The 70,589-nt window shown below is 47.2% G+C and overlaps 2 protein-coding genes across 5 annotated transcripts; one reads left to right on the top strand and one right to left on the bottom strand.

Moving 5' to 3' along the window:
* The first annotated feature begins 25,316 nt into the window (after positions 1-25,316).
* Positions 25,317-44,457, top strand: SKIC8 (SKI8 subunit of superkiller complex). 2 transcript variants are annotated; one of them, XM_019983510.2, is made up of 11 exons: positions 25,317-25,407; positions 28,390-28,440; positions 29,137-29,164; positions 30,978-31,083; positions 31,450-31,622; positions 38,146-38,294; positions 38,511-38,604; positions 39,714-39,807; positions 41,590-41,682; positions 42,422-42,500; positions 44,254-44,457. In XM_019983510.2, the coding sequence occupies exons 2-11, from the start codon at positions 28,429-28,431 to the stop codon at positions 44,341-44,343; spliced, it is 918 nt and encodes a 305-aa protein (XP_019839069.1). In that variant the 5' UTR covers positions 25,317-25,407; positions 28,390-28,428; the 3' UTR covers positions 44,344-44,457. The 2 variants fall into 2 exon arrangements, with proteins under 2 accessions (XP_019839069.1, XP_019839070.1); XM_019983511.2 differs by having other exon boundaries at positions 25,344-25,477.
* Positions 44,458-46,142: 1,685 nt separating this feature from the next.
* Positions 46,143-62,852, bottom strand: DNAJA4 (DnaJ heat shock protein family (Hsp40) member A4). Of its 3 annotated transcripts, none has more exons than XM_070775318.1 (8): positions 62,621-62,852; positions 62,111-62,249; positions 56,087-56,267; positions 54,035-54,139; positions 52,900-53,127; positions 51,737-51,967; positions 48,314-48,414; positions 46,143-48,119 (listed from the first exon to the last, which is right to left on the bottom strand). In XM_070775318.1, exons 1-8 carry the CDS (start codon positions 62,698-62,700, stop codon positions 47,904-47,906), a joined length of 1,281 nt encoding a protein of 426 aa, XP_070631419.1. In that variant the 5' UTR covers positions 62,701-62,852; the 3' UTR covers positions 46,143-47,903. The 3 variants fall into 3 exon arrangements, with proteins under 3 accessions (XP_070631419.1, XP_070631420.1, XP_070631421.1); XM_070775319.1 differs by lacking the exon at positions 62,621-62,852 and adding an exon at positions 62,401-62,533; XM_070775320.1 differs by lacking the exons at positions 62,111-62,249; positions 62,621-62,852 and adding an exon at positions 61,225-61,352.
* Positions 62,853-70,589: the final 7,737 nt, after the last annotated feature.

Genomic DNA, 70,589 nt, shown 5'->3' with positions numbered 1-70,589 from the left:
TGTTCTCGGGAGTAGACATCGTGTCCCTGCTGTGGACTTGTTGCCAAGCTAGCCCCTCCTGTGGCTCAGTCGCCCTTTTTTCTCATCCCCACTCCCCAATGAAGCTCTTTCTCAGTCACCTTCTCTCCATCCTCAGGCCTGGGCCCAGCCCAGAACCATCTCAACAGACAATTCACTGTCCCAATCCATCCTTCGAGGTTCAAGGCGTAAACGTTGAACTTGAACATTTACCAGTTCAGTGCAACCTCGGAGGCTCCTCTCTGACACTGCTGTGCTCTCAGGCACCCCTCAGTCTCCTGCCTACGTCCCACCTCCCACTTCTCAGCACCCTCCATCCTGCATTAGCTATTTCCTCATATCTCTGTCTCTCCCCCATATTCCATGCCCCTAAACCCCCAATTTCCCCCAACCCCTCTTCTAGAAGTCTTACCTCGAGGTCCCCTGCTCTGTGACTCCTTCCCTGTCTAACCCCAGGCAGAGTTGAGCATTTCTTCCTCTGCCCTCCCACAGCCCCGGGGAGGGGAGGTTTCCTACAGGTGGAGGGAGTCAAGGAGAAAGGGAAGGAATTCACCCTTTACTGAGACCACCCCCAGGGGCCAGGCGCCAGGCTAGGCCGGTGCTGTATTGTCATTTTATTCATTTCATTCTTATGACCATCCTGTGAGGTAGGCGTTATCACAGCTGCTTTGCAGGTGAAGCCACCAAAGCTCAGAGAGGCTGAAGCACTGGCCCAAGGCCACACAGCTAGGAAAAGCTGTTCCAAAGTACAGACTCCTCCCACCAGGCCCCCTTTTTGCTGCCTTTGGTAATCTGCCTGCCCCACTGGCCCATGGGCCTTTTGTAGGCTGAGACTAAGTCCAGTATGTCTCCATGGCCCCAGGGCTCAGCACAGGCGCGGGCACCCAGCGGGCATGCCATAAGGTTTACGGAGTGAATGCCTGCTCTTGAAGATGACAACCTCGGCTTTCATTAGTCTGATTTATACAAGTGCTGGGATCTTCAGGACTGCAAGCCTGGGGAACGGTTGGCTATAATTTATCAGAAAACATGGCAACTGTTCCAGCTTCCCTTTCAGTGCAAAGAGAAGGTAAATTGATGGCCCACAGCCCTGCACTGGGAAGGGCCCCCGGCCCAGCCAACAGTGCACAGCACGTGATACAGAGCTGGCCCCCGATTGTCCCCCACTTGGGCCTGTCCACCTGCTGCCTGGAGGTGGCCACAGGGGGGTCAGCTGCCTCTCATCGATCGCCCTGCTCGGGATACCAAATGGTGCCTTTGAAAGTTCACAAAGGAAGAGACACCCGTTCATCCCTGATCAATTACCTCTTGCCGCCCCTTGCCCGGCACGTGCGGGCGCAGCACAAAGCCTGCTCGTCACGGGTGCTCGATCACTGTAGCAGGATTAATCGTTCTTCAGATGAGAGAAACGCCTGCCTCCTTCTCCCTCATCCCCAGACCAGGCGTCTCCAGGACAATGCTGCAATGGCCCCAGCAGCCCCCAGCTCCCTGCTGCCCTCCTTGATCGAGGTTGACGGATGTGGGGCGAGTGGGTCTATAGAAGCCCCCAGGCTCCTTCTGCGGGGCTGATGGGCAGGACAGCTGCCTCAGCTTTCCCAGATGTCCGGGAGAATCCATTCTCTCCTCCCCATCAACAAGGCAGCTGGGCCAGCCCTGGGAGCATCAAAAGGCAGCTGGGCGAGCCCTGGGAGCCCCACCTGAGGGGCCTCGGGCCTCGGGCCTTGGGGTCAGACCACATGGCCCTGCACAGGCAGGCCTTTGATCCTGAGAGCTGGGGGGCTGGTTTGCTTCTCTCTCGTCACCCCAGTGACAAGCTCAGTGCCCCCCTCTGCCTCCTGAGGCTGCCCCAGCCTGGACTTTGAGTGATGAAGAGGGTTTTCCTGGCCTAGGAGGATGATTGCGTTACTGCTGATAACTTGAAAATTAATCATCATAATAAGACCTGCCGGCTGCTGAAGGAGACGGATGGCTGCCTGCATTCCGGCAGCACGGCGCTTCCCGCTGGGCTGCAATCATGTCCTCATCCTCACGGCTCCCCGAGGCCCTGCAGGATGTGAATATTTAATTAATGTCCTTCTCCTGCTCACTGGAGTGTTTGTAAATATGATTCATGGCCGCATTGTTACCTCAGCAGAGCTCTGCTCTGCCTGCAGCATCTCTCGGGCAGAGTCAGCCACCTGGCAGCTTAACACCCCCGTCCTCGTGGGTCCGTCCACACCCTGTGCCCCTGCAGGATTTGGGAGCAGTAGGGGCTCCAGGCCTGGACACAGCCCGCCTTCCCTTCCATGGAACCAAGGCTGGAGATCGGAGGCCACGCTTCAGGTTGGGTTTGGACCACAGTTCATTAACGGGTCTTTGAGGAGGCCCACCCCCCGCCCCGGGAGCAGAGGCCTGACTCAGGCTAGTTATTCTAGGGAGCAGGGGACGACCCCATGGGAAGGCCTGTCTCCTCCCTAGCCCCACTCAGAAACAAACACATAGGAGAATAGTGGACCATAATTACCAAACATCTTCCCACCAGCGTGAGCAAGGCAGATGGCATTGCTCTGAGGGAAGGGCGTCAGATGGAGGAGCAGGAGCCCGGGGTTCTTTTGTGGGCTCTGCTGCCATGTGCTTCCTGACTTTGGGTAGGTCATCGGGCCTCAATTTTAGCATCTACATCGTGCACACATTAATACCTATTCCATCAGTTTCATGGGATGCTGCAAGTGCTGGGGAAGCCGTAAAAAATTCTGTGCATTTTGAGGAATATAACACACAGTCAAGGCTGGAAGGGCTAACTCTCTCACCATACAGATGAGGAAATTGAGGCTCTGAGAGGAAAAGGGGCATGCCTAGAACACAGTCAAAACTGGGACTGACTGTGAATCGGCTTACTCTCAGCTAGAGGTTTTTTCTGGAACAGAGTTTGGAAATGGACCATTTCATTCTTTCAGCTCAGTTCCCAGATTGGCTCAGAGGTTCTCACCCCGGGGGACCAATGGTGGGCACTTCTCCCCGAGACACAGTGCAGGCCGGGAATGTCCATGTGTTCGCCCAGGGTGGGGTGGGGTGCTGCAGCCTGGGGGCTGGTGGTCACATGCAGGGGACCAAAGGCAGCTGGCTGTCTGGGCAGACCCTCAGTCTTGGGGTCTGGCGTGGAGGACTATCTCAAGCTGCCCCTGCGGCTCTCTTAGAGTCCAGGCAGGGCTGACCTTGTGGGGTACCCACCCAGCAGATGAGGACAGGCCCTGGCGACACTACCATGGATGGCCATCTCTGTCCTCACACCTCCCTGTGTGCCCTCAGCCACTGCCCAGGCCAGGCCTTGTCCTGATTCTTAGGGGCAGCCTCCATGGGTCTCCCAGTTCTCAAATCAATCTTTACTCAGCAGCTCACAGATTTGACTGTGACCTCCACTGCCTGAAACCCTTCTAATGTGGCCCCCAGCTTCAGAATCGAGTCCTCGCCCCAGCTTCAAGCACCTTTGTGATCTGGGTCCCTCCACCCCACCTCCCCTCATTTCCCTGTATCTGTCCCACTTTTCATTTCTGTTTTACACTGCTCCCCCTTCTATCTGCTTGACAAGACTCCTTTGTTACAATCCAAAACCCAGCTCACCTGTCCCCAGTTCTGAAATCTTCCCAGACCCTTGCCTCTGGCACCCAGCAGCCCCCATCATACCACTCTCAGAGCATCACCATCCTGTATATTTATACCTCTGTGTTCTGCCTAGTCTAAGAGCAGCTCTGGTTGAGTGTCCAGCCCAGGGCACAGTACAGAGCAGACTTTGGTGATGTCCAATGAGTAGATAGGTCGGTGATTGAATAAGAGGACTTCTATAGGTGGGTTCTTGGCTGATTCCACAAGTATGCATGTCCATAGAGCAGCTGTTCTGGGGGCTGCACACGTCCCTGCCTTCCCAGGCCTTTGTCTGCTGTGCTCCTCAGGGCCGACACCCTGGAGATGGGGGTGGACAGGACAGAGGAGGAAAAGGCAGAGGGGGAGGCTGGAGCCCCTTGCATCTGGGGCCCGGTTCCAATCAATGCTGCTTCTCTGGAGTCCAGTGGGAGGCCCCAGGATCTGATGAGCTTATCAGGCTCCTAATCTGTTCCCCTCCCCTGGGGGTGGGGCAGGTGGTAATGGTGGTTAGGGGCTTTGTCCGAGGCCTTTCATCATTCTCTGTGTCCTATTTTCCCCACGGTAGAGAGAAGCAAAAATATGATCCAAGAAGTGGGGCAACACCTGTTTCACGAGGCGAGTGAGACCCTTGGGATGGAGTTCCTGCCTTCACCTGAGTTGGAGGCTCTTCTGGGCCCAGGTGACCTCACACTTTGGCTGGAAAGGCCTTTACCCACCTCCTGCCCTTTCCCTCTCCTTGAAATGCGGCCATTATTGATGCCGCCTTTGGCTTGTCCCTAACAAAGCTCAGATGCCTCTCTTCCTATTTGGCATGGGTGCTTCAGAGGTGGGGAGAGTGGATCTTACAAGGGGAGGTGGGGGTTCCCTGAAAAGTCATTTCGGCGGGGCGGGGCATAAATGAAGAATAGTAGAGACTGGGCTGCTGGCCTTCAGGGAGGCTAGGCCCCGCAGTCATTAGAGCCATCCGCCCAGCCCACAAAGGGGGTATCAGACTCACTAACTCATTAATCACGGCCCATCCATCTTCTTTCTCTGCCTTGACACATCCATCGCCCCTGACAGCTGACATGACTGTCCTGGAGGCATCACCCTCAGTGTGGGGATGGGGAGTGGGATTGTTGGGTGGGAGAATAAAATGTCTGCTTGGAAATTTGTTTTAACTGCTAGAAAACCACAGAATGCTGTGGGGTCACCAAGAAGCCTGTTGGTGCACTTGTGCGGCAGACCCAGGTTTGATGTGGGCTGTATCGCTCTCTTGCCATGGGGCTAGGGCCAAGTCAGTTCCCTTCTCAAGGAACTTCAGCATCCTCCTCTATAAACTATGGAGTCCAACCCCTCCTTGGATGGGGTGTGTGTAAAGTTAAAGTAAGACAATGGATGGGGATACTGGTGCTGCCCACTTTTTAGATGCCAGGATTGCTAACCTGGAAATGACAACCCTGTTTTGCTGTTCATATGCGCACTTTGAAAACCCTGACCTGACAGCTTCACATCCTGGGCATCAAGCCCGTATGCATAACTTATGAAGAGCCTTAGGAAATCTCATCTAGGCATTGCCAACTTTCTGGAGGACGATGGAAGAGATCAGTAAATGATGGGCTGTTTCACGTTGCCCAGCTGTCTGTGGTTCAGTCACCAAGATGGGGCTCTGTTGACCCTTGTGTAGATGTGGCTTTCGGCTGTCGAGCTGTTCTGAGTTGACTTGTGCTGGGCCTCTTCTCCCCAACCCACACCAGCCCTTAGCACTGCTCACCAGAGACCCTCCAAGAGGCAAGTCCACCGCCAGGCATCAAGTGGTGTGGGTGGGTGCAGAAGGGCTCCTCAGCCCATGTGTGGAGACGTCCAGATTCCCAGGCTGTACACCAGACCCTCTCCACCGTTTGTGCATTCTGCCTGCAATTCCTAGGCGTGCCCCCTCCCAGAAAGCCCAAGCTACTGAGCATCAGCGGCACAGCCTGTGAGATGCCCTGGCTCATCCACCTTTCCTCGCTCAGCTGGTTCTGCCTTTGTGGGCTCTGGCCTCAGCCACAGTAGCAATGCAGACGTTTCAGCCAGAAGGTGTGACCGAACTGTGCCATCTCCTCCCCAAGATTCCTGTCCCCAGCACCCTCCCTAGTCTTTTCTGATGAAACACATTTGAGTTTCTTCCTTACCCTGGGCTTCATTTTGGAGATATGTTCTCCTTTGTCAATGTCCTTCTTTTTAAAAATATGTGCACATATTTTAAAGATTAAATTATTTTACAGAAAAATTATAAAATCGAAAAAAATAATCCCTGTTTGTATTTTTACATTTCCTTCCAATTTTCCCCTCAAATAGGAACTATATATATTTTCTTACTTTTATAGCATAAGCAGTTTCCATGTTGCAGTATGGTGTTCACTTTACTTTTTTTAAATTTTCAAAAATAATGCAATGGGATGACTCAATATCATATAGTTTTCTACCCTAAGATACTCTATAAATTCAAATCTAATCAAAATAGTAATAGGATTTTTTTATATTTGGAAGGCTGTCTCTAAAATTTATGTGGAAGAATAAATATACAAAGATCACCAAAACAATTTTAAAAAGAAAAAGCAAAGAGGAGGAACTCATCTCACCAGACATAAAATACTTTGGAAATCTTTAGTATTTTAAAATCTTGGGCATTGGCATAGGCATAAACAGATCAGTAGGACAAAATTGAGAATCCAGAAAATTATCATCAATGTGTAGGTAGAAAAGCAGTAGATCAAAAAGTGACACTTCAAGGACTCGTCTGGCAGTTCAGTAGTTAAGAATCCACCTTGCAATGCAGAGGATGTGGGTTCGATCCCTGGTCAGGGAACTAGGATCCCAGATGCCATGTGCTGCATCTACTGAGTTGGCGCACCACAAGGAAAGATCCCACATGATGCATCAAAGACCCTGTGAGCCACCACAAAGACCTGAGGCAGCCAAATAAAATTTTTTTAAAAGGTGGCACTTCAGACGTAATGCACTCACATAATATTCAAATGTTCCAGAATTAAATACCCTCCTCCTCTTCCTTTTTCCTCCCAATGTCAGAATATCCAGCGTGGAGAATTCCATCATGTGGATGTACACTACTTTACTTAACAAGCAGTCCCCTTCTATTAGACATTTAGAAAAATGTCTTTAACACCATGAAGAGCATTGCAATGAGCATCTGTGTCTCTGTAGGTTTTTCCCCTTCTGTTTTCGGATTACTTCCTTAGAAACTGTTCCAGGAGTGGGATTGCTGAGACAGAGGGTAGGGCCATTCCAGGGCTCTTGGCACATATGCCCGAAACACTTTCCTGAAGGGTTGGGCCTTTAGTCATGTTCTTCCTTCCTTCATTCATTGAGCTCCTCTGCTGGTGTTGGGACTGGGGAACCAGGTCAGGCACTGAGTGTATGTAATTCAGTCAAAGGAGAGGCATGGAAATGATGATCTTTACTGACATACTGCTTAAAACCAGGCAGTATGTCAGCCCTTGGAACAGTGCACTTTGAGAGTCTAGAGGAAGATTCCCCAGGGCCAGTGGCACTGAGACCAGCTGCCTTCCTGAGATGGGCACATGAAGGGGGCAGAAGGCCTCGGGCACCAGGTCAAGGAGCTAGGACTGTGCCCCAGCTCCATGGGAGGTAGGTGAGCTATAACAAGCTGACGGAGGCAGGCTGGAAGCAGCTGTCTTGGCTTCAGGTCCTCTGTTCCCATCTCTGCTGGGCTGCTGGCCCTGCCTCAACCTCTGAAACGAGGCAGCCTCCCACATCTAGAGGCCACCCCAGCCTCAGGCTCAACTCTTAAAGGCCCAGAAATGAGCAAAAGCCACATTCTGCCCTCTGCAGCCCTTGGGAACCTGAACTTCAGGGTCATTGGGGGTGTGTTGAGCTGGCTCTGCACCAAATGAAGCGGGGGTATCTATGGAAGTTCATCACAATAGTTCATGTCCTGGTTCTGCTGCTGATTCCTGAAGCCCCCTTGGGCAAGCCCCTGGCTTTCTCAGGCCTCAGTTTCCCCACCATATACTGAAGACTGTGAATCAGCTGGTCTGAGGATTTCGTCAGCCTGGACTTAACCCAATGCAAATGGAACCCAGTTCTATCAAGCGTCAGCTGTAATGGGAGAAGCACTGGCACAGGCCCAGCGGAAATGCCTCCAGTCAGCTTGTGTGGCTTTTCTGGTGTGCCTCGTCACTACTGCCTCCTCCCAGCTATCTCTGTTCAAGCCTCTTTCATCTGGTTCTGTCTGCAGAGGTGAGTGCAGGCCACTTCCCTCAGTATCCAGCCCAGGGTCTGTCTCAGACCCCTGATTTCCCCCAGGCAGCAGAAGCCTAGCGACAGGCCTCATTCATCTTCGCCACCACCTCCAAGACAAAGGCCTAATGTGTGTGCAGATGGGCCTGCCCTCCATCATCCCTTACAACCAATGGCCGATAATGGGCCTCCAATGAGTCCCCTGTGGCCACCAGCTGACCAAGGGGTGGCCGGGCAATGGCGCATGCAAATACAGGGACCAGATGACAAAGCAAGCCTCTTGGGGGAGGGCATAGAGCTGGAGGCATGATTGTGGCCCCATGGCGAATCACATAACTCATTTCTGACACAGATACGTTATGCCTCTCAAAGACCACTTGCCCCTGGACACTGAGCTGCCAAATTAAGTGACAGGGGGTCTGCTGAGGCAGCCACTACAGAGCAGGAACCCCCACCCCCAGAGGCCTGGCCCCAGGAACCATCACTTTCTGTGAGGACAGAACCATCCCCTGCCAGGCCACTGGGCTATTGAAGATCTTGGCCACCACCGAGTGCCTGTATTTGTGTGATTAAGAAAATGGGGTCTCAGGAAGAGCCACGATGTGCTCCAAGCACATGGCTAGTTGGGGGCAGAGCTGAGGCTAGAGCCCAGGTCTCCTAACTGCCCTCCCAAACCCATCAGAAGGGCTCTGATGCACAGTGGGGCCTCCCGTCCTCTGAAGGGCAAGGCCAGTGACTCCAGCCCATCCTCCCATAGAGCCAGCACAGAGCCTAGGCCTTCCCTGGAGCCCAGGGCCTGGTCCCCCACCTTGGCAAAACCCCTGAAGGCCAGGCCCTTCTTAAAAGCAGATACAGAGCAGATGTGGAGGGTGGGAGATGGGATGGAGGAGGCGCCAGCAGTCCTGAAGTCATAGCTGGCCCCTCACTGAAGCCAAAAAGGGCTTTGGGTGGAGTAGGCTCCAAGAGCTCAGCTGCGCTGCTGGCCCGTCTCAGAGTCTCTGTCAGACTTGCCCTCTCTTTAGACCTCAGTTTGCCTTTCAGCAAAATGAAAGATGACGCAAAAACTAGTGACTCAACTCCTAACGGCTCCTATGTATGGAGCGCTTGCTGGGAGCCAAGGCCTGTGCCAAGTGTGGCGTAGTCATCGCATCAGCTGAATCTTCATAATCACCCCAAGAAGCTCTCGTCTCTTACAGATGAGAAAACTGAGACATAAATAGCTGAAGGCACTTCTAACAGTAGTGGCCAAATCCAGGTTAGAACCCAGCCTGACAACGAAGTCGGTTTCAGGACATCAGGCTGCCTGTGGCACTCCTCTGGCTTGGGGACAAAGAGAGAGGAGGGCCAGGAAACAGGGAGGGACAGACTTCCAGAGGCCCAGCTCCCGCCAGGAGGGCAAGAAGCATGGTTCTAGAGTGGCGAGGCCCTGGGCGCCTGGGGAGAGGCGCAGGGTAGAGAGGACAGTGTGGCCTCTCCATTCTGAACTGCCCAGCCCACATCGCAGCAGGACTTGCTGAAAGCCCTCCATTCTCCTCATGAACCTCTGCCTCAGCCCCCTTCCCACAACAGGGAAACCTAGACAGTATATTGCAAAACAGAGACATCACTTTGCCAACAAAGGTCCATATAGTCAAAGCTATGGTTTTTCTAGTAGTCATGTATAGATGTGAGAGTTGCACCATAAAGAAAGCTCAGCACCAAAGAACTGATACTTTCAAATTGTGCTGGAGAAGGCTCTTGAGAGTCCCTTGAACTACAAGGAGATCAAAGAAGTCACTTCTAAAGGAAATCAACCCTGAATATTCATTCATTGGAAGGACTGATGCTGAAGCTGGAGCTCCAATACTTGGGCCACCTGATGTGAAAAGTCGACTGTTGGGAAAGACCCTGGTGCTGGGAAAGATTGAAGACGGGAGGAAAAAGGATGACGGGGATGAGACGGTTGGATGGCATCACCGATTCAATGGACGTGAGTTTGAGCAGACTCCAGGAGATGGTGAAGGACAGGGAGGCCTGGCGTGCTGCGATCCATAGAGTCGGAGAGTCAGATGTGACTGAGCAACTGAACTACAACAGGGTTAGCCACATCCTGGTAGCCTCAGCCTGGTTGTCATGGAGATTTCAACAGCCCCCAACCCTTAGCCTTGCTTCCCCCACTCTATCTTTCTGGTTCCATGTCCTGAGGCTACGTCACGGAGTGAGGTCACCTTGTGGGGCACAGCCTCCAGCACCCAGACACCCCACTGGTCCGTCACCTGAGCACATCTAATCCTATCACTGCCCTCCCTCCACCTTCCCGTCACAGTGGCTTTGTCTCCACTCCTGGACCTGAACAAAAAGAGCCCCTGAAGGGGCCTCAGAGAAGGATTCCTGCATGGCTTGAACAGGGCATTGATGACCAGCTGGACTTGGAGACTGTGAGAGGAGAAGCCACAGTGAGGGGAGAGGAGTCTGCATGTAGGAAAAGCAACCACTGAGGCCAAAGAGGCAGGGCCACACCCCAGACTGAGGGTCCCACACTCAATAGGCGAGGACTTTAAGTGGACCCTACAGCTCTGCATAGCAGAAGTCCCCAAGGTCTGGGGGCTGTGAGTACAGGGTTGCCCAGGGGGAGATCCTGGTGTGGATTCAGTGGATTTGGGGGGATGGAGCAGCGCTGGGCTGAGAGTTTGTCCTGAGTCTAAGCTCCCTTCAGCCTTTTGCAGCCCTGCCGTCAGCAGCTCAGTAACAGGAGCAAATCCAAAGTGACTACAGAGGAGGAGACAGTACCTACAGGGCAGGGAGAGCCCCGAGGCTACACTGTGGTGGTCCTGGGCTCTGCTCTGCCAGTCCCACATCAGGCTGTTAGACTACACCTTGTACATCTTCCCCAGAACAAGAGGCTCACCCCTAGGAGGCAGTCCCTGCCCTGTGGACTGGTTGTGCTTGTGACAAAGAACCTTCTGGCTGGGAGTTCAGACACCCCTCTGTGGCCCCACCTTGAGGTCAGAGCCTGCATTCACTCCTCTGACCAGCACTGCCTGGCAGAAGTCTGTGGAGGAGGCTTAGGCACCACCACTCCCACTCCAAACCCCCACGTCTCTGCAGGTCAAAGATGCTATTATCTTGTTTTTGTTTTTCAATTTTTACAGTGTTGTGTGGGTTTCTGCCATACAACAATGTGAATCAGCTACCACCAGACATATATCCTGTCCCTCCCTAGCCTCCCCCTCCCCCTCCCCCATCCCAGCCCTCCAGGCCATCGCAGAGCGCCAGACTGGGCTCCCTGGGCTACACAGCTACTTCTCCCCAGCCAGCCACCTTACACCTGACAGTGCAGATAAAATGAGGTCTCTTTCTCCACTTGTCCCACTCTCTCTCCCCCGACCAGGGCCACAGGTCCATTCTCCACATCTGCGTCTCCATTCCTTCCTCGAAACACTATTGTCTTACGGCTAGCTGTTCCACGGAGTATAACCTCCTCCCCGCACCTGAATACTGCCTCTCCTCCAGGAAACCTTGGCAGGGCAGAATCTTCCGTCTCATGACTGAGTGCCCACAGCTGGTATCTACTGCCTGGCACCCCCTACCCCAGCCTCATTCTCCCCGGTTCTGGAATTGAGGTCTACGGAGGACCTGGTCAGTTCCTCTTCATCAAGGCTTTTGTTCAGAGAAGAACTCAGCTCTGCATGCACAGGACACCTCAGTAGCAACGACCCACCCCTCTCCCCACCAATGTGATGAGGTTTCATCGTTTCATCAACACTCCTACCCACCCAGCACAGGCTCCTCATTGATCTCCCCTGGCTCCAGACCTTCCTCTTATACCCCCTTCCCCAGGGCTGAGCAAGGCTCCTCAGAGATTCCCTGGTTCCATGGGCCTTCTTACTCCTCCAAAAGTCATCTGAATGCAGGGGAATGAGAACTTCACTAGGACACGGAGTCACCCCCACTTTGTCAAATGGTGGATTATCCTCAGCCATGGGTCCTTGGAAACTCAGCCTGGATTCCCCCTCAGAGCAGAGCCTGAGGCCAAGACTGCCAAACTGGGAGCTTATTAGAAAAGCGATCCCAAGAGCAGGATGGAGAGAGAGGGGTGAAACAGGGGAGAAGGGAAGGCCAAACCAAGGATGCATTACTGGGCTGGCCCCCAGAGCCGGTGGCTGGCGTTTGACCCCGTGGGGCCTTTGAAGGGTCATGCAACAGGTGACTCAGAACTGGGGGAACACTTATGCAGTGGCTTCCCCTCACATTGGTTAGGGCCACCCCACCAGCCGTGATTCCCCCACCCTTCCTGGCGAATGTGGAGCAGCTCCCCAGGCAGGAAGGTGGAGAGTCGCGGAGAGGGGAGATGCCATCGGCTTCCACTTGGGCTGAGCTGACAGAAACCTGTGCTGAGCAGGGCGTGGGGGTGTGGCTGGACTGAGAGGTGAGGCTGAGGGATACTCAGAGCTGTGCAGAAAGTACCCCTCATGTGCAACACAGGGAGCTCACAGCCGACATGGCCAACCAGCCGGCAGGGCACCTCGGTCCAGAACAGCCAAGGTGGATCTGAAGGTCAAGACTGGAAGGTGCCTCAGAGCCGATGGGCTCCCTGGACAGACAGATGAGGAAATTAAGGCCCAGAGAGGGCTCTGGCAGAGGCCAGCCAGAGACCTTCCCTTCTAGATCCTCTAGTGGCTAAAGGAGACAATTTGGGTGAAGTGCCAGCTTCATGCGTGGCATACAATAAGTGCTAGGAAATGGGAATTTTATCAATAACAAGGGCAAGAATGATAACAGTTCCCAGTGTGAAGTTCCCTGTCCTGGCTGCCACACCACACAGCTTCCTGGGGCATCTTTGATATAACTGCCCAGCAGGTTCTCTACGTGCTTTCTTTCTTCTGCTCTTAACTCTGGTGCAGTGGCAGACAAGGAAAATGTTGATACTTTCAGCTGAACGGAGCATCCCAGGAATGCACTTGAAATTCCTGTCTGGTGTGCGGCTTGGACCTCAGCTCCCTCCCTGAGTCAGGGCTGTGGGAGGTGGGGAGCTTTGTGGCAAGGCTGTTTTAAAGCTCCTTTTGTTTTTTTGTTTTGTTTTGTTTTATTCCCTTTGTCCTTCAGAAGTGCATTCAATACAGAATACCTGGTGCTTTCCCAAGCTTTCCAGCTTGGTGCTGGCACCTGTTTGTCCTGGCAAGAGATTCTGGGCTTAAGCTGTTGGGGGGAAGAGATCCCCAAGTTCCCCTGGCAGTGAGTTCTCTTCCCAGGGCTTGGTGTGCCCCTTTGCCTCCCAAGTCCAGACCCCTCTGCTCAGCATTTCCTTCCAATCCTGCCTTCCACACTCTGCTATCAATCCTTACTGCCCCTAACTTTGCAAGTAAACATTCCTGAATTTCACAGTCCCTTACTCGGATGCTGCTTTTCCCAGAGCAGCCTCTGGAGTGGACACCATGGGATATGGACATCCCGGGCATACCCTGGGTCAAAAATCACCAGTGGTGTGCTGAAACCTCACATATCAGCTTACCAGAGCAGATGCTGTGCACTGATCAGTGACATCATGTCAGTAACTTGAAATCACCCACGGGAGCTATATTTACACCACAGTAATTGGCCTATGTTATGAACCAGGTTTTGATGCTTTCTCTGAAGAGCCTGTTGTTAAACATTCACCAGCGTATGGATGGAACCCCTGCTCCTCCTCCTCCTGCTCCTCTGAGACTCTCATCATCCAGGTAGACCCCCCCGCCCTCTACCTTCCTCATCACCCTCACCTACCAACCTGTCCTGTCTCATTCTCTGCAGACTGTGGGACTGGCTTACAGCTTCCCACCCGATTCCCACCACATTATTGGACGCAGAGCCTCCTCTTAACAGCCCACCATCCTAGCTTCCCTGGCTCATCCTCTGACACTCTCCGTTTCTTCAGCAGCCTGTTTCTGCAGCCTGACTTTGCTGCTTCCTGTGTCATTCGGTAAGTGCCCAGCTACAGCAGAATTCTAGATCCTACTGGGCTTGCCCAGCCCCTGTCTCTCCCTCAGCACAGCTGCACTCCCCAAGGAGTGTGACCCAGCCCCCTAGTCTACAGCGAGTTCGCCCCTGGCTCCTGCCCCTTCTTGAGTGGTGTGGGCACTGCAGGTAGTTGGAAGAGGTGGGACTCTGGCCCTCAGGGTCAGAGATACCACCTGCCCGGGGCCTCAGGGAGACTGGGTTCCCATTCCCATTTTTCCGTGGCTTTTCTAGGTGTTCTGTATTAACCTTGTTCACTGTGCCAACTTTTCTATAAAATTGTGTGCTGTGTGCTCAGTCATGTCCGACTCTTGGTGACCCCACAAACTGTAGCCCACTAGGCTCCTCTTTCCATGGGATTTTCCAGGCAAGCATACTGGAGTGGGTTTCCATTTCCTTCTCCAGGAAATCTTCCCAACCCAGGGATCAAACCTGTGTCTCTTGTATCTCCTGCATTGCCAGGCAGATTCTTCACCACTAGAGCCAGTTGGGAAGCCCTCTTCTATAAAATGGGGACTTGTCATTCCTAGACTTCTAAGGTAGGGAAAAGCAGACAGGCTATGGCTTTTCTGATTCAAAGGCTGATTCCTTTGAGGATGGTCTAGAAGCCTGATGAGAATCACTGGGAGCAGCAGCATTTCCATCTGATGCCTTTTTGTGTTTCCAGCCTAACCCCATACAAGCCAAGCTAGTGGACATTGGCACAATAGCCCTGGGCAGGAGGTGACAGTCAACCCCTGGCCAGCAGCTGGTGAATTGAATAGAATAGAACCACGCTGGTCAGTGCTTGTGTGCAAGGCCAATCAGTTCCCCAGGCCTCTCCGCAGGCTGCAGCCCTTAGGTCAGGTGTGTGCAGAGGGTGAATTGAATAGAATAGAACCGGTGCTTGGGTGCAAGGCCAATCAGTTCCCTAGGCTGATCCACAGGCTGCAGCCCTTAGGTCAGGTGTGTGCGGAGGGTGAGGGCCTCAGCTGCACCTCCCCAGGCTCTCTTTCCCTGCTTCTACCATCTGCTCGCACTCCCTTGGGGGATCTTCCTAGACTACACCTACAGGGATTACCAAGGGGAATCCCATAGCTCGGTCTCCAAGGTCCCTGAAGAAAATGGGGTTTCTATCCTCCTCCCTCCAGGCTTTGTGAGAACCACTACCCTGTTCCAAGGAGCATAACAATAATCCTTGATAGCCGGCTTCCTCCTCCATCTTCTAGTTTGGTTGAGATCAATGGTTTGCACATGTTCACCTGTATCATTGTCACCCTGGAGGGCCCCTGACTGCTGGGGCCAGCCTCAGGTCTGTGATGGGGCCTGAGAATTTTGCATTTTGAAAATTTTCCAGGTGATGCTGATGCTACTGATTTGGGAACCACATTTTGAAAACCATTAGCGGTTTAGGACATGGTATTATGACCTCCACTTTCAAGGTAAGGAATTTGAGGCCTGAGACGCCCTTGCTTGGGGTCCCATAGCAGGGACTGAGCAGTAGGCAGTTTCTGCCTCTGGTGTCTGGAGGAGCCCAGGACAGCCCATTTCAGCTACTCCATCACTTTCTGCCTGCATGGGCCGAGTGACCAAGGGCAGGCAGTGACTGCCACCCTCTGGCCAACAGCAGTAAAGCCCCAAGCTGGTGGCTCCACAGTTCTGGACTGTGTTTTGGGTGGAGACTGCCCAGACTGGGTGGGGACTACCCAGGGACCCAGGTTGCTCTATAGGAAGCCATTTTCCAGGAATTTTCCTGACTCAGCCTCCCCAGACCAGCTGGAGAAGGAGCAGTGGGATCCCTGTGGGTTTGGATATGAATCCAAACTCCTGCCTCTGGCCCAGTAAGAGTTCTGTCCTCACCCCTCTCAGCCACCCCTGTCCTTCCTGTGACTTTCTATTCCCTAACTTTCCCTCTCCTAAAACTATGGACTTGGGAATAAAAAAAGATATAGCCATCTCCCAATTCAGCCTGGGTCTCAATCCGACTTTGCAATTTGCTGACTGACACTGGAGAAATCACTTTCCCTTTCTTAGGGTCAGTTTCCTTCTTTGTGTAAAACAGCATTAATCCCTCTGCAGCATGATCACAAGTATTCTGCACAGTTGTGTTTCTCAGTGCATGGCTCCAGCCATACGTTCATCACTGCATCTCTCCAAATGTTTAAAACCAAAACAAAAATTTGGAGATGTTAGGATCTGGGATTCATGTATACCAGAAAGTGAGCAAGACCATCCACTGGGATATGGAATGAAAATATTAGACCTCCTGATTATATTTATTTTTATTTCATCTTTTAAAAAAGAATTCATTCATGTATTTATCTGTGGCTGTGCTGAGTCTTCACTGATGTGTGGGCTTTCTCTAGCTGCAGCGAGCAGAGGCCATTCTCTAATTGTGATGCGTGGGCTTCTCATTGAGGTGGCTTCTTTTACTGCAGAGCATGGGCTCCAGGGCACACGGGCTTCAGGAGTTGTGGCACACAGGCTTAGTTGCTCCATGGCATATGGGATCTTCCTGGACCAGGGATCAAACCAGTGTCCCCTGGATTGCAAGGCAGATTCTTCACTGCTGGACCACCAGACCACCAAGGCCATATTTCATCTTTTTAAAATTCTATTTCTGTATTTGTTCTATAAGATACACAAATCTATTAGCAGAGTAGTACGTACACATTATTTATAAATAATAGTCACATATGGAGTTGCTCAGAGGAACTGCCAGGGCCCTCTGTCCATGGGATTCTCCAGGGAAGAATACTGGAGTGGGTTGCCATTTCCTTCTCCATATGGTGGTGCACAACAAGCATTTTTTAATGACGGGTATGTGAGATCACTGCTTTAGAAGATGAAGGGTCCTCATAATTTTCTAGAAGTTTCCTTGTGAGGAAATGCACACAGTAGATCATTTCTGGATGATGTCTAAGGGTTCCCCTGTCTATTAGCTTCAGAGATGCAAATATGTTTAGGTGTCCAGGGAGCCAGTGAGGGAAGAAGACCTTGAGACTTTTGAGTTTCCTAAAGGTGATTTGTGGCTGTGCTGTATGTTTACAACTTCCCAGAAAATAATTGTAAGAGTAATAATAGCGAACATTTATTATTTACTATGTGAGAGGCACTGTTCTAAGCCCATTATATGTATTAATTCTTTTAATCCTCATATCAACCTAAAAGGAAGGTACCATGATTATCCCCAATTTAGAGATAAGGGAATTATCTTATTAACCCAGAGATGTCATTTACCATAACCTCTTATGTATATTATTTACCATTTATAATTTACCCAGAGTTGCAGAGTGGAGCAGCCAAGATTGAACCCAGGCATTCTGGCCCTAAAGCCCAAGCTGTTTAATCCTTATATACCCAATCTGAAAACGAGAGGGGCCTGGGGGTCTGTCGGTGGGGGCAAGGAGGACAGAAGGAAGGCAAGCTGATCCGAGAGTGGGAGAGTCTTTGGGGGTGGAGCGAGGGATCTGGCCGTAAGAGAAAGGCACCATGTGACCAGACTGCAGGTTGGGCAGGAGAAGGGAGGACAGCGAGGAGGAGAGTGAGGGGTCAGCTGTGGGGGCCAGTGGGGGCAGGCTAGGATAAACTCCACACAGCCTGACATGGGCTTCCTGACATTAGGCTTTGCCAGATGGGGTTCAGGGAAGGACCACAGGAAGCCCACTTGGAGTTCCTTGAGAGCCCTCACAGGACAGACACAGCCCATAGATGCCCCCCCCGCTCTACCTGTGCTGACAAGCAAGACTTACACCCGCACCCTACTCCGCACCCACTGACTCGGGTGTTTCCTAGGAAGTTGACAAAGTCTTCCTGGAACTGGAGCAGAGGCAGCTCTTCCTCTCAAGGAAGTGGTGAGCTCCCTGTGTTTGGAGGTGTGCAACCAGAGGCCTGTTGACTCCATGATAGGGTTGTGTAGAGGGAGAGAGGTGTGGAGTAGACCTGCAAGGCTCCTTTCCCTTTTAAGATGCTCAGACCTGTGACTCTGAGTGAAGGGAAGAGGGGAGGAGTCGAGCGGGAAGTCACAGTGGGAACTGTGACCTTGTATCACTCTACTTACCTCAGCCTCAGCCTCTGGCTGGGTCTGGGGCTGGCTGGAAAGGCAGCAAGCCACTCTCCGGGAACAGCTCTTTCTCTGCAGGGTTGCTGCCTCTCAGGGTGGCCCCCTTATGCTCTGCAGAGCTTTTCAGGGCAGGCTGTACACCTGACTTATTTCACAGTTAGCTTGGATTTTCACTTGATTTTTTTCTAAAATCCTTTCCATCCCTCCTGATCCACAAGATCACAACTTATAGATATTTAAACGGCAGGCAATCGCATTAGCAGTTCTCTCCCGATTTGCTCTGCTTCTGGCCTTTGAAGGAGCTGTGATTTTTGGTAGAAAATAATTATATATTTTCTTTAACCTTTAACTAGACTTAATATTGGAGAAGGCAATGGCACCCCACTCCAGTACTCTTGTCTGGAAAATCCCATGGATGGAGGAGCCTGGAAGGCTGCAGTCCGTGGGGTCGCTGAGGGTCAGACACGACTGAGTGACTTCACTTTCACTTCTCACTTTCATGCATTGGAGGAGGAAATGGCAACCCACTCCAGTGTTCTTGCCTGGAGAATCCCAGGGACGAGGGAGCCTGGTGGGCTGCTGTCTATGGGGTCGCACAGAGTCGGACATGACTGAAGTGACTTAGCAGCAGCAGACTTAATATTTCCATTCATTATAAATGTAGGTAATAAGCGCCAGAAGTATTAGTAGTACCTGTGGCTTTGTTATCAATACAAATCACAGATATTCTCCTATCACATTATAGCTGTTGCAGATCATTTGAAATATTGTTTATGTGTATCGCCACTTTGAAATTTAGAAGTTATTAGACCTGCTGCATTCATAATGAAGCACATATACTACTATTTCACAAATATTTTGGTAATTATTTTGACATAATTGGTTTCCTTTGTAATCTGTGTTTTGTTTTGATGCGTTTAAAAACGTCATGCTAAGACTTCATGAGATGCCAAAGATGTTTATGACACAACAAAGGCCAGCTAACCTATTTGCAGGGCAGGAATAGAGATACAGACATAGAGTACAGACTTGTGGACCCAGTGGGGGAAGGAGAGGGTGGAATGAATTGAAAGGGCAGCGTTGAAACATATACATTACCATATGTAAAATAGATAGCTAGTGGGAAGTTGCTGTATAACAGGGAGCTCAACCCAGTGCTCTGTGATAACCTAGAGGGGTGGGGTGGGGGATGAGAGGAAGGTTCAGGAGGAATGGATATATGTATACATGTATACTTATGGCATCACTGACTCAATGGACATGAGTTTGAGTAAACTCCGGGAGTTGGTGATGAACAGGGAGGCCTGGGGTGCTGCAGTCCATGGGGTCACAAAGAGTCGGACACGACTGAGGGACTGAACTGAATTGATGGCTGATTCACTGTACAGAGTTTCTCCATCTTTGGCTGCAAAGAAAATAATCAATCTGATTTCAGTATTGACCATCTGGCGATGTCCATGTATAGAGTTGTCTCTTGGGTTGTTGGAAAAAGGGTTTTGCTATGACCAGCATGTTCTCTTGACAGAACTCTGTTAGCCTTTGCCCTGCTTCATTTTGTACTCCAAGGCCAAACTTGCCTGCTTTTCCGGGTATCTCTTGATTTCCTACTTTTGCATTCTAATCCTCTTTGATGAAAAGGACATCTTTTTCTGATGTTAGTTCTAGAAGGTGTTGTAGGTCTTCATAGAACTGGTCAACTTCAGCTTCTTTGGCTTCAGTGGTTGGGCATAGACTTGGATTACTGTGATGTTGAATGGTCAGCCTTGGAAATGCACCGAGATCATTCTGTCATTTTGGGGACTGCACCCAAGTACTGCATTTTGGACTCTTGTTGACTATGAAGGTTACTCCATTTTTCCTAAGGGATTCTTGTCCACAATAGTAGATATAATGGTCATCTGAATTAAATTCGCCTGTTCCCGTCCATTTTAGTTAACTGATTGCTAAGACGTTGATGTTCACTCTTGCCAGCTCCTGCATGACCACATCCAGTTTGCCTAGATTCATGGACCCAACATTCCAGGTTCTATGCAATATTGTTCTTTACAACATCAGACTTTACTTTCACCACCAGAAACATCCACAACTGAGCATTTTTTCCACTTTGGCCCAGCCACTTCATTCTTTCTGGAGCTATTTGTAATTGTCCTCTGATCTTTCCCAGTAGCAGATAGGGCACCTTCCAACCGGGTATGAGGGCAGGGTGCTCATATCTTTTTGGCTTTTCATACTGTCCATGGGGTTCTTCAGGAAAGAATATTGGAGTGGGTTGCCATTTCCTTCTCCAGTGGACCATATTTTGTCAGAACTCTTCACTATGACCCATCCTTCTTGGGTGGTCCTGCATGGCATGGTTCATAGCTTCATTGAGTTACACAAGACTCTTTGCCACAATAGAAACTGAAGAGATTAAGAAAATCTGGCAAGTATACACAGAACAACTACACAAGAAAGGTCTTAAAAACCTAAATAACCATGATGGTGTGGTCACTCACCTGGAGCCAGACATTCTGGAATGTGAAGTTAAGCAGGCTTTAGGAAGCATCACTACAAACAAAGCTAGCGGAGGTGATGAAATTCCAGCTGAACTATTTAAAGTCCTAAACTATTATGCTGTTCAAGTGCTGCACTCATTGTGTCAGCGAAATTTGAAAACTCAATGGTGGCCACAGGACTGGGAAATGTTTTCATTCCAATCTCAAAGAAGAGCAATGCCAAAGAATGTTCAAACTACTCTACAATTGTGCTCATGTCACATACTAGCAAGGTTATCTTCAAAATCTTTCGAGCTAAGCTTTAACAACCAAGAATTTCCAGATGTACAAGCTGGGTTTAGAAAGGGTAGAGGAACCAGAGATCAAATTACCAACATTTGTTGGATCATAGAGAAAACAAGAGAATTCCAGAAAGACATCTGCTTCATTGACTACACTAAAGCCTTTGACTGTATGGATCATAACCAACTGTGGAAAATTCTTAAAGAGATAGGAGTAACAGACCATCTTACCTGTCTCCCGAGAAACCTGTATGGGAGTCAAGAAGCAATAGTTAGAACCAGACATGGAATAACTGATTGGTTCCAAATTGGGAAAGGAGTACGATAAGGTTGTATATTGTCACTCTGCTTATTTAACTTTTATGCAGTCAGTCAGTTCAGTCGCTCAGTTGTGTCTGACTCTGTGACCCCATGGACTGCAGCATGCCAGGCTTCCCTGGTGAAATGCTGGGCTGAGTGAATCACAAGCTGGAATCAAGATTGCTGGGAGAAATATCAACAGCTTATGATATGCAGATGATATTCAACAGATATGCAGATGATACCACTCTAATGGTAGAAAGTGAAAAGGAACTAAAGAACGTCTTGATGAAGGTAAAAGAGGACAGTGAAAAAGCTGGCTTGAAACTCAATATTCAAAAAACTAAGATCATGGCATCTGGACTCATCAGTTCATGGCAAATACAAGGGGAAAAAGTGGAAGCAGTGACAGATTTTCTCGGGCTTCAAAATCAATGTGGATGGTGACTGCAGCCACGAAATTAAAAGATGCTTGCTCCTTGGAAGGAGAGCTATGACAAACCTAGACACAGTATTAAAAAGCAGAGCCACTTTGCCACAAAGGTTCGTATAGTCCAAGCTATGGTTTTTCAAGTAGTCATGTATGGATGTAAAAGTTGGACCATAGAGAAAGCTGAGTACCAAAGAACTGATGCTTTCAAATTGTGCTGGAGAAGACTCTCGAGAGTCCGTTAGACTGCAAAGAGATCAAACAAGTTGATCTTAGAGTAAATCAACCCTGAATATTCACTGGAAGGTCTGATGCTGAAGCTGAAGCTTGAATACTTTGGCCACCTGATGTAAAGAACTGACTCACTGGGAAAGACCCTGATGCTGGGAAAGATTGAAGGTAAAAGGAGAAGGGGGCAGCAGAAGATGAGATGGTTAGATAGCATCACTGACTCAATGGACATGAATCTGAGCAAACTCCGGAGATGGTGGAGAATAGAAGAGCCTGGCATGGCGGTCCATGGAGTCATAAAGAGTCAGACACGACTTAGCAACTGAACAACAACAAATGGCTGATCCATGTTGTTGTTTGGCAGAAAGCAGCACAGCATCATCAAACAATTATGGTCCAATTAAAAATAAACAGTTTAAAAAGGCCAGCTATCCTTGCTTCACAGTCCAGATGTTTTTGTTGTGGGTTGCCGTTTCCTTCTCCAGGGCATCTTCCCAACCCAGGAATTGAACCCTCACCTCCTGCCTTGAAGGCACATTCTTTACCGCTGAGCCACCCAGGAAGCCCCACAGTCCTTATACTAAGGCCAACTACGTCATGTGCCTCAGGCTGTAGCAGTGTTCTATGGGTAAAAGGAGGTGCACAATACATCCTTTTTGAATGAATGATAGCATTTCTATCACAACTATAGAATTATAGAGTTGGAAAGTCTTTAGAGAGCAATGAATTTCAAACTTCATGGTCATAGCTCACAGCAGGAAAAACATTTTCCTTTGTGATCCATTACCTGTCTATGTGAAACAAGTTTTTTATAAAGCATGACATATCTTTAAATGCATGATACACTCCTATATCTCCTATTTTTCTTAATCTATTGTATTTCTTTTTGAGAGATGGTAATTAAATTTTTATTCAGAACAACTATCATGGCTGACAAAAATTAAATTAATCCCCAAACTATTTGCTTCAATTGGAAATTAATAGTAGTGGATTTGGAAGCAGGCACAAAAAGGTGAAAGCCTTAGTATTCTGACAACAGATAAAAGGCATGAAAGTGATCAGTGTGCTCTCAGAATAATCTAGAGGTGGAATATTTACAGTTAACGCAGAGAAAAAAGAAAAAAAAAAACACATAAGCCCAAATCACACAAATTAAAATTCACTTAATTACATAGTTGTAAGCACTTTTCTGGACAAAATTTCACCATTCTTAAAGTAGGAGTGTTCAAAAATATTTATTTATATAAGCTAAAGTAAAGATGACCCAATTGCCCTGGTTAAGGAGAAGCCATATAATAATCAGTCTATTTTCAAAACCCAGAGAAACCCAGAAACTCTGCCAATAAAATTAAAGGGACAAAAACCAAGATTGGCCAAAACTGGCAACGAGTTGTACAGGAAGACAGCAGATCACTCCTCATTTCACTGTTAAAAGCCACTGCACTGGGGACTGATGTTAGGTCCTTTCCACACTCTAGGAACCTGGATCCTGGCCATTGCAGTGTCAATTTCTGTTTGTTGGGTTCTGTGGAATTTCCCTGAATGCTGTGGTCCAGTCAGCACTTAGGTCCTTATGATGGGAATTGCCTCCAGTTTGAAGACACGCTTCCTGGCCTGAGGGTATAATTTGTACACTCTTCTTTAGCTTCAGGGACAAATGTGCTCTGGTCAAGTATATCCAGAATGGTTACAGGGATAATGTGACTTTTAACAGAGGCTATGTAAGAGTTTTGACAATTCAAGGTTAACAACTGAAGCATGCTCATTGTGACCCAAATTTTCTAAACCTGTGACATGTAGGGGATCCACTGGGGCTGGATGAAGTTTCCATTGACAGACCTGTCACTGAAGGAATTACTGAGGACCAGAGAACAGGCACTGGGAGACTTGTGAGTGTATTTAGCAAATTTCTGGGCCATAAAATCTCCTCATAAGGCCCTCAAAGATTTTATCCAGTTGTATGGACAAGAGTTGTATGGTCTAACAGTTTTCTGAAATCATCATAGAACTCAAGATGTTTTAATAAACTAGATCCTGGGAAATTAACTTTTGAGGGTGGGCGGAGTAGGGTAAGGGTACATGGATATTTCAAGGGTTTACATTCACTGTGACCATACTTTACCATCATCCCCTTCTTCTAGACTCTTTTTGGACTTCTAAACCAGTTTTAATCAGGAGAGACTGTGATCTCTTTCTCATGATAAGCTGAAAGAAAGCTTAACCCTTCAGGGAGCTCCCCCGCCACCCAGAACTTCCACTCCCTACTGCCCAGAGAGATTGAGACAGTGACCAGCAGCCAGGAGGGGCCGGGCAGCTTTTCAAGGATGGGGTGCAGTGCCTTCACCCTTCCATCTCCTTTTAAAATGCTGGTCATGAGCTTCTAAACTGATATGCATCACAGTAACCTAACCGGTTGGGTCCAAAATCACCACGGGCGCTGACTGCAGCCATGAAATTAAAAGATTCTTGCTCCTTGGAAGAAAAGCTGTGATAAAATTAGACAGCCTATTAAAAAGCAAAGACACTACTTTACTGACAAAGTTCCGTCTAGTCAAGTGAAGTGAAAGTGAAAGTTGCTCAGTCCTGTCCGACTCTTTGCGACCCAATGTTTTATACAGTCCATGGAATTCTCCAGGCCAGAATACTGGAGTCGGTAGCCTTTCCCTTCTCCAGGGGATCTTCCCAACCCAGGATCAGGTCTCCCGCATTGCAGGCAGATTCTTTACCAGCTGAGCCACAAGGGAAGCCCATCGAGTTAAAGCTATGGTTTTTCCAGTAGTCATGTATGGATGTGAGATTTGGACCATAAAGAAGGCTGAGCACCAAAGAACTGATACTTTTGAACTGTGGTGTTGACAGTTGACAGCTGATTCTTGAGAGTCCCTTGGACAGCAAGATCAAACCAGTCAATCCTAAAGGAAATCAACCATGAATATTCATTGGAAGGACTGATGCTGAAGCTGAAGCTCCAATACTTTGGCCACCTGATGGGAAGAGCTAACTCATTGGGAAAGACCCTGATGCTGGGAAAGATTGAAGGCAGGAGGAGAAGGGGACGACAGGATGAGATGATTGGCTGGCATCACAAACTCAATGGACATGAGTCTGAGCAAACTCTGGGAGATAGTGGGAGGACAGGGAAACCTGGCGTGCTGCAGTCCATGGGGTCGCAAAGAATCAGACACGACTGAGCGACTGAACAACAACCGGTTGTGACTTTACAGTCACAGAACTGGATGCTTGGGGCTGGTGCACTGGGACGACCCAGAGGGATGGTATGGGGAGGCAGGAGGGAGGAGGGTTCAGGATGGGGAACACATGTATACCTGTGGCGGATTCATTTCGATATTTGGCAAAACCAGTACAATATTGTAAAGTTAAAAAAAAAAAAATAAATCCTATCAAAAGGATTCAAACTTGAAAAAAAAAAAAAGCTCTATTTCACTGAAAAAATTTTGAAGCAATACTTGCGGTCATCAAGTGTAGTCTATCTCAAAGTACAAATAAAGAAATTGGAAGCCATCGGCAAGCCGGTTCTCCGTGGCCCCGCCCCGGGGGAAACCAAGGTGACCGGGGCGTGGCCTCTTCCCCTTCTCCCCGCCCATCCTCCTCCCCGCCCCGCGCGCGTTGAGGCAGAGGGCGCTGCGGCGTGCGCCTGCGCCTTGGGGACCGGCGCCATGTCCCGCCTCTTCGTGAGCTCATCACCCCGCGTCGCGGTCGCGCGGAAGCTAGCGTCAGAGGAGCCGTGGGGCAGTGCAGCCGGACAGTGAGGCGGTGAGTCGGTCCGCAGAGCCGTTGGGGGTGGCACTCGTCGGTGCCGATAACGGTCCAGCCTGGAGGGCGGGTGAGCGAGAGTGGGCCCGAGGCTACCTCTAGGAGGGTTTGCTCAGGAATGCCCCACGCCGCAGGGCCTGAGGGTGGTGGCTTCCGTGACTCCATTTACTCTGGCTGACTCTCGGGGTGTGGGGTCTGAGGGGAGAGGGGAGGTGGCCTCATCTTGCATCCTGTGGATGTTTTGTGAAGCCTCGAGGTTAGGGCTGGTCTCAGTGTCGATAGACAGAACTGTCTTAACCGAAGTCTTCCAGTGGTAGGCCACTCTGTCTTTTTCGGTAGCGAGCTGGACAGGTACAGGCACAGGCTGAGTTATCTTTACTTCAAGTACCATGTAGTATTGCGGGTTACTGACCTCCCTGAGTACTTTAATAGGGGCATGTGTAGTGTTCTTTGGAAACATTGAGGAAGCAATGAATTCTGCCTGGGAAATGAGAGGAGAGTTCTCTAAAGAAGGAAGGTGACAAAAGAGGCTTTTGGCGTCCTCTTAACGCTGAAATTATTGTAGGATAAGAAACTGATGTAAAAGGTAGTGTGAAAGTGAAAGTCGCTCAGTCGTGTCCGACTCTGCGACCCCATGGCCTATACAGTCCATGGAATTCTTCAGGCCAGAATACTGGAGTGGGTAGCCTTTCCCTTCTCCAGGGGATCTTCCCAACCCAGGGATCGAACCCAGGTCTCCCGAATTACAGGCGGATTCTTTACCAGCTGAGCCACAAGATACTGTAACCTATACTATAAGCTTGTATCCGCCTTCTCCTGTCAAACTAACCTTGGGGGAGGTCCCTTAACCTCTCTTGAAGTCTCACTTTCCTTATGAGGAAAGTAGAGATTATAATAAGAATATCTATTAAATGAGATGAGAGGGTTCAATGAGCTAACCTACATGTAATATGTAAAACGGTACATCATGGTACCCTGACTCATGGTACATCATCAAACATACATTCATTGATAGAAGCATACCTTTATTTGAGGAGCCTGGCTTCTTGGAATTTGACATCTTGCAAACCTTCCTACTCTTGTTTCTCCTTGTTGCAGGGAATTGTTTCTGTTGCAGGGATGTGAGGCAGGATTTGGAAGGGCAGAGGGTTGGTGCCCAAGAGAGTTTGAATACTGTTTACTCCAGCGAAACTGGCTTGACCTCCTGCCTGTCTTTCCTACCCTTGCCAAGACACTGTTCTTGGGTCACAAATGAATTAAGCACTACCGCCTTGACTGAGATCTTCACAGGCAAAGGTTATTTAGAAATTGTTTGTTTTTTCTGTTATCCTTGGAAAACCTTCACAGTAGTCTTTTTGACTTTGCAAATTTAAAGCAAGTAACCTGGACATGGAAGCTTTAGATGTATGGTGTCCTCTGTCCATGGATAGAATTGAGGGGGCCATGAACTTGGATGAGAAGAAAAATTGCATCCTTATGTTCTCAAACTTCTAACTGAAATTTAGCATTTCCTTCAATTATAAATGTAGTCAGCAAACCAAGTATTAACAGGGTGACTTTGTCACCAATAGAAATCACACATATTTTCGTATCTTAGGATATTGTATAAGTTCATCATAACTTTGAAATTATGGTAGTTGTTAGATTTGCTGCTAAATCTTGTTATATAATGTGTAAATAAAGAATTACATATACTATCACAAAAACTAATTTTTGTATTTGGTAAAATTTTATTTCTGTATACAGTTGATCCTTACTATTCTCATGCTCTGTATTTCCAAATTCATCTACATTCTAAAATTTATTTGTAGCCCCAAAGCATCATTTGCAGCACTTTGTGATCTTGGACGTGTGCGAGGTGGTGAAAATTTTGAGTCAACTGACGCGCATTCTTAGCTGCAGTCGAACAAGGAAGCACTCTGCTTTCTTGTTTCAGTTATCATGCTGTAAACAAGTGTCTTTTTTTTTCAGTCTATTAGTGTTACAATTTTTGTATTTTTGTGGTTTTATTGGTGACTTCACTGTTTAAAATAGCCCTCCAAGCACAGTAGTAAAGCTCTCTTAGTGTTCCTAAGTCCAAGAAGACTGTGATGTGTCTTATGGAGAAAACACATCTGTGGATAAACTTCAAATGGGCATGAATTACGTCGCTGTTAGCCATGAGTTCAATATTAATGAATCGCCAATGTGAAATAAGGTGTCTTTAAACAGAAACATGCAGAAAATAAAGTTACTTACTGATCAGTTTCCCCAAATTTACCAGAGTCTTGCAGGAACCTAATATAGTGTCTGCCCGAGAAGCAGTGGGTCAGTGTTCACTAACTCAGTATTCAGTGACTTTATGGAACTTAACTCCCTGGAATAACGAGAATGGACTATACTTGGTTTCCTTTCTAATCCTATGTATTGTATGTATTTTAAAACATCCTGACAAGGGGTTTATAGGCTTTACAGAGCTACCTGGGGTGTGTGTGTGGGGGGGGGGGTGGGCACGGAGGATTCTATAGCACACACACAAAAGTTAAGAAGCCTTATTATAGCTTTGGGGAGACATGTAGTCTCCCTCTAGCTCACACCCTCATTTACACTCCTGCTGGCTCTTATATGTGTTTTTGGCTGCAATCCCTGCATGGACCATAAGAACTTTGCTCCCCCATATTTGCTTGTTGAGTTTTTAATAAAATAATATTTTAAATTAAAAGATCCTGTGGTTTTATCTCTTGGAAAAGCAGCAAGGAGGGAGACTGGATCCTCTCTGTAGTCAACTTGAGAAGAAAATATGAGAGGTGGTAGGTATTAGTTGAGAAAGAACACTGTGCCACCTGGTAGGGCTTGTGAACAGGGACCCTGGGATCAATCTGTAGAAAAGTGTCAGGTCAACTCTGGCCAAGAGTTGCCTTACAGTCTTGATCCAGGGGAAGCTTCTATAGCCCTCTATCCTGATGGCCACCTCTTACTGAAGCCCTGGTGTTGTTTCCACAGAGCTGTCTGGCCTTTAGCCCTTCATCCTTGGTTAAGGAGATGACCAACCAGGTAAGGCCTAGGGAGAGGGAGAGTACCAATTGGTCTCTTTGGGGGTTCGAGCCCAATACATTGTCTGGGTTTGTAGTCAGAAAACTAGCATCTGATTCCTGCTCTGCTTCTGAAAAGGAGGGTATCCTGGGCACCTAATCACCAGAGGGTTAGGTGACATTAGTAAAATGCACAACACTGAGAGAAGGGTAATTTTATTTCAGTCTGTACCACAGTTTACAAAGGGATTGAGGAAGCTTAAAAGAATTTGTACACAAAAACGAGAAAGGAAAATTAGGGAGAAACATGTCTTTGTAATAAAATTAGGGACAGAGTTAACAGGTTATTATGCAGGCTGTGTGGTTTTATACAACTACAAAAATTAAGCTGCAAACTGGACTCTGAGCTTCCTGGTGATCAGAGCAGGAAAAAGCACATAATTTATGACTCTTTTTTGGTGGGTGGAAGTAGTTAGAAGAGACTCTAGCTTCTTTAAGAAGTAATTGTTTTCTTTAAGAGACTATAGTTTCTTTAAGAACTAACATTACAAACCTTGCATGAGCTCACAGGAGGTCAGGCTGCAGCAAGGGAGGTACCTAACTCTGGTGATTATATCTGCTGGGGCACAAGGTGGTGAATTGGGGGGTGTTTTAGGGAAAGGATGGGACACATCTGAAATCTGACCATTGGTTTAATGTGTCTTCTGTTCTTTTTTAGTACAGTATTCTCTTCAAACAAGAGCAAGGTAAGCAGCTTGCCAGTTCAAGCAAATTCACCTGTGAAAAGCTGTTGCCCCTGGCTTAAGGTTTTTGTCACACTGACCAGACATGCAGTTCCAGCCGTACTCACTTTACATAAGAATTGGCAGGGGCAGCTGAAAACAAATACGCTTCAGAACAAACAACCAACAACAAAAAAAACCAACCACTAACTTAAAGAGCAAGAGGCAAATGATAGACTGCAGAACTCTGGGCTGAGGAAAATTTTTTCCACTTGAGGAAGGTGTGACTGAGCTTCCCGGCTATCAAAGTGAAAGAAGGAAACTCTGAGTCTCAGGACTCTGTTAATACCAGCTCACCTGGGGAGGTAAACTTGAGCCTGGCCATGAACACAGAGGTTCTCTTGGGAGCCTTTATTCAGGCTCCTCCACTTAAAACAAGTGTAGCGAGTCTCACAGAGGGCCTTTGACCCTCAATAATAGAGGAGGATTGAACAGGTGAATTTGTCAAGACCACTGAGTATATGGGTGGGCTAGGGGCTGTGCGGCTGTGGCAGTGGTGGGGATGGGAGAAGGAGGGAGGTCAGAGTCTGGAAAGGTAGCTGGCCAGTGACAGCGGACTTCATACCTGGAAAGGAGGGTGTGCAGGGACTATTCACGTGTGTCTCATTTCTTCACCACAGCCTAGATAAGTTATGTAAAGCCTGGAGAAATTTGTGGAATGCCTAATAAAACTCTTCCACTTTAAGTAGTGACATTTAGGTAGTCTGAAGTTTAAACCCAAAGCATTCTTTCAAGTTAGCGAGCGTAGGTATGGAGCAGCTAGTCAGCTCGTCAGTCAGCTACCTTGTATGCACCTAATGCCATCCAATGGCAAGCTGGCAGACTTGGGTCAGGTGGGGATTGTAATGGAAGCCAAGATGCTATATGTAACTCACAGCTGTTTAAGTTGAATGTCCTTGTATTCATGTCTTGGAAAGGTGTCCCTGAAGAATTGCTGCCAGGTGTGAAGAAAGCCTTCTTGTTCACTTGTTACATTTGTATTCGTATACCCGGTCTGCAGACCCACCAGTATGGCCCGCCAGATATATAGCTTACAGACTTAGAATTTAAAGTGGACTTTAGTTAGTAGGGAGTTTAGGTTTCTAGGTTAGAATACCAGCTCTGCCTCTTCGTAGCTTTTGACTTTGAGTGAGCTACCAGGCTTCTCTAAGCCTCTGATTTTTATCTGTAGCTGCTGCTGCTGCTGTTAAGTCGCTTCAGTCGTGTCCAACTCTGTGTGACCCCATAGACGGCAGCCCGCCAGGCTCCCACCGTCCCTGAGTGGGTTGCCGTTTCCTTCTCCAATGCATGAAAGTGAAAAGTGAAAGGGAAGTCGCTCAGTCGTGTCCGACTCTGTGCATTTTCGGACCTGACCTGTTTACAGTTGACCTGCCTACTGGTTTCCAAAGATCTCTTAGGAAATTACTCTTAACAAGTTGATCTCTTTTGGGGGGTGGGTTTCACTTGAGCCAAGTGAGAGCCATTCCAATCTAATGCATGTCAGACAGCATACTAAAGTAGAAAGGACCCTGGACTACTCCAGTACTGCTCCCCAACCTGGTAAACCTGTGATTTGGGGCAAGCGACTTCTTCAGAACCTCTGGTATTCTTATCTGCCTCCACTGTTCTAATAAAAGCTGTGTGGGAAAGCCATCTGCAAAACAGTAAAGCAGACACAGGTGGATATTACCTCAAAAATCTCAGAATTGGTGTAAAAATCTCAGTATTTCTGCTTTATCTTAGCACATTCAGTTTAGAAGTTGCATGAAGACTTTATATGAATGACTTTCTGTTCCAGCCCATGATGATGCCATCTGGTCAGTTGCCTGGGGGTCAAACAAGAAAGAAAACTCTGAGACAGTGGTCACGGGATCCCTGGATGACCTGGTGAAGGTCTGGAAATGGTGAGTGCTCTTTCCTCTACAATACAGCCTTGGAAGTTGGGGTTTTTCTTCTGGGCTCCCAAGTTAAAATCAGAAAAGTATTGACTATTATCTACGCAAGAAAGCAATGGCGATATGGTGGTAAAAAGGCTGACTCCTTTTCTCACTTGTTTTCCTGTTATTCACCATTAAGGCCTTACAGTTGAAAGAAAAAAATGCTATGGTTAAAAGTTGGCCGCATTTGGTGTTCTGTGGCTCTTCATTTCCTCTCTTGATTCTGCATTTCACAGACCTCTGATAATGCATAGTTACAGGAGCCCAGAATTTCAGATGCCAGGTACCATGTGTTGTGTGTGAAGAAATCCATTTCTCTGTCCCCCATTGAAGGCGTGATGAGAAGCTGGACCTACAGTGGAGTCTGGAGGGCCATCAGCTGGGTGTGGTGTCTGTGGACATCAGCCACACCCTGCCCATTGCTGCATCCAGTTCTCTTGATGCTCATATTCGTCTCTGGGACTTGGAAAACGGCAAACAGATAAAGTCTATAGATGCAGGACCTGGTAAGAGTTTTACTCTTAGAGAGGATACTAGAGGTTTACAATCCCTTTTTGATATCTTTAGGGAGAGATGTATTTTAGTGTTTAGAAGTTTTTGGATTTGAGATTGGTAATATGGGTGTATGAACTGCATGTTCTGTAATACCTTCAGTGGGACTTGGACAGCACTCTAATCAAATACTAGTATCTCAGCAACTAAACATGAGTATTTATACTAGGAGATAAAGATAAGCTATAAATAGCCTTGTATCAGTTCTAGTTTTATTGCCAAGTGAATTTGGGTACTAAAATTATTTCTAAAAACTCATAGTTTTTATCACCCTTGAGTTTCAAATTGCTGACTTGGGATTGTGGACCTGTGTTTGAATGGTCCACAGGTTCTCTGTTTGCCATATTCTGAATTGATCTACTCGTCACCTTATAGAGGTCTAGAATGTAAAGCACTGTGTCCTCCTAGATCTGTGTCATGGTAATCTCAACTAATTATGATTAAAGTGCCTATTTCTAGTTTATGCTTGATACATGAAACTTCTAAAGAAACAAATAGATTTTTTTAAAGTTCTGTAGGACAGCATAGTCTTATCCATTAGCCTTAATAAACATCTGAAGTAATGGGAATTAATAATTTCAATGGGACAAGCAACATGACATTTCAGATTCCTTGTGGCCCTGTATTTACTTGTATATGAGCATATAGCTTTCATGAGCAGAGCCTGTTCTGCCAGAATGGGTGATGACTGGAAGGAGTACAGAGAGCCTGGTACCTCTCTGGCACACCCCTCCATGGAGTGATTACAGAACTGCTCAGTGCTTTACTTAACATAATTCCCTGGATTGGAGCCCCAGCATATTTGCTTCCCACCAGTTATGTTCAGTAGCATTCTATAGGTTGTACTTATTTTGGAAAGAATGATGTTCCCAGGGTTTTAAGGACTCTGTGTTGTCTGAAAACTGAGTTCATTTCCCCTCAGTGCCAGTATTTGACATCTCTGAGTCTTAACTGTTGGAGCTTTTTAAGGAAGACATATGTTGTTGTTGTTCAGTTGCTCGGTCATGTCTGACTCTTTGTGACCTCATGGACTAGCATGCCGGGCTTCCGTGTCCTTCACTATCTCCCGGAGTTTGCTCAGACTCATGTCCATTGAATACATATGTCCAGTTCCTATTTTGGATCCACTGAATCAGTTTTGGGGTGTGTGGGCCAGGATATGTATTTGAAAAAATTCACCCAAGCATTCTGACTCCCCATATAATTGTTTTTGCATGTGTCCTTGCCCTATTGTTATCTTTTACGAAGGACCTGGGTCCCCAAACTAGTGCCAAAGTCTGTTAAGCTGAGACGAGGAGGAAGAGGTGGATCTATTGCTGCCTCTTCATCTTGGGCACCTAAGCCCTCCCATGACGCTAAGGACACTGTGTGGCTTTGTAGCCCCGGGCACACCACAGTTGAAGAAATGAGTGCTGGATTGGTTCTAAGGAAAAGGATGAAGTCTGTACCCAGCTTGCCTTTCCTGACAAATAATATCTTAAGCTACATGTTGGTTCCAGTTGTGGCAAGTGATCATTGAAAGATTACTGTTAGGAAAGAAAAAAGATACTGAGATGAATATAAGATTGGATTTATTTTCTTTTTTGGATAGGAATCTTCATAAAACTATACCAGACCATTAAACAACAGTTATTTGAGTAAATAATAAAATCAAGCATTGCTACTGACAACTAAGGAGCAGCTCAGTTGAATTCACCTAAAGGTAAAACTAGTAAGTCTAGGTCTAATGAATTTAGGCAAATGGACATTTACATTATACCAGCCTTGAAAATATGCCTGGAGAATGTGAGAAGAGGAACAAAGTAGGAGGAAAGAGAAAGATCTCAGATCCTGAAGAAGAAAGGGAAGAAGTAGAAGAAAGGGAAGATGACGGGGAAGATCTTTCATCTGACGCCTCACCCAGGCTGTGGCTGCAGCAAACTGATGTTGAAGATGTCGAAGAAGAAAGTGCAAGCATAGGGGCCTCTCAACATCAGGTGGTTCAGGATGTCCCAGTGTAAAGAAGAGTTACTCTCTTCACTGATGAGGTGGAACTTAGTGATTAAAATAAATATTATGCAAATGTTAAAGTAAATTTTAGAGTGCAAGGTTAAATTGAGGAATAAAAATTCCTTCAATTTCGAGGAAAAGGACATTCACCACTAAAAGTTTTGTATTATCAAACAGCTAATAAGGGAAATGTAAAAGTAATTCAAAGTGATTTTACTAAACTTCAAGGAATCATAATCCAATTTTCTAATAACCATTATTCCTGTAAACTAATTATAATAGGAATAAGAGAATATAATCCTGTTGGAATAAATGGTATAGTCATTAGATAGATACTAAAAAGCAGCCTTGTGAGAGATTGGTTATAATAAAAGCTTTTTTAGATCTTCTTGGTTGGTTGAGTACTTTTGAAGTTAATTTCCTTTTTGAAGCAAGTATTTCTTAAGTGATAGAGGTAAATTAATTACTACTTTGAGTATGTGTGTTAAGATTTGCAAGAGATTTTTATTTTAAAACTCACTCTGGTATATGGTACTGACCCATCTGTCCTGGGAGCCCCTATCTGCCATGAGTCAAGTTCAGAGAGACCTCTCTTCTGTGGGCTGAGAAGGGCTTGACCTCTTTGAGCCCTGCCCTAGGAGTAAGGAGAGTGACTGGGGAAGGAGCCTTTCCTCTCCCTTTGATCTTACAAGCACTGGGCAGGTACAGGAAGGGCAGGACTTAGGGAACGTTCCCGTATAAGACTGGCCACGGGCAAAGGGACCTCGACCAGCGCTGGACAACTGGATTGTTCCTTGCTCTCTAGGCTCTGACCCCAGAGGCTCCTAAAGCTCTTTGAGATTGCCCATGAAGAGTTTCCCACATAACTGAAAAGAGAAATGCTGAAATATCTTCAGTGGTCCAGATGGAAGTATAAAGCACATGTGCTTACCCAGGCTGCCCAGGAGTCTGGAGACCTTTACACAGAAGCACTGTAATACAGAAATAGCATCTGAGTAGAACCTTTCAAATCAGGTTGTGTGATGTAACTTAAAACCAGTTGATTAAAAAAACAACAACAGTGCCTCTTCCCAGGCCTTATTCTCTGGCTAATTCGTGATAAATACTTTGTCATATTATAGTTTTATATAAGAATATTTCTGGTACCTCTTCATTTATTTGCAGCTTATTGAGGTAGACATTCACCTCTATAATTACACTCTGAAATCAACCCATTATACAGTTTTAACAAGTTTTAGTAAATTTCCACAGTTGTGTAGCCATCACTCCAATTCAGTTTTAGAACACTTCCTTGTCCCCCAGATGTTCCCTCATGCCCATTTATAGTTAACCTGTGCTCCCACCCTCAGCCTCAGCCAACCACTGATCAGCTTTCTGTCTCTATAGTTTTGCCGTTTTGAAAGATTTCACATTAAGTGAAATTGTATTGTCTTACATATCTTTAGCATAATGTTTTTGAGGTTTATCTATCTTGTAGTATGTATCAGTAGCCTGTTCCTTTTTATTGCTTAGTAGTAAGGATTCGGTTATAGGGCTATTCCACATTTTGTTCATTCATTCATCAATTGATGGATATTTGGATTCTCTCCAGTTTTTGAGTATTCTTAATAATGCTGCTGTGAGCATCCAGGTTCAGTTCTGTTCATGAAGATGTGTTTCCATTTCTCTAGAAGTGGAATTGCTAGGTATTATGGTGTGTGTTTTCACTTCTTCAAAGTAGCTATACCATTTTATTATATTCCCACCAGTGTATGAGGATTTTGGTTTCATTACACCCTTGCTTTTTTTTTTTTTTTTGCATTTCTTTTTCTTGGGGGTGGTCTTGATTCCTGTCTCCTGTACAATGTCATGAACCTCCATCCATAGTTCATCAGGCACTCTGTCTATCAGATCTAGTCCCTTAAATCTATTTCTCACTTCCACTGTATAGTCATAAGGGATTTGATTTAGGTCATAACCTGAATGGTCTAGTGGTTTTCTCCACTTTCTTCAATTTCAGTCTGAATTTGGCAATAAGGAGTTCATGATGCAAGCAACAGTCAGCTTCCAGTCTTGTTTTTGCTGACCCTATAGAGCTTATCCATCTTTGGCTGCAAAGAATATAATCAGTCTGATTTCAGTGTTGACCATCTGGTGATGTCCATGTGTAGAGTCTTCTCTTGTGTTGTTGCAAGAGGGTGTTTGCTATGACCAGTGCGTTCTCTTGGAAGAACTCTATTAGCCTTTGCCCTGCTTCATTCTGTACTCCAAGGCCAAATTTGCCTGTTACTCCAGGTGTTTCTTGACTTCCTACTTTTGCATCCCAGTCCCCTATAATGAAAAGGACATCTTTTTGGGGTGTTAGTTCTAGGAGGTCTTGTAGGTCTTCATAGAACTGTTCAACTTCAGCTTCTTCGGCGTTACTGGTCAGGGCATAGACTTGAATTACTGTGATAGTGAATGGTTTGCCTTGGAAACGAACAGAGATCATTCTGTCATTTTTGAGATTGCATCCAAGTACTGCATTTCAGACTCTTTTGTTGACCATGATGGCTACTCCATTTCTCCTAAGGGATTCCTGCCCAGAGTAGTAGATATAATGGTCATCTGAGTTCAATTCACCCATTCCAGCCCATCTTAGTTCACTGATTCCTAGAATGTCGATGTTCACTCTTGTTATCTCCTGTTTGACCACTTCCAATTTGCCTTGATTCATGAACCTAAAATTCCAGGTTCCTATGCAATATTGCTCTTTACAACATTGAATCTTGCTTCTATCACCAGTCCCATTCACAACTGGGTGTTGTTTTGTTTGGCTCCATCCCTTCATTCTTTCTGGAGTTATTTCTCCACTGATCTCCAGTAGCATATTGGGCACCTACTGACCTGGGGAGTTCATCTTTCAGTGTCCTATCTTTCTGTCTTTTTATACTGTTCATGGGGTTCTCAAGGCAAGAATACTGAAGTGGTTTGCCATTCCCTTCTCCAGTGGACCACATTCTGTCAGACCGCTCCACCATGACCCATCCATCTTGGGTGGCCCCATACGACATGGTTTAGTTTCACTGAGTTAGACAAGACTGTGGTCCATGTGATCAGATTGGCTAGTTGTCCGTGACTGTAGTTTCAGTCTGTCTGCCCCCTGATCCTCTCTCTCAGTGCCTACCGTCTTAGCTGGGTTTCTCTTACCTTGGACGCGGGGTCTCTCTTCACGGCTGCTCTAGAAAGCTCAACCGCTGCTCCTTACCTTGGATGCGGGGTAGCTTGAGCTGAAATCAAGATTTCCAGGAGAAATATCAATAACCTCAGATATGCAGATGACACCACCCTTATGGCAGAAAGTGAAGAAGAACTAAAGAGCCTCTTGATGAAAGTGAAAGAGGAGAGTGAAAAAGTTGGCTTAAAGCTTAACATCAGAAAACTAAGATCGTGGCATCCGGTCCCATCACTTCATGGCAGATAGATGGGGAAACAGTGGCTGACTTTATTTTTCTGGGCTCCACAATCACTGCAGGTGGCGATTGCAGCAATGAAATTAAAAGACGCTTACTCCTTGGGAGAAAAGTTATGACCAACCTAGACAGCATACTCAAAAGCAGAGACGTCACTTTGCCAACAAAGGTCCATCTAGTCAAGGCTGTGATTTTTCCAGTGGTCATGTATGGATGTGAGAGTTGGACTATAAAGAAAGCTGAGCGCCGAAGAATTGATGCTTTTGAACTGTGGTGTTGGAGAAGACTCTTGAGAGTCCCTTGGACTGCAAGGAAATCCAACCAGTCCATCCTAAAGGAAATCAGTTCTGAGTGTTCATTGGAGGGACTGATGTTGAGGCTGAAACTCTAATACTTTGGCCGCCTGATGCGAAGAGCTGACTTGTTGGAAAAGACCCTGATGCTGGGAAAGATTGAGGGCAGGAGAAGGGGACGACAGAGGATGAGATGGTTGGATGGCATCATCGACTCGATGGACATGGGTTTGGGTGGACTCCGGGAGTTGGTGATGGACAGGGAGGCCTGGCGTGCTGCGGTACATGGAGTCGCAAAGAGTCAGACACGACTGAGTGACTGAACTGAACTGACACCCTTGCTAACATTTTGTATTGTTCTGTCTGTCTACATTTTTAGTGAAAAGTTAAGAAACCCTTACATTAAATTGGTATAGAATTAATATCTTTACAACATATTAATGTTGGGCATATTAATGTTGGGCTTCTGACTGAAGCACCTGAGCAGTGCAACTCAGTGACTTAACAGCCGTTAAAGATGACATAGTTCATGGAAACCTGTGTGAGGAGATAGGAGACAGTGATTCTCCAGCTTAACAAGGGTCTCTGAATTTCAGGCCATGCTATGCCCATATTAATACAGTTGATATCTTTACAATGTCCTGTTATGAATCAGGACACTATTCCTCCAATTTTAAAACATGTATCTTTTGGTAAAGCTTTAAAGTTTTTAAAATTAAGGTCAGATCTTTTCTCACTATAGTTTTTCCTTTTTTTCTGTTCAGTGGATGCCTGGACTTTGGCCTTTTCTCCTGATTCTCAGTATCTGGCCACAGGAACTCACGTGGGAAAAGTGAACATTTTTGGTGTGGAAAGTGGGAAAAAGGAGTATTCTTTGGACACAAGAGGAAAATTCATTCTTAGTATTGCATATGTAAGGAAATATTGCTTTGTTTCTATCTGATTCTTTCAGTTTCCTCTTCTAGCCTGTTGTATTCCTTGATAAACATTCTGCATTGGTCTCACTAGGAAGCTGCTGGCTTTGTTTGCCAGTCAGCCAGTTAGACCTGGAACCAGCAGATTACTTGTGTTTGATGGGGGATGGCTTAACAACATGGAGTTTCAAATGATTTTCGTATGTTCTCTACAGAGTCCTGATGGGAAATACCTGGCCAGTGGAGCCATAGACGGAATCATCAATATTTTTGATATTGCAACTGGGAAACTTCTGCATACGCTGGAAGGTGTGGTTCATCATTTTGTGCAAACTGGGTTATCAGATCACAAAGGAAGACTTACTCTTTCATTAAAATGCTACTAAATGGCAAATGAGCCTTAGATTTGCAAAACGTCACTGTCAGTTGGAAATCTGAAATGCCTCTAAGGTTCACTTTTGTCACTGTGCTGCTGCTGCTGCTAAGTCGCTTCAGTCACGTCCGACTCTGTGGGACCCCGTAGATGGCAGCCCACCAGGCTCCCCCGTCCCTGGGATTCTCCAGGCAAGAACACTGGAGTGGGTTGCCATTTCCTTCTCCAGTGCATGAAAGTGAAAAGTGAAAGTGAAGTCGCTCAGTCGTGTCCGACTCCTAGCGACCCCATGGACCACAGCCCACCAGGCTCCTCTGTCCATGGGATTTTCCAGGCAAGAGTACTGGAGTGGGGTGCCATTGCCTTCTCCATTTGTCACTGTAGTTATAACCTAGACATATTAGTTTTTGTACCAGTGTTTTAAATGCTTATTTTGGTGAACAGGCTTACTTTTTATTTATGTGTTAATATATCCTAGCTACATGAGTGTCATATTTCTGTTATGTTTGACTCTAAAGAACTTTGTGATAGGAAAATAGCCCCTTTTTGTCGATAGTTTGAAGGTAAATGAAAGTTCTGTGCCCACTCTGCACTGGTGACCTCTGGGCAGGGGGATGGGATACTAGGACAGGGGAAGGGCTGGAGGGAGGCCTCTTCTGTGCATCCTTTACCCTACAAGAAGGATTTGGTAGGGAACTAGCATCCTGTTTGTTCAACATGCAAATCAGAAACAATGCATATTTCCATGTTTGGCCATATCTGTAGGGGCAGAGGAGTTTTGTCTAAGCAATGTATCCTGAGGTCCAGTTGGTCAGGGAAGGGATCTGAGGAGTAATGACTCCCAGGAGGAGGAGCCTGCGTTTTGTGCATGTTTCTAGAGCATTAGGAAGAAGGGTCCAGTCTGTAGCTCGCGTCTGACTGAAGCACTGAGCAGTGCAACTCAGTGACTTAATAGCCATTAAAGATGACATAGTTCGTGGAAACCTGTATGAGGAGATAGGAGACAGTGATTCTCCAGCTTAACAAGGGTCTTTGTGAATTTCAGGCCATGCTATGCCCATTCGCTCCTTGACTTTTTCCCCGGATTCACAGCTCCTTGTCACTGCTTCAGATGATGGCTACATCAAGATCTATGATGTGTAAGTTACCTGTTGGGTTTCAACACTTCTCTCTTAATGTCAATGCCTGTTTGTCTCTTATCACTAGGAGGAGCCCTAGCAACTGAGCTGCTCCCTCTTTATGTCTAGGAAAGACACGTGTTCAGGTCCTGTCCCTGCTTTGAGCTTAGGATGTTACAGAGGAAGACGTGCGTGGGTTACCAACTAGAATCAGCTACTTGCTACTTCTTTTCCAGCATCCTGTCTCTTGTGGGGCACGCTGGTTTTAAATTTTTTTAGACAGGTGAGTAGTGTACAGATGAACAGATGGAGCCATGGGCTGTAGCTAGCTTGAAGTAATGATGAAAAAATTAGAACATTTGTTTTCTGAGGGTGTGACGTTCTAGAAGGCATTCTTCTGCCCTAGTTAGGGAGTTGTCTGTTTATAAGCCAGCTTATAGCAGGTCTAGATAAGGGAGCTTTTTTGTTGGTGGTTTTTGACTGCAGGTATAAAGGTGAGTTAGTTAATCTTCAGTTGACAGCTCACTTTCATTGTAAGCCTATGCACGGGCCCTTTCTCTTTTTCTTTTCTCCTTTATTTCTCAGTCCCCACCCTGTTCCCCACTGAGGTCTCCCCTATAAGGTGTTTGATGTGTGTCCCTGATTCTTTGACTCAGTACTGCAGTGTGCCTGGCTTCTGGCTTCCGAATGTGGCATTCTGATCCACTGGGTGCATCCCTTACCCTTCTCTGTGCCCCAGCGATGGGTGCCACACCATGACCATCCACGTGCATGTTACTTTGTGGGCCTACGAGAGTTTTGCAGGAGTTTAAACTTGGGAGATTTTGGACAACAGAAAGTTGTCAAATAGACATGGAATTAGAACTGCAGTTTCTGGAGTTACAGCTGAATGAGCTGTTAGGGTCCAAGAGAAAATGCCTCTCTCAAGTTGTGCTTGCTTGTCAACAGCAGGGCCAGTATAAATACTAGCAGTTTCTTAAGTGTTCAGCTCTCTTTAATAAGGCTTTCACTGTTACAGTTTCATCATCTTCCCAACTACCGGTGAGGTAGCACAGGTTAAGGTCCCAGTCATATTGCTGACGAGGAACCCAAGCTGAGGTGGTGGTTTGGCCAAGGTGCTGATACTGGATGAACACCTGGGACTTTTACCTTCTCATGGTCCCCCAGCTTTCTACTGAGGCCACCTCTCCTCTTAACTTGGGTCTGCTCTACTCCACTGGCTTCAGGGGTGAAACTGCTGACCTTAGTCAGGTCTTAGGATTGTTTTCCTGCCATAGGTGATTTGATTTCACTTTTTTAAAAAGTGAAAATGACTATAGTCATTAGACCTGTCTTATTCTTGGTTAAGTTAAAAATGGTCTGTCCAAGTCACACCTGTTGTAAAAGAATACCTTTTGATACCTTCCGTAGACACAGGCACTGGCTCCACATGGAAAGGACGCTAGGTGGGCAGGGCTCAGAACCTGCAGCTACTCTGAGATGGCTCTTTGCCTGCTGGTTCTGTTTCCTCACCTTAGGAATTGGCTTGCTGAGCCTTCTTTATTTTGAACTGCTAAACTCTGCTTGTTTAGGATCCTATTTTTGGCTCTTGTAGGCTCTGACATATTTGGGGTTAATGCTATTGAAGATTTTGTTTCTTCAGTATGTGATGCTACTTTAGTGAAAAGAGAATGTCTATGTTAATACTGTCATTTCAAGGATAGCAGATTTGGTCCAATTAAATGGACACAGTACACCTTCCGTTTCAGTGATTATATTCCAAAAGTTAATGTCTCCATTTTATTTGAAACTTTCCCATTTCAGACAACATGCCAACTTGGCTGGCACATTGAGTGGCCACGCATCCTGGGTGCTGAATGTTGCATTTTGTCCTGATGACACACACTTTGTTTCCAGGTACTTATGACTCTTATCAGTTCCTAAAATGTTAGGAAGATGAAGATGGTCCTCTTGTATGAATTGCCTTAAAATTTGAAGATGGTGTGACTCTTTTCTCATTCAGGTAGCCTTTGTTTCCTGCAGTGTTTTTTAAATTGTCAAGTTAATTGTTCTTAGCTGGAACAAAGATGGATGCTTTTGAGCAACTCAGTTCTTATTTCTTCCTTATAAATCTAGGCCTCTACCTACAGTAGGTAGGTATCCCTTATAAGGATACCTGTGTTCCAATAGTAACTATAGATATGAACATCTGTAAAATGTTATGCTTCGAGACCCCAATGTTGTTTAGGCCCAGGATGGCCAAGACAGTTGAAAAACAGGAGGTGCATGGCTTAATAGCACTGCACAGAGGCTTGTAGAAGACTCTGAGAGCCTTTATTTTGAAGCTTTAACCAGTCTCCCTCCCATCCAGAGGGAGCCTCTCATCTGAGACTCCTGACAAGGATATTTAATATGAGGGCCAAGCAGATCAGAAGTTTGGGGAAATAGCTGCTCTGTGAGTGGGGAATGCCAGCCAGTTGTGTCAACATTCTTGACCACCTTTTGGGGACCAGGTCAGCCGCTTGTACACACACACGCACCAAGGGGGCCTCTAGGTAGGTTGAGTCAAGGAGTGTGGAATTTTTGGTCAGATTCTTTCCAACTTCACACCGGTCTGAAAAGTTTTCTGATACTGATGTTTCCTTTTTTAAAATAGTTCATCTGACAAAAGTGTTAAAGTTTGGGATGTTGGAACAAGGACTTGTGTTCACACCTTCTTTGATCACCAGGATCAGGTATGGCATAATTAACATTTAAATTCCTTTGTCTTTGGATTGCTAGCATTGTCTGACTGCTATGCCAGAACTCACTCATTTTCCTAGCCTCCTTGCTGAGGTTGTCAAGATTGGATGACCCTCAGAGCTGAGCTGCTCTGATTGCTTGGATGTCCATCCAGCCCGTGTTCCAGTGGACACTCTGGGGTGCAGAGGCTGGGGATGTGTTGTCAGCCTGGAAACCCACAAGGCATGATACGTACCCATGATATGGGTAGACCGGAAAACTTGCGCTAGCTGCACAGCCTTTGAATGACTTCTTCGAAACATGTTGCAGCAATGCCTAGGGCATGCCTGGGCCTTTTTCTGGGTACAGCTGGGCCATGGCTGTCTCGGGAAGGACCTGCTTCCTCAGGAGTTTCCATTCCATCCCACAGCCGTCACTTTCTCTTCTGGAGCTGCCCAAAGAAGTGATGTGGTTTTTTTTTTTTTTTTCCTTTGAATATATTTGAAGCCAGAAATTCTTAACAGGTTGTTTGACTTTAAAGATATTGGTAAATTTTATTTCAGCCTTTAAATTAGGAAAAAGAGGCTCTCTTCTCACAGGAGTCTTCCGGTGAGATGAATGTGAAATGTTAAGGCATTCTAGGGCAGGGCTTCTGAGTCTTTAATGTACCCTGGGGATCTGGTAACAATACAGATTCAGTAGGTCTGGCCTGCGCCTAAGTTTCTGTCCCAAGTTTCAGGTGAGACTAGCACTGCTAGTTCCAACCACTTTTGAATAGCAAAGGTCTTGGGGAAGCAGTATAAAAAATAAAATACCCATGGCAGTATAAAGTCATCTTTTATTAAGTATGTATTTTGTATGTTCTTAGGATGGTCTCATAGAATCTCTTTGGAATGCATTTTAAAGTTAACAAATGTTCATGCTTTTTTACACTTAATCTTAACATTGTTGCCAATGAAGTTGAGAGGATTTAATCTTGACATTTCCCTCCTGGATTTAAACATTGTACTCGGGAAGGAAGTCCTGGCTGGCTATGTTGCTTTCTGTGAGTGTCAGTGTGTGGTGCGGTCCTCAGAGGAAGACATTTGGAGTGGATATAAAGCCATCACCTGGCCCGCTCACAGCGCTGAAGTGAGGGCTAGAACACCCACCTCAGGGATAGAGTGACAGGCTTGACCTGATGAAACTCCTACCACATCAGTTCTGCCTGGGAAGGAGGTGTGAATGTGTTAATTCAACATGTAGCAAATGAAATCAATGACTCGCAACACCAGGTTGTCTAGCTCCTGGGGACAGGCAGGTTTCATAGGCCTCTAATAAGAGAGTGAGAATTACTGAGGTAGGTTGTGGGCACAAGGAGGTGGACGAGGAGCACAGTTTGTAATTATCCCTGTAGGCAGTGACCTCAGGGTAGCTGTGGGGCCTTTTCCTTCCTGGAGACCTGGGAACCCGTGCTGGTCCCTCGTGGGTTCCATCTTCACAACATTAGGTCACTTCCTCGATTGTGAATCTTTGAAAGGTTTGTGAATACCTTGATTTATGTTTAGAAATGAATTATCTGGAGTTGGGAAGTGAGTGTGATGATAATTAAACAGTAGTAATAGAAGCTGCCTGATTAAAGGAAAAGCCCCATTCTTACTGTTGAGAAAGCATGAAAACACCCTCATCCTATTGTTTTTCTGGATTCAGTATAATGAGAGTAGGGTAAGGGTATTTGTTCCTAAAGAATAAAGGTGTTAGTAGAACTTTTTCTCTTTTTATTTACAGGTCTGGGGAGTAAAATACAATGGAAATGGCTCAAAAATTGTGTCTGTTGGAGATGACCAGGAAATTCACATCTATGATTGTCCCATTTAAACATCAACATTTTCCAGGCTAATGCTACAGAGAGAACGTATAGATTGATTATGACATTCCTTACCTTTCTAGCTTGTTAATATAGCATTTATTAAAAAGTTTATCAAAAACAAATTTTGTAGATACATATAAATCTTTTCATGTTTTATTGGAAATGCCATTCATAGTTTAACATAAAGTGTTCTTAATACAAACACTCATGTTCTTCAACAAGCTTCTTTCTCATTTGCCCTGTTACTAATAGAGCAGTAAGAGGAGTTGTCATCATTCTGTGACAGTGAGTACTGCCTCAGGAAAGAGGACATCCAGGCATGTACTAAACTCCCCAGGATAGAAATTTAGGCTCACCCTTCCAGGGGATGAGCCGTGCAGAGGCTGTGATAGGAGGCTAATCTATTTTAGAATGTGATCCTGAAAGAAACAGGTTATTTGACTGGGTGGGAACATTCTTTAGTCCTGTCTGAGCATTCTTCTATTTGGTAGATTAAAAATGCCCCGTGCCACACTCTTTTTCACCCTGTTAATTTTAGAGAAGCCTGTAACCTGCTGGTGGTGTTTACAGGCTCAAGCCTGTACCTACTCTGGTTGGCCTCCAGCCCTGCTTCAGTTACCCCAGAGCTCCTACACTTCAGTTTTCTCAGTGGCCCACTTGAGACGTGGTCTGCACGTAACAGGAGAGGTGTAAGTAGCTAACACTCCGAAGTTTGCTGCTTTTTACTGATCGTAACCTCATATGCTTCACGTCAGGTCCCGTGCTTTCCCTCCAGACTCCCCACAACCCTAAATCAAGCCCATCCTCTCTTCTCTCTCCTGCCTCTGCCTTGTTCACCTTCCTATAACTGAGGCAGGAAGTGGACAGGCCCCCAACCAGAGTAAAGCAATTGGAGATTCATTCCCTGTGGACTGAAACTCCAAGACAAGAAGAGCAGGATTATTAAGGGAGGAAGCTGGGCCCTGGTCATACCACATATTTCTCATTCTCCAAGTCAGGCGACCTCCCTGACCACACATGCACAGAAAGGCTCCTTGGAGGTCAAAGGGGAGGGATGTCAAGGGATGTTGTACCCATAGCCTCTTCAGTAGACTCCATCTTGGCTAAGAGATGTGTGCACACACAGAGGAAGATCCTGAGATACACCAAATATGGACTGTGAACCGGGCAACTCCAAATGACTGGCCAAAGGAAACCCAGAAAAATGCCCCTTAAAAGGCATTCAGACTGTCCGGAGAGTGTGACTCAGGGACTCTCCTCTGAGTCTGCCCATGTATCTATCTACACGTACTGTACTTCCCCCCCACCACCAGCTTTTTACTTGCTTTACTGTTTTTTGCCTTTGTGGAAATTCTTCTCTGTAAAGCCAAAGGGCCAGGGCCCCTTGCATTGACCTCTGGTCCAGTGGTTAGGATTTGGTGCTCTCCCTGCGTGACCTGACCTCAATCTCTGGGAACCCAAGCCCCACTTCAAGATGCTGCAGCCTGAGGCCACCCGAGATCATATCCACAGAGCCCTGGCCATTTCCTCTGCCTTCCTCAGATGTTCCTTCCTCAGACTTCCACAGGCCTTGCTGCTTTCAGGTTGTTCTCTGGTGTCCGCTCCCAGTAAGAGGCCTTCCCCTCGCCCCTTTCCCGTTATTCTCATTCGTCACTGCAGTCATCATTGCCTGATGGATTTATCCCCACCCCAAATATAAGCTCCATGAGAGCAGAACCTTCATTCCATTTTATCAACCAATATGAGGCAAACTTGCACCTTAGCACTAGTCATTGGAAATAAAAGTAAATAAAAACAAAACCATCTGTCTCATACCAGCTCAATTTTAATTTTAAAGTGACAAATGTACAGGTGGAATAAATTTTAAGCAACACCCTCCAGATCCCATTTACATGACAAGGAGCTGAATGCAATTTTGCCTTATCATCAACTACAGGAGTTTTCTGGCAATAATTCTTCAGGAAGTCACAGCACAGAAACAGAACACCCTGGAGTTGTGGTCCATTTGTAACCTGATTTTCATACAGGCTTAGCTGGAAGAGTAGATTTTCTTTCCTGACTAATGGTCAGTGGGACAGGCAGGCTCCTTCTGTACCTTTCTTGAGTAAATTATGCCCACCCACCACTGCTGTGTTCTGCTAGAGTGGGGTCCATCCGCTGAACCTACCTGCCATGGGTCTGATCTGCCCTTTGGCCCTCCTGGCGAGGTCCCTGGTCTGAGTCAGACTTGCAGGTACTATATGACCAAGTAAGGGTGGATCTGAAAAGTGGCCTCTGCTTTAACTCAGCAGCTGAGAAGGCAGCAGTTTTTCTTTGTGACTGTTATGCGAAGGAAAGGAGCAGTAATAGCTGAAGGTTGAGGAATCTAAATTTATATTGTAGTCTACCTGCCAGGAGTAAACAAGTAACTAATATCTTTCTGAACAAGTTATCATTTACAGTGGTAGCCCATACAGACTGCGGTCCAGAGTAGAACTTTTAAGTTTTCGCTGAAACTTTATCCCTTGAGCAGGAAGCCCTTTGTGATATGGCTGTGCAAGGAGATGAACCATCCATCCTTTGGAAGGGAGCTGAATCTGGGAGAATGAGGGAAAACACTGAGATGTCCCCTGCCTTTCCAGAGCCTCAAGTCATCCAGGATAACTGGGCAGGCAGGGAGACTGGCTGTGCCACGGGGCTGAGTCACCAGCATCTCCCACGGCTTCTGTTGCTGCACTAAGGCTGCTGGGGATGTGGATGGTTTCATTTTCTTTACAAGTAAGCACTTTGGTGGAACAGCACTGCAAACGCTGTCAACAGAAAACAAAAGGCAAGGTGCAGGGGTCGCAGGCAAAAGTATCATCAGTGTTTCATTTAAAACACTCGTTTGTCCTCACCACAAGGCCTGGAAGGCTCAGGAAGCTTCCAAAAGAGATGATCAGACCCACCCCACTCCAAACACTCAAGGGCGTAAGACAGTAGGAACCGAGTTGGCCCTGCAGCCCACTCAGTGTGAGCCAGGCACTGCAGCCAAATCCAGCCCACAGATGTGCTTTTATTCTTGAGGAGAACCATCTAGAATCTAGATTCGGAAATGTAACATTAGCAGCCCTGAGATCATGCCCTCCGTAACTTTGCCTTGGGAGGCAGGTGCGGAGGGGAAGAAACTGCAGAGCTGGACATGGGCCAGGTCACCCACTTCGCGCCTGGAGGTTTGCTCGGGGGCTGAGTGCTCCTGTCTGGGCTGTGCTTTATTGGTGGAACTGAATTATGGCAAAGCCACTAGAAGCACAAAGTGTCAGTGCGTTCACTGGCATCTCAAAAACATCCTGAAAATGTAAATAAACAGATTCCATATGCAGACTAGTGATTTACACTTAAAACATTTAAATATAAATTAAGCTATAACTTAAGTTACAACCAAAAGAAAAACAAAAGAAAAACCAAAAGACACTCAGCAGTTGAGAATGCTGAACACATACACAGGACTCCCCAAACACGAGGCCGTTAAAGCGATGCCATTTTTCATTGTGCCAACTTTACATTCATGATGTGCTAGTCCCGCCAGGCCACGCTGTACGGGGCCGCGTCATGCCGTCTGGCACTGCACTCCAGCCCGCGGCCCGTCATCGTCCTCTTCATAGGCTTCCCTGTGCTGGCGCCAGTTCTGCTCGTTGGGATTAAACTCCTTCAGCTCCACCTGATCCATGTCCTCTGTAATCCTGACTTTCTGTCGAGGTGGGAGCAGAGCTTCCAGCTGGGAAAGCTTGTCTTGGGGAAGCCAGTGTTTTTCAGGAAAAATAACCTGTAAAGAGTGAGGTGGGAAAAAGTTGTTTCTTCCCTTCCCAATTAAGGCATTTAATTTTATGTCCCATGGGAATAACACACACACACACACACACACACACACACACACACACACACACACACACACACACACACGTACTTACTAAAAACTCACACACACACACACACACACACACACACACACGTACTTACTAAAAACTGTATGATCAGAATCCCTTTCTCCAGAGGTGATTTGTAGATCGGCATTCCTTCATTACGTACACATTTCAGGTCCCCGTGCTTTATCACCTCACCTGTCACACACACACACACAAAAGGTTTACTTATGAAATATGAAGACGGACAACGGCCTGGAGCCTGGGGCAGGCCCGAGCACCGTCACAGCAGCAGGCTAAGGCAGGGGTCATGGAGCATCTGACTAGAAAGCTGGTCCCAGCCAAAATGGTCCCTGTCAGAGGAACTGGCTGGGCAAAGGGGATGAGAGGAGGGTGGGAGTGGAACACTCTCTGATCCATGTGCTGGGATCCTGCAGTGTATCCAAGGAGAAGGGGCTGGAGCCTCCATCATAAAGCAGGTTTAAAAACGTGAACTAGGAATCAACACTCAGTTTGGGAAAACAGGGCTATTATGTTAGCCTGCCTCTTCAGATATTACAAAATGACTTTCCCATGAGTGGGAGGAGATTCTCCTCCTCACAGACTCGAGCAGAGCTTGGAGCAAGAATCGGCCTCGAAGGAGCCCAGCAGGAGAGCTAGCCTCCTTGGCAGGGAGCTCAAAAGGCACAGAGGTCTCCTCACACACCCGTGGGATGGAGCTGGCCCGGCTTGCACTTGCTGGGTCTGACGTTTCTACACTTTTTCAGAAGGTATCATGGGAGTTCAGCACCCACAGAGCACTTGCTGCTGCTGCTAAGTCGCTTCAGTCATGTCTGACTCTGTGTAACCCCATAGACGGCAGCCCACCAGGCTCCCCTGTCCCTGGGATTCTCCAGGCAAGAGTACTAGAGTGGGATGCCATTTCCTTCTCCACCAGAGCACTTGGTTCATCCCAAATTTTAAAATATTTTTTCCTTCCAAATATGAAGAGAGATAAAAGGGTTTCTTTTTTTTTTTAAGTATGCCTTTCAGCTCAGTAATGAAAATGGGTAAAGAAATAAATACCCAGGAAAAATATGAACGGGGGGTGGGGGCAAACACTTATTTATTCAGCATCCCACTCTCCTGGATGAATGCTCTCCAGAGATCTATTGAAGTATCTCATGGGAATTTTTCAAAATAAAGCATGTGGAGGACTCTATTCTTGAGGGTCATTCAGCACAGGGCTGTGTGGCTCACACAGGGCCCTTAGAGCTGCTGATGGCAGCCTTAGCCAAACAGCCCCATGCTACTGGGCTTGTCATGGTTTTCATTTTGTTTTTAAATAGCTTTCTGTCTCTCTGTTCCTATCAGGTGTCACTTCTTATTGCTCTCAGCACAGCTCCTCAGGCTTCTGCTTTAACTCTCTGAGGGCAAGGAAACCCTGGGACCAAGTATGGACAACCACATGTAAGACAGGGAAAAGAGGATGACTTTTGACTCTTCTGGGAGGTACAGCTCCGCCTTCAGTCAGGGGGATCACAACCTGCTGAAGCTCTTAAGGCGCTTTTTTCTCTAATCTCCTCATTCTCAGCCATTTTCAAGACAGCCTAAGGGGCTCTAACGAGGAAGGCAGTACAATAGGAAAAGAAGGAAGAGGAAACGAAGGAAAGAGAAATAAGCCAAAACAACAGAAGAAGAGCTGAAGAGAAAAGGAGAGGACTCAAAAAAAAAAAAAAAGATAAATGGGCAAAACGAAAAAACAAGCGAAATCTCCAGCAGGAGGTTTCCCGGACACCCTGCCCTCCTTGTAACTAAGCAAAGAAATGGGTTTCTCAGGGTTCACCACTTTCTCCCTCTGCGGCTCGCCTCCTCTCTCCTGTCCTTGTGGCTGGGATTAGTTGGGAGACAGCAAGGAGCCCTGGGCTCCCATCCCATGGCACGGGCCCCAGCTCCAGGGAGCTCGGCCAAGGATGAGCTTTCCCAAAGAAGTCACACAGCATCCCAAAGATGCCACCCAGCTCCTATTTCCAGAAGGGCTGGAATAAGGGGTGAGGTAATGTTAGGGGACACTGGACATGATACCAGGGGTCTTGGGCACACACCCACTCACAACCTAGGGCTTTGTGCAAACTACAATCCTCAAACTTTCCTACACAAGTGAGGGGAGGAACTGGGTACCTTGGGAGGCTTACAAATGGAATCTAAAGGAAGATGCTGTATTTAAGTTTTTCATGGATATTTGTATTACAGTGCAGTGCTTTTCCTCAATCCTTAAGTAGATCTGTATGCAAACAGAACAAAAAACCAAATGCTAAGATTTTAACAACAGGCAAACCATGTATCGGTGGTCCTCGTGCTACTTTTATTTTCACAACTTTTTGTTAAATTTGAAATTGTTTCCAAATGTAAAAGACAAAAGAAAACCTCTGATTAAGACTGGGGTATATAATTCCATTTCATCTATACCCAGAAAAGGAAGAAACAGAAAAAGCCGAAGAGGAAAGTGGCAGAGAAAGAGAACAGGCCAGAAAAGGGAAGAGAGAAATGGATACAGAGGAAGAAAGGCCCGGAAGGTGGTCGGGGAGACCAGGTGGCTCACCCCACTGGACTGCAGGGTCTTGATTATTTCCACTGCTGCTGGATAGGCTCACTCGCTGGCTACCTCCAAGCCCAGCCCTGAACCCATCCCATCTAGCTTTAAATCTCAGATGCCCACATGAAAAGTCAGACTCCCCAGTAACCCTGTGCCCAGCGAGGGGACCAGAACAGCACTGCTCATGGCCAGTGATGGGGTCAAGAACATCTGGGTGGCTCAGCCACCACTGCACCCATGTGGACACTCTTTGACATGGACAACTGACCTGAAGTGCTGTTCACAGGCAGCTACAAGTCGAGCGTCCCAGCCTGGTCTCTCTCCCCTCTCCCCATGGCCCCTTCCAGGCAGGTGCTCTGAGGCCCTAGCTGCAGCGAGCACTAGCCCTCCTGGGAACTGGGAGCCTGGCATCTAGACACGTGCTGACAGGCTGAACTCTCAGGCCCGTGAGAATCCTTCTGGTTCAGAGGCAGCTCCCTCCAGCTCCGGTGCACGTGTGCAGATAAGCAGTTCTCTAGATGCCACCAAGGGTAAGCTGGCAGGCGATGCCCTTTTTTCAGGAATATTCTATTTTAAAACGTCTCATATGTAATCGCAACACAGAGGCTCGAGGAATGTGGATGAATCAGCACAGATCACCACGTGATAGGGAAAAAAACCACCTATTATCAGCTGTGTTTTATTACACAAAAGTTAATTTTTTTTAAATTTTAAGTCAGATTGGCAGGTTCCAGGTAAAATTTTAGATCCCCATAGATTCCAACTCTGAATTTTTTTTCAAGCAAACTATAAAAGAAATTGACAAAATTCTTGAGTCTCTACTGATGACTTTAAATTTACAAAAAATCAAGTCACACTAACTTGAATGTGAAACCAAGGTTAAGTTGCCAGGATCACCAGGCCAAACACACAGAACTACAACGAAACACACATTTGAAACATTACCTGATTTAGATGTAATAACAAGGACTCGATCATCCAGTGTTTTTATCGTCTTCTTGAAGCCACAAAGGGCTTCGGAAAGCTGAATTTTCATTTTCATGATCAAGTCATGGCCTCGTCTCTGAAAGACACTATGATCCTTCTGATCAAGCACAATTATGACATCACCAGGCTCCAGCTCGGGCTCCTGATCTCCTTCTCCATGAAATAGTATCTTTTGCCCATCCTTCATACCTATGAAACATCATCCCTTTCTGATTAGCCATTTCTTTTAAAAACCATACTTTCAACAAAGCTTTTGAAGAAGGCTCACAGAGCCCTTTGGGGGGTTCTTTACTCATCAAACCTCCCAACTTTGTGCAGGCCTGGGGCTGGGAGTGGTGGCTAGGAATACCACTGACAAAGAGGCCCACTCCACTCCACATATCCTGGGTCCTCAGCCAAACGTAAAGCAGGGAGAATGGGAAACGAGGCTGCCACCTCGAGCACCGTGCAACCGTGCACTGTCTGCCAGGCCCCGACACCACAGCTGACAGCGCGCTGTGAACACACGTCCGCTTGCTGATGCACAAGCAGTGCTCTAACAAGTCTCTGTGCACCCAGGCCCAGAGCCAAGTCCCTCAGCCTGGGTGTTGGTTTGGGTACTGAACTGTGTACTTTGGTCTCATCTCTCACCTTAAATATATTCTCTGGATTAGAAAGATACAAAATAATCAGGGGAATAGCTAAGAGGGGAAAAGCCCTTAAAATGATGTCCCTAGGCAAAATGAATAGCAGGGGGAAGGTGCTGGATTTGGGAGAATCTGCTGCAACAGAGGGGAAATGTGTGGAGGAAAGGGACTCACAGCTGTGAAGACGTACATGAGCTCTCACAGCCAATGCACGATAAAAGCCACTAGCAAGAGCACTCCAAATGACTCTAAAGGATGGCTTGAGAATTGCAAGCGAGGGCAATTAACCAAAATCAAGGTCAAGTGACTTCTGGAGCATTGGAAAACCTTAAAAAGAAATTGCTTTGGATCGGAAGAATTGATGGCCCACACTAAGGGTATCTAAACTCCAGCTGTGCTGTGGCTCCTCTCCCTGATACCTAACCTGCGTGCTCCATACTCAGCACCTGAGGGGCACTTCTGCCAGCCTGGGGTGCTCGTGCTGCGCTGCCTCACCTTTCTCCACGTGTACCTCGATAATCTTCTTCTCTCGGATGACCTTGGCACCGTTGCAGCTTTCGCAGCGGTCCTTGGGGTTGATGCGCTCGCCCTGGCCCTTGCACTCGATGCACACGGTCTGGATCTGCTGCACCATGCCCGGCCCAATCTGCTGGATGTGAATCTGCATCCCTCGCCCCTTGCACACCGGGCACTTCTCCACAGACCCCTTCTTCCCACCAACGCCTGCAGGGAGACAGGAACGAGGCTGTACTCTTCCCTTAAAAGAGGCTCTGCTGGACGCCACCACAGAAGGGTGATGAGCCATGAAACTGGACACTGTGGTTTGAATTCTATTCACAATCATAAAAAGCCATGTGGGAGAGTCTGGATGATTCTAGCCAAGCAGACAATATCCAGATATTAACATGTGATTGCAAATATTTGTGGTTTTGGCTGTGCCAAGGCAAATTCATCACTTTAACGTCACCAACTATTTTCTTCCACCCCAGGGTGGAAAAACACCCATGCCTACACGTGACCGTGGAGGCTGGAGAACACATCCCTGCCCATAGGAGCGGCTACCCAGCCCAGCCACTTCTCTGTGGGACAGCGTGTGACGAAGTCACTGGATCTGACTTTTCTTGAAAAATTAAGATTTAAAAAACCCATGCTAATTACATTTATGTTTAAGTCAAGGACAGTAAACTATGGCCAGCTCCATGATTTTGTAAATAAATCTTTATTAGAAGACAGGTGCATCATCTGTTTATTTATCTGTTTATTTCCTGTCTATGGCTGCTTCTGCACTAAGAGTTCGATAGTTACGACAGACACGGTATGGCTCACAGAGCCCAAAATATCTACCATCTGGCCCTTTACAGCAAAAGTGTGCTGACCCCTAGGGCTGGGTGAACTATCTTCATTTTTATATTTTTAAAATAATTGACAACACATTAAATAAATGTGCAAGCCAAAGAAAAGATGTACAGGGCCACATAAAATGGGTTTGGCCCTCAGGCCACCTGTTTGTAATTTCTGACCTTCATATCTGAAAAGATCAATTGTTTTTCTCTGAATTGTAAAACAATAAGAATTGTTTCCAGATCTGAGGAACCAGAGCTATGAGACTCATTCAGAAATGAATCCTTACCTTCACATTTCTCACAAATTACATTTTTCTGGAGAGCCAATTTCTTTGTGACTCCATTATATAAATCTTCAAGAGTTACAGACAACTGATGTACCACATTCTTGCCTTACGGAGGAGAAAGAAACCAATTAGCAATACTGTATCAGATGTACCACTGTATTAAACACCACCTATATGACCTTTAGTTGTATGAAATCTCCAGAGACTCAGACTGTGCCTGTTGTCATTCATTCATCCCCTTCCCTGGGGGAGGCAAAGCTTCAGTTACACCTGGCCCATCCTTCTGGCCCTCTGCCAATATGAGAACTAATATCTTTTCCAGCTATGAGTTAATTATTCAGTCATTTATAGATGTCAACAAAGACTTTCCATCTTTATTTTCTAAAAACAAATCTGAGAATGAGAGATCAATGAGGAAGCCCATTATGTTAACCAGTGAGACTGGTGAAGCAGGTTCCCAGGAAGAGAGACCTTTCCTTACAGATGACACACGAAGTCAGACTCTGGACCTTCTACTGAAACTCTTTCTTGAACATAATGCCCTTTACTTTTTAAGCCCTTCTGTGACTTGTGACTGACTGCAAACTCTTTCATCTGTGGAAATCTTGTCTGTTCACGCAGGACAGTGGCCTTTCATCTTCAGGGAGGGCATCTGTCTGCTCTGGTGCCATCCCAGCCTCTCAGGATCCACAGCATCAGGTCCCCTCTGCCGCCCACAGGGCTCTCGAGGTCTGAGAGATGGACTGAGATGAGTCCTCACATCAAGGACTGAGATGCTGTCCTTGGCTATTGGCTGTCAACCTTGAGAGATGACTAATTAAGGGTGTGAAGTTGTTCATCTCAAGACAGTGAGAGAGCTGGGCAAGAGGGTACCCAAAGGTTTTAATCACATCCACACTGTCAATTATATGAGCAGGCAATGCACCCAGACAACAGGGTAAAGATTTTTGCCTAATAAACACTTCATGATTTTTAGCACACTATATTCACAGAATTGACAGCCAAGGTTTTCAAAGCCCAAAGTCAATTATAATGTGAGAATTGGTATAGCCTTACTCATCCAGGGGCCTCTTGTTGACACCAAACAACCCTTCTTAAACCTCAATGCAGAGATTGTTTATTTTGATTTCATTCAGGATTGAAATAAGCTTGGCTATCTATCTGGTTTTGAGATCTAAAGCAGAGTACCAACTGTAAGCTGGACAGGGGAAGGAGGCTATAAGAGACCACTGGTAATAGTCAGAGGTGACAGCTAGAGCCTGTCATGAGGTAAGAGATAGAAAAATTAGGAAGAACAAACCCCAGAATTAAAAAACAGAGCCCTGGGACCATTCCACCAAGAGCTAAGTTCCTCATTCACCTCTGGGGATGAAGCTGCTAGTCCTAATGCATTCTGAAGAGATGGGCAAGGTAGTTTCTTTTACAAAGATGTTCAAACATCAAGGGGTGAATTTTGTTACCAGAGAATCTCCTGAGGAGGCTGAGGAAATGACGCTGCACCCTGAATGACAGAACACCAGCCAGAAACAGAGCCCGCCGGCCCCACCGGGTCAGGAGACTCAGGGAGGAGGCGCGCGCTCGGCAGAGTCATCAGCACTAACCACAGGAGCGGCCATCACGGCTCTTAGGACACTGGGAGTCTGACCCCAACAGAAGAGAAAAGGAGGGCAAGGTAATCTTGACCTTCCTCCTTCCTTCTCACCACCATTTGCTCCTTTGTGGGGGTGGGTCGGGGGGTGGAGCACACCACTTGGGGGACCTTAGTTCCCCAACTAGGAATTGAACCCAGGCCCCGAAAGTAAAAGGGCAGAATCCTTAGCACTGGACCACCAGGGAATTCACCATCTGCTCCTTTATATGTGGGGTTTGGAGAGCGTCAGGCAATTAACTACTAGCTGTACTAAGAGCCTCTGGATACTAGGCAAGTGATGAACTACTTAAAGTTAATGATTTCCCAAACACGGTAACTACACCCTTTTAAGGCAAGATCCCTCCTGATTCCAGTAACACATACAATTTGGAAACAAAAACTTGCTTAATGTCTTTATTTACCTCTTCTCTCTCGAGCCATCCGTCCTCCGCCACCAAAGAACATGTCAAAGATGTCCATGGGGGAAGAGAAGCTGGGGCTGCCTGAGCCTCCTTCCTTAATGGCCTGTTCGCCACCCTGGTCATAAATGTCCCTTTTCTTTGGATCTGAAAGCACTTCATATGCCTGGGATATGAGCTTAAACTTTAAAAGAAAAAAAAAAGATTAAAGAGAGAGAGAGAAGATTTGAGTTGTTTACGAAGCAAACTCACCATACAAATGCAATAACAAAGGGATTCTGCATCCAACCCCCCAAACTGGTGGGTCTATAAGGTTATTTGGAACCTGACTTTTCCATTCAATCCCCTTGTAGCGTGGGATACATAGGGCAAGCATTACTACAGGATGAGAGGCAGGACCACTGCCTCTCTGCAGAGGGTAAAGGATACAGAGCAGTAGGAAGGACTTTCTGCCTCCTTGGGCTGCACCAGACAGGAAGAAGTGGAGCAGAATTAAGATGCCATGAGACCAGGCCAGGGCTTAACCTACAACCAGAAAAGGCCCAGAGCTCCCAGCATACTGCTGGCTTTCCAGCTCAGGAGGGCTGCTTTCCTAGTTCACTAGCATGAAATTTGACTACAAACATTTTGTGAGCAACACTCCGCATTTGGGCTGCAGACAGCGTGCATAAAACTGTCCTGATCGCCCCTCAAAGTCCCTCCCCTCTTGCAGTCTCCCCCCTTGCAGTCTCCCCCATATCTCACTTATTGACAATGCCAAAACCTCATTTCCTCTCCCTCACATCTCATCTGTCAACAAATCCTTCTGATGCTACCTTCAAAAGTCTATTTCCAGTGCCCTAAGACAGACAAAACACCCAAGTCTGTCAAAACTATACCTTGTAATCCAATTGTAAGAAAAGAATCAGAGAACCCAAACTGAAGTAGCAAAACTCCAGGTGGCACTAGGGGTAAGGAACTTGCCTGCTAATGCAGGAGACTTAAGAGACCCGGTTTCAATCCCTGGGTTGGGAAGATCCCCTGGAGGAGGGCATGGCAATCCACTCCAGTATTCTTGCCTGGAGAATCCCATGGACAGAGGAGCCTGGCAGGCTACAATCCATGGGGTCGCTAAGAATCAGACATGACTGGAGTGACTTAGCATGCATGCACGCACACATTGCAAAACTAAAAGACAGGAAAACGAAATGTAACGTGTGACCCTGAATTGGATCCTGTGTTGAATCTTACACTGGAGAAAAAAATGGCTACAAAGGACATTGGAACAACCGGAAAAACAGGAATTTTTTCTCAATGTTAATTGGATAATTTCTCAATGTTAATTTGATAACGGTACTATGGTTATGTGGGGCTTCTTAGTTGGTGCTAGTAGTAAAGAATCCGTCTGCTGATGCAGGAGATGCCGGTTCGATCCCTGGGTTGGGAAAATCCCCTGGAGGAGTAAATGGCAACCCACTCCAGTATTCTTGCCTAGAAAATCCCATGGATAGAGGAGTCTGGCTATGGTTTACATAACTATGGTTATATAAAAGATACTGTTTTCCCAGGAGAAACATTTAGGGCTGACAGGTTATGATGTGTGCAACTTACTTTCCAAAGCTTTAGCAAATAGTAATAGAGATGGGGAAAGCAAATGTGGCAACATATTTATAATCAGTGAAAGTGGGTGAAAGAAACACACGTTTGTTGTACCATTCTTATCTTCTCTGTAGATACAGAGAAGTTTTTAATATAAATCACTACAAAATATCCAAAATCCATCCCTTCTCACCATCACTATGCCTGCCCAGGCACAGGCACCCTCTTGGCCTGGATAACAGCAGTGACTTCCCAGTGGATTCCCACCTTCCACCCTCACCCCGGCTTTCAGTCTTCTGCACACAGCAGCCAGAACTTGCCAGCTAATCATGTCAACCCTCTGCCTTGAGCCTTTCAAGGGGCCCATTTCACTTGGAGTAAAACCTAATTCTTATTCCCATCTGCAAGCTCAACTTGACACCACTGCCTCCAGCTCCCTGAAATTCTGCTTGGGCTTTACCGGCCTCCTCACTGTTCCCCAACACCTGAGCACTTACTGTTGGGGTTGTGTCCCCCACTGCAATGTCAGTTCCCTGAGGACAGGGAGTTAGGTCAGCTGTGTCCACTAGCATATCCCCAAACCTAAAACGCTGCCGAGCATGTAGAAGGCACTTGGGAAATACTTGTTACATGAATGGCTCGATTCTGGGAATTGAGAAATGAATAAATGAGACAGAGTCTTGGTTCTTCAGAGGTATGGTTTAGTCTGTGAGACAGATGTCTATATAAACATCCTATAATGCAGCTGGCTCCAGAAAGCATGCAGGAAAAAAAGTGCTCTGAATATACAAGTATGGAAATCACAGAGACACTAGGTTTTCTCCTGTACTGCAGATCCCGGATGGAAATCTAATAAGTAATAATAAATAATAGATGATAGCTAAAAAGTAATAGCTAACAACTGGGTAATTTAAAAAACTGTCTCAGAGACATCAGAGTCATACTCAAGGTAGTTAGGTCTTTTGATATATTGATTCTTGCACACCATTTCTGTAAAGAAAGAGGTAGCACTCACCACTACTCCCTTCCACAGCAGAAAAAGAAGGTTTAGGGATGAGGTGCGAGGCACGGAAGATCAGAAAGCAATCAGGCCAGGCTGCCCCGAGAGAGTTCCTGGGGTCTGCACTAGGTAAATATACTTCCTGAAGTATATTCACTAGCTAAATATACTAGGTAAGTATAGTCACTAGCTAAATATATTAGGTAAGTATAGTCACTAGCTAAATATACTAGGTAAGTATAGTCACTAGGTCAATACTCACTAGGTAAATACACTTCATGTCCACTAGAAACGCTCACCAAATATTATGGATACTTGAAAAGACACTTGGTCTTAACAGAACAGATGACTAATCTACAAAGGAAAAGGAATGCCCTTTTCCTTGTGGCATTCAACCAGAAGCCAGATCTCATGTGGGCATGGGGCTCCCACAACCCTGGGGGTCTCAGCACTCCAGTCTAATTCAGGGCCGTGCCTGACCCCGTTCTCACAGCAGGAGATTAGTACTCTGTCCAGCTCACCTTTCAGACAGTAATAATTTGTCATAGGACTGTTTTGGTTTTTTTTTCTTTGGTCTCTGTTGCAGCATGTGGGATTCACAGCCTTGTGGCATGTGGGTTCTTAGTCCCCTGACCAAGGATCCAACAACCTTCATGCCCTGCATTGGAAGGCAGATTCTTAACTACTGGGCCACCAGGGAAGTCCCTGCCATAGGACTTTTAATAAGATTATTATGCAGCTGGAAAAATGGCTTTAGAGACTATGCAGCAACTTGGGAAAGCATTGACGGTAAAATATTAACTGGTGAGGGAAAAAGACCTCTGTGCCCGGATGCCCTTATACAATCACGCTGGAAAAAGGCTGGAAGGAAGCACAGCGACAGCAGTTAGGCTCATGTGTACTTGGTGGGTTTTCCTCAATATCCTGACATTTCCTGTACAGTGCTGCCCTCTTAACATTTTTGAATTTGCATGTCTGTCATTCAAACTAAAAGTTATGATGAAATTGGCCAAAAGAGCAAACTCATCTCTAAAGCTGGCTGGGGTTAACAGCGACGACTCTAACCCCAGTCACGGCCCCCGAAAGGGACTCCCTGACCGACACACTGCCTGTGTCTCTTTCAGAAAACCAGCTGCAGAAAAGTAGAGACTCCACACAGGGCACCTGACATCAAACACAGGCACCCAGTGCTTAGCAACACAGGACAACAAGGCACAAAACAAAGACCAACACCCAGCAGCCTCCTCAGTGGCCCGGGGCAAGGAGGAAGGGACTGGCTTAGTCTATTTTGGAAGAGATGTTAATACAGTGACTAACTTAGCAGGAAAAAAACAAAAAAGGTTCTGCCTATGGCAGATAAAGTAGACAAGAACTATTTAGACTTGCACACAAAAGCAAAGGCCTACACGCTGTGCCCAGTACACAGAAGGCCCAGAAAGGAGATGTCTGGTGAACGAACGCATGAGTCCTCTCTAGGCAACCCATAGTAGAGTTTCTATAAACTGTGTCCCCAGTCTCCTCAACCCCTTTCGTTGCTGGGGAATATGGGCAGCATAATAAAGAAGGTTGAGGACAAGTGGTTCACACTATGGTCAGAGGCAGTCCCCTGGAAGAAGTTTTAGCTGAGAACTAAATTAAAGGGCTTTATCCCCTTCATGGATGGTGGGGACAGAGAAGTACTGTATTCCTGAAACATCACAGAACCCCTCCCCCACCCCCCTAAGCTGAAAGGGACCTGTCAGACCCTTCAAGAGCCTCATTTACATGACACTAATTCAATACCTGGTTGTAAATATTAGTTTAAAACAAATCAACCACCTCTGCTCAGACAGGTATACATATATGCAAGGCAACACCTACAGAAATGTATTACCGGTCAAGTCTAATTTTAAAAAAAGCTTCAGAACACCAGCAGCCGACTGACTCCAACTGCAGGCGTACAGCCATGACTTACGCTTGGACAGCGCTCTGAGATCTGACCTGAACCGGGGTCAGAGACTGTCCCACACGCTGCCCCTGAAACGTGAAATTAGAAGCCTGGCTGTGCTCTCCTTAAAGGATGTTCTCACAAACAGCCTACAATGAATATAGGGAACAAATCCATGAATCACCAACACTACATAAAAAGCCAGTGACTTTCAAAGCTACAGTAAGCCACCTAAATATAGATGAGAAAGAACACAAGTAACAGACAAATGGTCTTACAGGAAAGCATTTTAAACTTGTGACAGCCACACTCGGCACATGTGGCTAAATATAAACATTCTATCACTGTTGCCACCCAGCCAACCTTCTTAGGCAGCTTTCTCCAGCTTGCAAACGCTCCCACAGACAGGTATTTTGATACTAGCGCTGTTTCGGGCAAGTCTAAGTGCTAGACGAGTGAACTACGGCCTCAGAAGTGGCCCAAGTGTCATCGCTATCACCTACTACAAAACCCCACCTCCCAACAACCATCCAGGACATCCCAGGTTTTATAAGACAACAGCAAGAAGTCAGAGGAGGAGTGAGAAGGCCAATAAGCTTTCCCAAGGATAAATGCCTCATGCTTCTAATCACCTACTCTGGTGGGTAATGAGCCTCCTTGGGCATAAAAAGCAGGTTGATTCTTCTATGAACAGGATGAAAAAGTTTCATTTAGGCCTTTCATTTATGTGTGCAGAGCATTTTTCAGCCTATTATTGGTCCTTAGGGTCAACTGCGGGTCATCAGTCACAGAAAACCTGGAATGTTCATATAAAATGATGTGTCAGGTTAAAGATCTCCGTGTCCCTGTTTAATAAAGAAAAGGTGATTATTCAGTGTCTGACAACCTTGATCAAGCAGGAGACAGGCACACAGGACAAACTCAGTCAGCCATTCTCCAGAGGGACACCGGGATGTCCAAGGTCCTAGTTCAGATTAAAGAAATTCATCTCCAAGGCTTGTGCATCAACAGGGAAAACCAGAACAAGACTAATTCAAATCCAGTCGTTCCCAGCAGGAACACAACTTCTGATCGCATGTGCCTCAGTTTCCCTGCGTGCTGGCAGCCTTTCCTAGAGTAATGTCCGCAAACCCTAGGAGAACGGGCCCCTCACGTTTCCGTCCCGGCCCTCCCCGGCATTCGGAGGCGCCCCCTAAACACTTGTGGAGCGAACAGAGGAATTAATGGGCCGAGCGGGGAGTCGCCAGGGGTCACCAGTCCCGATACTCCGCCCTGCGAGCCTGGGGCTCGGCGAAGTGCCCTCCATCTGACCGCGCCGCGCCCCCTTCGGCCTCGGGCCACCCCAGGCCCCAGCCCGGCCCCGCGGCGGGATGCGCGCGGCACCTGGCGACCGCCTCATCAACAAGCGTGGCTCGGGTTCCCCGCCGCCTTCAATAATTCACAGCCCCCGAGCTGCGGGCTGAATAATTGACGGCGGGCCCCACGCGAGCCCGGCCCGCGCCGCCCCGAGCCCGGCCAGCACCTTCTCGCCCTCATCCGGGTTCTTGTCTGGGTGGTACTTGAGCGCCAGCTTCCGATAGGCCTTCTTGATCTCCTCCGGGGAGGCGCTGGGCTTCACCCCCAGGATGTCATAGTACTGGGTCTCCTTCACCATCTTGTCTCTGCGGGGTGGGGCGGGCAGGACGGTCAGCGAGCCCCGGACGCCCCCGCCGGGCCCCTGGCCCGCGCCCCCGCCGCCCGCCCGCGCGTCACGGTCACGGCCGCAGCCGCCGCCGCCGCCCCCGCCCTCCCGTCCGCCCGCGCCGGGCCGACCTCCGCGCCCGGCACCGCCGCACTCGAGCCGCCGGCTCCTCCGCGGCGGGTTTTATTCGGCGCCGGCGGAAGGTTCCGCAAGGAGACAGTGACGCCACAAAGGCCCAGAACCTTCGCGGAGGTTCCGGCGGCGCCTGGACCTGGTGGGCTGGGGCGCGGCTGCAGGTTCTCGGCCTGGACTCCCGACGCCCCGGCCCGGCGCGACACCCCTCCGGCTCACCCGGTATCCTCGGTCGTCTGCTCCTCCGGCTGCCCGTCTGACTCTCCGGAGCTCCAGTGCTGACTGCCGCCCCGGGCCATGTTCGGGTGTTTGGAAGACGGCTTCGGCGTGGAGGGCGCCTTCCGACGGCCGTCCCGCCGACCCGAGGCCGTCCCCTTTCCCTTCCGCGGGTCCGTGGATCTGGCCGGCTCGAGGATCGGGTGGCCTGAAGGGCAGCGTTCGCGGGAACCCTGCCCCAGGGGGTTGGACTGGGAGGGCTGCGCCCCGCGTTCCCCACCCGGCCTCTCCCTGGGGGTGTGGCCGTCCTCTGTTTGGTCATGGCTGGGATGCGCCCTGAGGCCTGCCTCGTATTGTTGCATTTTTGAGGGGTTTTGAGTGGGTGGGGGCTCTCTACGGTGCTGGGGCAGCATTTCCCAAGGCCCTGCAGATGCTGGCACCCCCCGGGGCATCTTCAAGGCTGAAGTGAGCCCAGGCCCTTCCAGATGCGTACAGTGATGCTTTGCTGGCCCCAGCTGTGGATGGTGGTCTCTCAACTACCCACGACTGGGAACCCCTGAAGTCTCCCAAGAGTAAGCAGTGACGTCCCCCAGATGACGCCCGTTAGGTAGGAGCAGTGACGTCCCCCATGTCTCCCAAAGGTGGACAGAGACCCCTCCCCTCGGAACCATCGAGGTTGATCCAGACTGGTGGGCGCAATGGGCATGGGGAGTCGGGTAGGAGAGTGGTTCTGGAGACTGCAGCAGGACCCTCCCTGCGGTAACAAGACCCTGACTTCTTTCCTCTGTGCCCAGCTCCCAGTGGGTGCCTGGGAGCCAGGATGGCTACTCGCTGTAGTGACTTGGGCGTGGCAGGCAGCACTATCAGAGAATTGCAGGCCTTGGCTTCTGCGGGTGGAACTCTATCAGGGAGGGGAGGCCGCTGCTCACCTGCCTGAGATCCCTTGGCCTCGTTTTGGGTCCTGTGGCTGAGGCCAGCACCATACCCTCCTCCAGGTAGTCAGTGGGGGTGAGAAACGACTTTTAACTTCCAAGAGAAATTAAGCTGCTCATTTCTGTTCTTGGAAACATTGCTTTTTCCCTCTCAATTAGACCACTGGAGAGCAGAGAACTCAGAGCTGGAAGTCAACAAGCTTGATTGTATATCTGGATGTTAACTAGATAAGCTTAGCCTCTCTGAACTTGTTTCTTCGTCAGCAGGACATGGTCGTTGCCACTTGCTGCCACCCCCACGGGGCTCTTGCAGGGATCAAATGGGATGATGACTGTGAAGGCTTCTAAGACAGTGGATCTCAAACCTGGCTGTTCATGGGGATCACTTGGGCGCATCTAAAAATCCCTGTGTCCAGGCTGCACCCCAGACTAATCGCATCCAAACTTCTCTTGGTGGAACCCAAGTGTCAGTCCTTTTCAAGTTCTCCAGGTGATTCCAGTGTGCAGCCAGAGCCGAGAACCACTGCCCTGCACCACACATTCACCCGGATTCAGTAGTCTGAACCAGTGGCAGTGGCAGGAAGGGCCTCTGTGAGTGGTCAGAGCCTAGATGCATAGAATGGGACTGTGAACTCTGGGACCAGTGAGACCTAGGTTCCAGTTGCTACATCAGGCTGCCTGCCCTTAGGCAGGTGATTTAACTGAGCCTTAGATTCCTCAGCCTTTTAATTGGGATAATATTAACAGTATCTGCCTCACCTCCTGAAGCACCTGGCACATAGTCTCATCACACCATGATGCATTTTGTTCTTTTTGCTTTTTTCTAAGCTGAAAAGTGTTAGTCATTCAGTCATGTCCGACTCTTTGTGACCCCATGGACTGTAACCCACTAGGCTTCACTGTCTATGGAATTCTCCAAGCAGGAATACTGGAGTGGGTTGCCATTTCCTTCTCCAGGGGATCTTCCTGATCCAGGGGTTGAACCTGAATCTCCCACATTGAAGGCAGACGCTTTACCGACTGAGCCACCAGGGAAGACCTATCTAAGCTGAAGAAGCTGACAAAGATTCTTTCCTTTGTGAAACTCTAGCCAGGCTCCTCAGAGCCCTTTTCTCAACTTTGGCCTCAACCTTGACCTGTAAAGACTTGAACAAGTACTAACATAGTTTCTAACTGCTCAAAACTGCCTCCCTAAGATGACACCAACACTGCCCCAGACTGCTTGCCTGAGAAAACTCAAGGCTGCCAAAGATTTTTATTGTCTGTTCCAGCCAGCCCCTGAGGACAGGGCCTCTGTCTTCCGATCTCCGTGGGACAATTGAATTCTAACTTCAGTAATATCAGCTAGCAGACGCTATTGGCCTAGTTGAATTTACACTTGACCTTTGGTAATTTTTCACTTCTCTGACTCTGCTGAGCACTACCCCCCTCCCCCCCCCCCCCCGCCTTGCCTCCCTCCCTTCTCCTTCATTTTCACTTTAAAATACCCAGCTATTTCTGTGCAGATTAAAGCAGAGTTCAGTTCATGCTGATCTCTTTTCCTTATTGCAATAGTTACTATTGATTAAAGTCTCTCTTTACCACTTCAGCTAGCATCCAGGTTTGTTTACCTTTGACCATGCCTTTGAAGTTCTAGGACATTTGTTTCCTTGAATTATGCATGGGAGGATTTGAGGCTGTGCATAGACATTTCTTACTCTATTGGTTCTGTTTGTTTTCAGGGTTCACTTTTTCTTCATTGCAACCTTTATTGAAAATGACATTGGTTTTTGAGTCACAGAAAGCAATGTGAAGTTTCCTTTTAATTTGTTTTTTTATTTAGGTTAAACATGTAGATAAATATGTAAGGTAAGTAATATTGATGGCATCACTGACTCGATGGACGTGAGTCTGGGTGAACTCCGGGAGTTGGTGATGGACAGGGGGGCCTGGCGTGCTGCGATTCATGGGGTCTCGAAGAGCCGGACACGACTAAGTGAACTGAACTGAACTGAAGTATGTGATAGTGCAGGTGGCAGAAGAAGAAAGCAAGAATTGTGGTACTTGGAAACGAGGGAAATGCCGATCCAATTCCACCCCCGTCACTTTGCAGCTGAGGAGACTTCTAGATGAAGAGGCAAAACTAAAAGGCATAGATTGGGCATTTTCCCTGACTTCCAGTATCAGAGTCCCCTTGTGACCCAGGGTGGAAGGAGAGTCAAAGCAGGCAGAGAAGTAGCTCTCACCAAAGCTGCCTGGAACAGGTTCTCCATGGAGTCAGCTGAAGTGGGAAAGTCACCCATGAATGGGGAAGGGGTCTGGAAGGACTTCTGGGGGAGGGTCTGAGCCTTAGACCAGGGACTGAGAGCTGCCCGGCACAGAGGTGGGAGGGAGGGGTTCGTGCTGAAGGGACAGTAGAATAAAGGCAGAGAGCACAGTGCTGGCCCGGATGAAGGCTTCTGATTTGGGAGAGAAGTGGAGACGGGTGCCGTCGAGCCCTGAGTGCCTCGGGGAGCAGTTTGTGAGTTTGTTCCTCTTCTGATAGCTCCTGGGAGCCACTGACGGTTTCAGAGCAGGAGCAGCCTTCTGGGAGGAATAAGCAGTAGCTGTCACCAGGGGCTGGGAGAGGTCTGAGTTGGACATGCAGATTGAGAGTCCCCTTTACGGAGTTGACAAAGGCTGGCCTAGAGAGAGAATGTGTAGAGGGAGGAAGATAGTGTCAAGGGGAAGCCGTGAGGAATACCTGCTTTTAGGAAGTGGGAGGAGGAAGAACAGCCATCAGCGAGCAAAAGGAGCAACCTGAGTGTGAAACAGAGCTGAAGCCATGAGAGCAGGGTGATGAAAGGAGCAGAGGGCCACTGCCCAGGTGGCACCCAGGCCAGGAACCATGAAGCTGGTGCTTGGCGTGGGGAAAGGGGCAGGGGGTCACAGGGTTTCTCCAGTGGGAGGATGTTAATTTGTTGGCCCCTAAACAGTGTCAGAGTTTATTTTGGGGGGCTCCAAAATAACTGCAGATGGTGATTGCAGCCATGAAATTAAAAGACGCTTACTCCTTGGAAGGAAAGTTATGACCAACCTAGATAGTATATTGAAAAGCAGAGATATTACTTTGCCAACAAAGGTTCGTCTAGTCAAGGCTATGGTTTTTCCAGTGGTCATGTATGGATGGGAGAGTTGGACTGTGAAGAAAGCTGAGTGCCGAAGAATTGATGCTTTTGAACTGTGGTGTTGTAGAAGACTCTTGAGAGTCCCTTGGACTGCAAGGAGATCCAACCAGTCCGTCCTAAAGGAGATCAGTCCTGGGTGTTCATTGGAAGGACTGATGCTGAAGCTGAAACTCCAGTACTTTGGCCACCTCATGCGAAGAATTGACTCATTGGAAAAGACCCTGATGCTGGGAGGGATTGGGGGCAGGAGGAGAAGGTGACAACAGAGGATGAGATGGCTGGATGGCCTCACCGACTCAATGGACATGAGTTTGAGTGAACTCCAGGAGTTGGTGATGGACAGGGAGGCCTGGTGTGCTGTGGTTCATGGGGTCGCAAAGAATCAGACCCGACTGAGCGACTGAACTGAACTGAAACTAGCAGTTGTCACTCCAGGCCATTGTTTGACTATCCCTAGGGACTTTGCTTGGAGAGGCTCGGCCTCTCACTGGGTGTGTGCCTTTGGGCAAATTACCTCCCTCTGAATCTCAATTCCCTCCTCTGTAAAATGAGGGTAAGAACACCAACTTCATGGGTTTATTGTAAAGAGTCATAGGGACAAGTATATATGAAGTACTTAATGTGTTCCTGGCAGAGAGCCAGTGCTCTCAAGATGGAATTTTTTGGTTGCACCAAAACAGATGGTTGATGTGCACGCGCTGTGTGTCTGGCTCTGTGCTGCGCACCAGCAGTGCAGCGCTGGACGCAGGCTGGGTCTGCCCTGGAGGAGCTCACAGACTGGCCAGGCCTGAGCACCTGAACCCAAGCACTCTGGGTGACCCTCAGCATGGGCCCGTTTTGCCAGCACTCCTAGAGAGTTTTTCTAAGAACTCATATTGAGATAGGTATCTGCTACCATCGTGCTTTAACAAACAAAACCCAAGCTCCTGTGACGTTTGTGTTTGAGGGCATGGTCTCCGAGAGCCCACTTCCTCTGGAACTCAGCCTGCACACAGAGCAACTGCGAGGTCAGGGCCGCCTCCCATCGTGGGGGAGAAAGAACTAAGAAAGTGAGGGAGTGGTCAGCCTGCCCTGTATTTATACTTTCCAGTGTTCCCACCAGGGCGCCCCATCGCGTGTGGTCGCAGAGCCCGGAGAGGAGATGTATCCATGCTTTCATGTGTCAGGACAGTACATTCTGCCTCCCAGCACTGGGGAGGATGAGAAAATCCAAGGAGAGACTCAGAGCCCACACGGGCCGGTGGGGAGGTAAACCTCCGCGTCCGAGTTGTGATGAGAGCCATGAAGGAGGAGTATTCTCTTACTGAGTGATCATGGAGGTCGCACACGCGCACGTGTGTGTGTGTGTGTGTGTGTGTGTGTGTGTGTGTGGTGTCATGTTCATGTTGAGACCTAGAGGTTGAGAAGGAGACTGCCCTGCAGTGCCAGTGGTAAAGAGTTCCAGGCATAGACAACGGCCCAGGTGAAGGCTTCAAAGTGTGTACGAATTTGACCGTTTGAAATAATCAGTGTTTCTGGAACAGAGATGGAGTGGGGTGTGGACCAGTGGGCAGAGTTGGATTTTCAGAGTTAAAGCCCCCACAGGGCTTTAAGTGGTGTACTTTAAGAAACTGTTGTATATTTATTCCATCATATTTATTGTTTTCCTTCAACAAAATTGCTATATTGTTATAAACAGCCTCACTGCATACTTGGTGTTCTATTTTCAGGTATGCCAGATGACAAAACATCTCAAGTCATTGTGGCTCCAAGTTTTAATTTGGAGACACTTTGCTCTTCTGAGCAAAGCAGCACTTAGATTCAGAAGTGAATCACAAATTTTATGCATCATACTCGAACATTGCAGTGGGGTCACAAGAGTTCCTGTAGAAATTACAAATATTTTAATTTCATCATACAGTTATCAGTTTTTTAAAGCAGCTTTATTGAGGTGTAATTGACATACAATGACTGGCGCGTAGTAAAGTGTACCATTTATAAGGTTTGATATATGTATATATCGATGAAACTATCAACCTTAAGGTCTTGAACATTCATCATGGTCCACCGTCATGAGGGCATACACTTAAAAGATGACGTGCCCCACCTTGCACTAGTCAGCTGCTGAGCTGGGCCCAGAAGCCTATTCTGCTGTGTCCTAATTTTGTTCTTTTCAGAAAATAAACCCATTAGCACCGTTGGGTGTGATTCTCGCTCTGCCATTCTCTAGCTGTGTGACCTTGGGCAAGTTACTTAACTTGACTGCCTCAGTTTCTCATCTGTGAAAGATGGTCTGTGAGGCATATATAAAATTATATATATGATGATACATGCACATATATAAATTATCCAAATGAAAAGCCCTTAAGACAGTACTTGGCACAGAATGCAATAAATATTGGCCCTTGCTGTTTGATGCAGAGAGCTGTGTAAATGCATTTGCCTAGAAGTATCACGTTGGGGAATACAGAAAGCCTAGTAGGATGGAAAGCTGAAATCTCTCTCCCTTCTCCATGGGAATTGAACTGAGACACTCACCAAATGATGATGCTGTTGTCGGACACCCTGGGTGTCTAGTTAATGCCACTCTTAATAGTTTCTTCAGATCTGTGCATGTCCTGGGCTGGTCCCATCTCATGTTAAGTATGGTTCCTAGCAAATTACAGACTCTCCCAGACCAGGAGGGAGGAGCTGGCGTCTCCCTTAGACACTCAGGCTGTCATCAATTCCTCTCTCTCTCTCTCCTTCCCCATTACCAGAAGTTGTGGCTACTGCTCAGAGAAGTCTCCCAGCTCTGTCCTCTGGCTTAAGGCAAGCCCTGTCCTCCTTGCCTTGCCCTCTCTAAGCATTCTCCTTCCTTGCCAGCAACTTAAAAATGATGAAATTCCAGAAGCTCAGTTCTGTTCCAGTCACAGCCTAGCTCTAAAGCGTCTGATGGATCCCTGAACAGGATAATCAAATCCAAATCCTTTCCCTTGGCATTGAAGTTTCTCCATGGTCTTAACCCGGCTCACCCTTCTTGGCTCCACGACCCATTCAGAGCCCTTATTTGTACTGTCAGAACAGCGCAGTGCTGTTCCCCAGCTCAGGACTTGGGAGAACAAGCCTGGAATTTGTTCAGAAGCAGAGAGACGCTGCAGTTCTATTATGATGACGGGGACATAACATTTAAAGAAACATGAACATCTCAGTACCTGGCTTTGAGCTGTTCTCAGAATGGAAACCATATGAAAAAAATATGTTAGGAAACACATTAGAGAGGAGTTTGAGATTTTCTGGGCAGGGCCTTAAAAGACGATGGGAAATCACCTGGCGTGACACACAGGACGACTTTTTACATCCTGAGGAAGGAGTGTGGAGAAGAGAAGAGGGCAGAGAGCTGATAAGATCAAGAGTGGCTTGAATGATGGGGGCTGTCAGCACCTCTGTCTCCTCACCTCCTCCTCACTCACCCATCTTTAGTCTGCTAAACTCTCAAACTTTGGGGGGGGGGTGGTTGTGAGTGAGTATACATGCATGCATGTGTGCAAGGGTGTGTGTGTGTGTGTGTGTGTGTGTGTGTAGGGTAGATCTGGAAGAAGGGGTTGAGCATATTATACAGGGACCCTTACTTAGCCTCTGGAAAGCATAAAAATTTTTGGGAGAGCTCTAGAATGCTACAGGCTGTCCAGTTTGGGGGATTTGAACCTATTTTACCTGCATTAATGATCATTTAGTTTCATTTATAATTGTTATTTTTGTCATTACCAAAAAAATACCCTCTAAAAACCTCCTGGGAGAAACACAGAAGAAAAAACAGAATTTTGCTGCAAAAAAGAGATCCTTTAGAAATGCTTGCTTGTCAGAAATATATTTTTCTTTTCTGGTTAGCTGACAAGTGGTTTGTGGAAGAGGGCCCTAGAAAACATGAGGCTC

The sequence above is a fragment of the Bos indicus genome, chromosome 21 (assembly GCF_029378745.1).
Source record: "Bos indicus isolate NIAB-ARS_2022 breed Sahiwal x Tharparkar chromosome 21, NIAB-ARS_B.indTharparkar_mat_pri_1.0, whole genome shotgun sequence".
NCBI classification, from domain to species: Eukaryota; Metazoa; Chordata; class Mammalia; order Artiodactyla; family Bovidae; genus Bos; species Bos indicus.
Note: the sequence above shows the minus strand (reverse complement) of the source record. Positions and strands in the feature narration are given on the sequence as shown.

Bases quoted from the DNA above. Each gene is read 5' to 3' on its own strand.
- SKIC8 (XM_019983510.2), top strand. The intron at 38,295-38,510 runs GTAAGGAAATAT...TGTTCTCTACAG, and splicing joins TCATTCTTAGTATTGCATAT to AGTCCTGATGGGAAATACCT. The intron at 42,501-44,253 runs GTATGGCATAAT...TTTTATTTACAG, and splicing joins TCTTTGATCACCAGGATCAG to GTCTGGGGAGTAAAATACAA.
- DNAJA4 (XM_070775318.1), bottom strand. From the start codon at position 62,700: ATGGCCCGGGGCGGCAGTCAGCACTGGAGCTCCGGAGAGTCAGACGGG. The intron at 51,968-52,899 runs GTGAGGCAGCGC...GATGTTTCATAG, and splicing joins CGAGGTACACGTGGAGAAAG to GTATGAAGGATGGGCAAAAG. The intron at 48,415-51,736 runs GTAATGTTTCAA...TGTGTGTGACAG, and splicing joins TGTTATTACATCTAAATCAG to GTGAGGTGATAAAGCACGGG.